The following is a 72,089-nucleotide window of genomic DNA, read 5'->3' as shown; positions in this document are numbered from 1 at the left end:
ATCTATGTAACAGAAGATAAATCGACAAATAATTTTTGATACAATTTGTTATTCTTGACGGTTTTGTTATTATTTCGTTAAGTTGTTTCAATCGGATACAATTGATCACAGTCGGCATTTTACATGTTTCAAAGTGTGTTCCTCTAAGTCTGAATATATCGATTGCTTTCATTGACTAATGCCAACTCCCCGGATATTACGTAGAATAACAAAGATAACACATCGGGTTTCACACATTGAGCACATAATGCTAACGAATCGGAGACACTTTGGTCTATCCCTGGTTTTGTTTTGATTAATTCAACCCCAGAAATTGAATAAAAATAGATTCAACTAGGTAAAAGGGGGATGCACAATTTTGCTACCTGAACTATCAGCGTTTGACAAATCTGTCTTAATATAATGAAGAATATAAAAGAGGAATGTACCAAACAGACAAATATCCGACAACATAATTAACAGAAAACTAACACACAGCAAACCATAAGTGAAATACTCATGAAAAAAAAATGTTTTGTTTGTTTGTCACTATGTAAACTGAGTAGGAGTGTGTGGTTTAACTAACCGACTAACTGATTTGGCTTTTTTTTAAATATAATTTTATCAATTAACTATTGTACGTAAAATTTAAACCCTTATAAATTTGAGAAGGTTTTATTTTGTCACGTTCGATTCCTTTAATAAACTCTACAAATTATTTGTTATCAAGTAGAAAGAAACAGGAAAAAGAAATATAATATTTGAAAAGTTCCTTCCAAATGATATAAATTATAAAATTGAGAATTGAAATGGGGAATGTGTCAAAGAGACAACAACCCGACCAAATTAAAAACAACAGCAGAGGGTCACCAACAGGTCTTCAATGTAGCGAGAAATTCCATATTAATTCTTCTTGGGGGTAACTGCTCATCAGAAAAAATGACACCTAGATGCAAAATAATCAACATGTTATTGTAAGGAATTTAAAAATATATTTAAACTTCAGATTTTTTTTGTAATTAAATTCAATTAAAGCACCTTTATTACTATATACGTGATATTCAGAACGAAATAGAATTTCTATACTATTTCTCTGAGGAGATATATATATATATATATTTATAAATATAGATTAATAAAATGTTGTTTTGCTAAAATAATTTCGAGCTTAATCAGTGTTATGTAACCAGGCAAGCTATATAAAAGCCGAGGGCTCTAGATTTATCATTTAAATATCATCTGTTGATTATTGCAGGCGTTTGTTGTAATTATGAACACAGTGCGACTAATTTGATTTCGGGGTTCTCATGCAGATGGATTGATACATTGTCGGAAAAAATATCCACGGAAGATACAAAGTTACTTTCAGTTATTACTAAAACTGTTTCGAAATATACCCCCAAAAAAGAACAGATACATCTGTTGCTGCATATCGTTCTTAAAAAAATGACGTCTAAAGGATTCTACACAAGAGGACTTTTACTATTTCTTATTTATACAGGTAAGTAAAAAAGAGGGGCAAAAAATACCGTAGGGTCAGTCAACCTCATAAATCAACTAACAACGACATGGCTAAAAAAGGAAAAAGATACTCATACAAGTAATTGTATTGAATACACAACATAAAAAACTAAAGATTAAGCAACACGAACCCCACAAAAAAATGGAGTGATCTCAGGTTCTCCGATAGGGTAAGCAGAAAATGCTCCACATGTGGCCCCCGTAGTGTTAAACGTGTTATTACAAATCCGTTAAATAGTATAACTCGGTATTTATTTTAATTCAACTATACCCATGAAATCTACATAAATTGGTATCCCACGAATAATAATGTATCCAACATAAGTTTCAGTCTATTTTCTGGGCCCGCTGTGTGCTTTTTGTTGTTTAAAATGTTGCTTCCTCCTACCTAACACACCCCAGTTGTTGTCTGTGAAATGACGACTTTTTTTTTGTTTGAAGAGTGTATTGATATCTATTTTGTATATTAGTTTATAGCTGTTGTGTTTTGTTTATGTGTTTTTTCGATGAAGATAATTTTGTACTATTTTTGAAACTTTAAGTTGCTTTATATGATTTGTATATTTTCATATCAAGTTAATGTCTTATTGGTTATACAATGCTGATGCATGTTTTTATTCCTCATTTATCAATGCTCAGGTAATGGTGAACTATAAAAATAAGGAGATCTGGTATGATCATAATGATTGCCAAATCTTCGGAGACCAAGAGGAAATAAATATTAACAACAACCAAACGGCTGTCAACAATGAGCAAACCATATGCCGAATACATAAAGTAAGGTCCATAAATGACAAATGTAAAACAGTTCACCATAAAACTATCAGCCGGCATTGAAAACGAGAAACAAATATCGTAAAAAGAAACAAACGAACACCACTGAATTGCAGGCTCTTAATGTAGGCCAGGCATATACAGACTGTGGCAATGTAAAACATATTTGCAGGCATCCAACCATCCCCATACTGTTTTGACATCATGGTAATGTATAGTTACTCCCCCTTTTTGAAAACATGCTGACGTAGGTTTGATATCTCTCTTGACATAATGCTGATAATGGTTTAACTCTTTAAAGGTACCTTGCTGACGTTTAGTTTCGCGGGCATAAACCATAATATGTGGCCGAGTGATTCATTTAAACAAATTCCAACATAAAACGTATTTTAAATGCTATTCCTAATTGAACTAACACTTAAGTCTAAAGAAAACAGAAGTTAACCTAACACAAGATTAGTGAAAAGAGTTTCTACAATTTGTTTTTTTTATTTTCAATCGTGAGTTATATTATGTTCTATAAACAATGAATATTGTATATAAAGATGTAAATGTTGCCTTGTTTGTCAATGACATATCACTGATAAATGTATACATATGCATTTGTGCGATCAATATTCGTTGAAAAATAAATAAAGGGTCCTCAACATGAGTTCACAAAGGTTGGCAAACGAAACCAGATAAATATGTTTGGTCAATATGGAATTTACATTGTAATCGTATATATATATGGATACTTATATAACAGCACACAACAAAATTAACGTACAACTTAGTTGGGAGCTTTAATAAACCAAAAAAATGGCCACATATTATAAGATTTTGGATATTCTTATATAGTTTATGATCGATAAAAAAAAGCATACAACAATAGTACAGTTTAGTTTACTAGTGTTAATAATATATTTGTTTTTGACGCTTCTCTTTTATATCATAGAGTTAATCACGTTTCTTTAGCACACTTGCATAATATAAAAACAAATATCACTGAACCAAAGCCTTTCAAATCAATACTAGGATGCTTCATATATTACTTGATCCATTGATATTCATTCCCCGTCTTAATGCGAAACCCTCGTATGCTGATCATTATAACATATCATTATGTTTTTGTGTCATTTAGACAGTTTGTGTTTATTTGTGATTTCTAACTCATATATAGGGCTTAGTACTTTTATAGATATATTTGTATCAGCTGATTATTGTATCCAATTTGTCATTTTCATATAAGACAATAACAAGGACAAAAATACTCATACACATAATGTTGTTAACACCGTTCAGTTTCATTCAAACATGTATTATGCAGATAATTACTTCAGTTTCCTGTAGTCTTAAAGTATTTTTTTTTTCAGATTTATTCATATTTACAACATCGTACTATTACAGTTCGAGGGATGCACAAAATCTTCACACAATGTTATTTAATAAATCAAGATACGATGAAAATGTCTTGCCAACATATCCAGTATGGGTAGACGCAATGTATACCTTGCAGTATGTGAATTCATTGGTAAGTGTAACGCAATCCGTCAGACTTATAGTCAAAGTAATTGACTGATCGGACTGATCGGACGGATAGTACCGATGGACCTTGATGACGGATTGAACTTTAATACGTCACATGATAAACTAATACAAATTACGGAATCTTAGTTTCGTTTAATCTAATTAAAATGGCGACTCTTGAAAATCGAACGTTCAATTATACATTTTGTTTATTAATTATTTAGCAAAGTTTTATGAATTGAAATGAAACGAAATGTACATATAAAACCTAAATTAAAATATCATCATTAAAGAATGGTCTTTTTCGTTTTATTTAGGTTATATATTTTCAAACCCGGCGAGTTCTAAAACGGTGTCCACATCTCGGTTTTTATTTTATTATTTTCCAAACATTCTCGGGAAAAACAAAATGAAAGAATCAGTTATTGAAAAATGTAGTCTATTTTTTTTCAATATTTAAAATTTGTGTATCCTTATCATCATAAAATTCTTAAAAAAAACTTATCATAATCACGGACATTCTATATTCTCGTCACAATCGAAGCATTTAAAATAACAAATTACAAAAATAACTGCTGTATTTTTTAACAAGAAATAGAAATAATTTTAAACAATGCAAACAACATTACATTATATTTTTCTGAAAGTCTTTTTTTTTTTATTAAAAAAGATAGCTACTCCTAAACAATAAAAAGTACATCATTCCATCTCAATTCAAATAAGCAGACTTGTCTCAAGATGGTAAAATAACTGATTTCAAATAAAATAGTATCATTTTTAACAAAAAGAAGAATAATTTTGGTTAATCAACACAATGCGAATAAAATTTTAGTATGATTTCCCTGACATTCCTTTAAGTTTATGAACAAAAAAACTATTTCAAACTATAAAAATTACAAAATCCAATGGCGGTCAATAATTTTCAGTAAAATGAAGAAATATTTGCATTTTTGGCAACGCGTACAAAAATTTAATATCTTTTTCCTTAAAGTAAGCATGTTTTATGAGGAACAGCCAATCCTGATGTACAAAAAGTACTGAAATCATATGACGGTTAATAATTTGTATCAAAATAAATCAATAACTACATTCTTATTCCACAAAAATAAAAGTGTAAGTATTTTAATTCTCATTATATCGGAATTCTGATTAGAAGACTTGTCTCAAGATGGTAAAAATAACTGATTTCAAATAAAATAGTATCATTTTTTATAAAAAGAAAAATAATTTTGATTATTTTAAACAATGCGAACAAAATTTTAGTAGGATTTTTCTGATATTCTTTCAATTTTATGAAAAAAAACTATTCTAAACTATAAAAAGTACAAAATTCCAATGGCAGTCAATAATTTTCAGTAAAATGAAGAAATATTAGCATTTTAGGCAACGCGTACAAAAATTTAATATTTTTTTTCCTTAAAGTAAGCATATTTTATGAAGAACAGCCAATCATGATGTACAAAAAGTACTGAAATCATGTGACGGTTATTATTAGTATCAAAATAAATCAATAACTACATTCTTATTCCACAAAAATAAAAGTTTATGTATTTTAATTCTCATTATATCTCAATTCTGATTAAAAGACTTGTCTCAAGATGGTAAAAATAACTGATTTCAAATAAAACAGTATCATTTTTGATCAAAAGAAGAATAATTTTGATTATTTTAAACAATGCGAACAAAATTTTAGTATGATTTTTCTGATATTCTTTTAATTTATGAAAAAAAACTATTCTCAACTATAAAAAGTACAAAAATCCAATGGCGGTCAATAATTTTCAGTAAAATAAAACAATATTTGTATTTTAGGCAACGCGTACAAAAATTTTATATCTTTTTCCTAAAAGTAAGCATATTTTATGAAGAACAGCCAATCTTGATGAACAAAAAGTACTGAAATCATATGACAGTTAATAATTTGTATCAAAATAAATCAATAAGTACATTCTTATTCCACAAAAATAAAAGTTTATGTATTTTAATTCTCATTATATCTCAATTCTGATTAGAGGACTTGTCTCAAGATGGTAAAAATAACTGATTTCAAATAAAATAGTATTATTTTTGATAAAAAGAAGAATAATTTTGATTATTTTAAACAATGGGAACAAAATTTTAGTATGATTTTTCTGATATTCTTTTAATTCTATGAAAAAAAACTATTCAAAATATAAAAAGTACAAAAATCCAATGGCGGTCAATAATTTTCAGTAAAATGAAGAAATATTTGCATTTTAGGCAACGCGTACTAAAATTTTATATCTTTTTCCTGAAAGTTAGATTATTCTATGAAGAACAGCCAATCAAGATGTACAAAAAGTACTGAAATCATATGACGGTTAATAATTTGCATCAAAATAAATCAATAATTGCATTTTTCATATTTCCACAAAAATAAAAGTTTAAGTATTTTAATTCTCTCTATATCTCAATTCTGATAAGAAGACTTGTCTCTAGATGGTACAAATAACTGATTTCAAATAAAATAGTATCATTTTTAATAAAAAGAAGAATAATATTGGTTATTTTTAACAATGCGAATAAAATTTCAGTATGATTTCTCTGCCATTCTTTTAATTCTATGAAAAAAAACTATTCAAAATATAAAAAGTACAAAAATCCAATGGCGGTCAATAATTTTCAGTAAAATGAAGAAATATTTGCATTTTAGGCAACGCGTACTAAAATTTAATATCTTTTTCCTTAAAGTAAAATTATTTTATGAAGAACAGCCAATCATTATGTACAAAAAGTACTGAAATCATATGACAGTTAATAATATGCATCAAAATAAATCAATAACTGCATTCTTATTCCACAAATATAAAAGTTTAAGTATTTTAATTCTCACTATATCTCAATTCTGATTAGAAGACTTGTCTCAAGATGGTAAAAATAACTGATTGCAAATAAAATAGTACAATATTTGATAATAAGAAGATTAATTTTGGTAATTCTAAACAATGGGAACAAACTTTTAATATCATTTCTTTGACATTCTTTTAATTTCATGAAAAAACAACCTATTCGAAACTATAAAAAGTACAAAATTCCAATGGCGGTCAATAATATTCAGTAAAATGAAGAAATATTTGCATTTTAGGCAACCCGTACAAAAATTTAATATCTTTTTCCTTAAAGTAAAATTATTTTATGAAGAACAGCCAATCATTATGTACAAAAAGTACTGAAATCATATGACAGTTAATAATATGCATCAAAATAAATCAATAACTGCATTCTTATTCCACAAATATAAAAGTTTAAGTATTTTAATTCTCATTATATCTCAATTCTGATTAGAAGACTTGTCTCAAGATGGTAAAAATAACTCATTGCAAATAAAATAGTACAATATTTGATAATAAGAAAATTAATTTTGGTAATTCTAAACAATGGGAACAAACTTTTAATATCATTTCTTTGACATTCTTTTAATTTCATGAAAAAAACAACCTATTCGAAACTATAAAAAGTACAAAAATCCAATGGCGGTGTCATATGGTATTTTGAACCCCCTAAAAAGTGAACCCGGGGTCAAAATACCATGCGGTAAAATGTGGTATTTTGAACCCCCCTGCGGTATATTGAACCCCCCTGTTTTTGATAAATAGTATTGCAGATAATCTAATTTACAATTTTTGGCTATAATTTTCTTTAATATGTGGTTTTAAGTAGGGGGTTCAAAATACCGCAGGGGGGTCAAAATACCATGGCTAAGTAAAATTTTCAAAATATCTTTTTCAGTATATTAAATACATACAAACTACTTACTGGAGTATTGTAACTATGTTAAGGAGTTAGAATAGCTTGAATTTTTTAAATTCAAGGTCTATAGTAGGGGGTTCAATATACCGCAGGGGGGTCAAAATACCATGGCGAAGTAAAATTTTCAAAATATATTTTCCAGTATATTAAATACATATAAACTACTTATTGGAGTAATATAACTATATATGTTAAGGATTTAGAATAGCTTGAATTTTTGAAATTCAAGGTTTATAGTAGGGGGTTCAATATACCGCAGGGGGGTCAAAATACCATGGCTAAGTAAAATTTTCAAAATATCTTTTTCAGTATATTAAATACATACAAACTTCTTACTGGAGTATTGTAACTATGTTAAGGAGTTAGAATAGCTTGAATTTTTGATATTCAAGGTCTATAGTAGGGGGTTCAATATACCGCAGGGGGGTCAAAATACCATGGCTAAGTAAAATTTTCAAAATATCTTTTCCAGTATATTAAATACATATAAACTACTTATTGGAGTAATATAACTATGTTAAGGATTTAGAATAGCTTGAATTTTTGAAATTCAAGGTCTATAGTAGGGGTTTTAATATACCGCAGGGGGGGGGGGGGGGGGGGTCCAAATACCATGGCTAAGTAAAACTTTCAAAATATCTTTTTCAGTATAATAAATACATACAAACTACTTACTGGAGTATTGTAACTATGTTAAGGAGTTAGAATAGCTTGAATTTTTGAAATTCAAGGTCTTTAGTAGGGGGTTCAATATACCGCAGGGGGTCAAAATACCATGGCTAAGTAAAATGTTCAAAATATCTTTTCCAGTATATTAATTACATACAAACTACTTATTGAAGTATCATAACTATGTTAAGAAGTTAGAATAGCTTGAATTTTTGAAATTCAAGGTCTTTAGTAGGGGGTTCGATATACCACAGGGAGGTCAAAATACCATGGCTGAGTAAAATTTTCAAAATATCTTTTCCAGTATATGAAATACAAACAAACTACTTATTGGAGTATTATAACAATGTTAAAAGTTAGAATTGCTAAAATTTTTAAAAATTTAGGGTCTATAGTAGGGGTTTCAATATACCATGGTAGGGGGGTCAAATTACCATGGCAAAGTAAAATGTTCAAAACATCTTTTCCATCATGTTCAATACATACAAACTACTTATTGGAGTATTATTACTATGTTAAGGAGTTATAATAGCTTGAATTTTTGAAATTCAAGGTCTATAGTAGGGGGTTCAATATACCACAGGGGGTCAAAATACCATGGCGAGGTATGTATTTAACTTGTTGGAAAAGGTATATTGAAAATTTTACTTTGCCATGGTATTTTGACGCCCCTGCAGTATACTGAACCCGCTACTCTAGACCTTTAATTCAAAAAATTCTGGAAATTCTAACTTTTTTATGTAGTAAGAATACACCAATAAGTAGTTTGTATGTATTAAACTTGCTGGAAAAGATATTTTGAAAATTTTACTTTGCCATGGTATTTTGACCCCCTGGGGTATATTGAACCCCTTACTCCAGACCTTTAATTGAAAAAATTCTGGCAATTCTAACTTTTTCATATAGTTAGAATACACAAATTAGCAGTTTGTATGTATTAAACCTGTTTGAAAAGTTATTTTTAAAATTTTAATTTGCCATGGTATTTTGACCCACCCTGCGGTATATTGAACCCCCTACTCTAGGCCTTTAATTTAAAAAATTCTGGCAATTCGAACTCTTTTATGTAGTTAGAATACACAAATAAGTAGTTTGTATGTATTAAACTTGCTGGAAAAGTTATTTTGAAAATTTTACTTTGCCATGGTATTTGGACCCCCCTGCGGTATATTGAACCCCCTACTCTAGGCCTTTAATTTCAGAAATTCTGGCAATTTGAACTCTTTTATGTAGTTAGAATTCACCAATTAGTAGTTTGTATGTATTTAACAAGCTGGAAAAGATAATTTTAAAATTTTACTTTGCCATGGTATTTTGACCCTTCTGGGTATATATTGAACCCCTTACTCTAGACCTTTAATTAAAAAAATTCTGGCAATTCTAACTTTTTTATATAGTTAAAATACACAAATAAGCAGTTTGTATGTATTAAATTTGCTGGAAAAGTTATTTTTAAACTTTTAATTTGCCATGGTATTTTGACCCACCCTGCGTTATATTGAACCACCTACTCTAGGCCTTTAATTTCAGAAATTCTGGCAATTTGAACTCTTTTATGTAGTTAAAATACACCAATAAGTAGTTTGTATGTATTAAACTTGTTGGAAAAGATATTTTTAAAATTTTAATTTGCCATGGTATTTTGACCCCCCTGCAGTATATTGTACCCCCTACTCTAGACCTTTCATTTCCAAAAATCTGGCAATTCTTACTCTTTTATGTAGTAAGAATACACCAATAAGTAGTTTGTATGTATTTAACTTGCTGGAAAAGATATTTTAAGAAATTTAACTTTGCCATGGTATTTTGACCCCCCCTGCGGTATATTGAACCCCTACTCTAGAACTTTAGTTTCCAAAAATCTGGCAATTCTTACTCTTTTATGCAGATAGAATTCACCAATAAGTAGTTTGTATGTATTTAACTTGCTGGAAAAGATAATTTTAAAATTTTACTTTGCCATGATATTTTGACCCCCTGCGATATATTGAACCCCTTACTCTAGACAATTCAAAAAATTCTGGCAATTTTAACTCTTATATGTAGTTAATATACACCAACAAGTAGTTTGTATGTATTAAACTTGATGGAAAAGATATTTTGAAAATTTTACTTTGCCATGGTATTTTGACCCCACTGCGGTGTATTGAACCCCTTACTCTAGACCTTTTATTAAAAAAATTCTGACAATTCTAACTTTTTTATATAGTTAGAATACACAAATAAGCAGTTTGTATATATTAAACTTGCTGGAAAAGTTATTTTGAAAATTTTACCCTGCCAAGGTATTTTGACCCCCTCCCCCTTTTTTTACCATGGAAAATCAAAACTACCCTCATACAGGGGGGGGAGGGTTCAATTTACCATGGGCGGGGGTTCAATTTACCATAGCGGTTTTTTGACCCCGGGGTCAATTTACCATGGGGTTCAAAATACCATATGACAGCGGTCAATAATATTCAGTAAAATGAAGAAATATTTGCATTTTAGGCAACGCGTACAAAAATTTAATATCTTTTTCCTTAAAGTAAAATTATTTTATGAAGAACAGCCAATCATTATGTACAAAAAGTACTGAAATCATATGACAGTTAATAATTTGCATAAAAATAAATCAATAACTGCATTCTTATTCCACAAAAATAAAAGTTAAAAGTATTTTAATTCTCATTATATCTCAATTCTGATTAGAAGACTAGTCTCAAGATGGTAAAAATAACTGATTGCAAATAAAATAGTACAATATTTGATAAAAAGAAGATTAATTTTGGTAATTCTAAACAATGGGAACAAACTTTTAATATCATTTCTTTTACATTTTTTTAATTTGATGAAAAAACAACCTATTCGAAAGGTCATTCGAAACTATTAAAAGTTCAAAAATCCAATGGCGGTCAACAATAACAATTTTCGTAGAAATAAGTTCATGTTAACTGAGTCATATAATACAATTATGTATTATATGTCTCTGATGTTTATAATATTTAATACGAAAATATTAATCAACACAAACAATTTAACGCTCTAAGCATCTTATTCTGTTAAACTATTTTTACTTTTTTATTGCAACTAATTTTATTACAAATTATAACGTGTAAATTAAGGTGTCTTCGTAGAGGTCCGCGTTCACCGATTGTAAACACTGTGGAGTTCGGTTTACATAAGAATTCTAAATATATACGTATCCGTCCGATCCGTGCATAAATTTAATTTAATGATCGATCGGTGACAGTTGTCAGGGTAACTCTTACATAGGTTATTTGACTTATCTGGCGGATCCTATGGGTCACCGATCACCGATCACTCATCGATCAGTCAAACATCCGTCACCGATCATTCACCGATCAGTCAAGTTCACGTCAAACAGTAACGTCTAAGGTTGCAAGTACTGTATCCTGTTTTTGGCTTCGTTTATCTGAAAAGTTACCATACACATGCTTGTTTATGTGAAACAAACATGAACAGTAAAAATAAAAGTTATAAACTCACACATTAGGGTAATTACCTTATCTTCCATTTTTTTTTTAAATCTTTTTTCATAAAGATAAAAACGCTGATTGAGTACTAATTCACTTTATGCAAAACTAATGTTTTCATCATCTATTTATCGATGTATCAATAATTATTTATTACTAGTGTGTTGATCACGGTTTATTTAAGTTGAACATTCGTGTTAAAGTATACCATGTTCGAAATAAAACAAAATGCAATTTAAAAGATTTTAATAATTTGTAAATCTGGTTCGAGCCAACAGAAATTTTCTTTTGTTTATTTCACACATCTATTGATTCTTGAATTGTTTTTTGTTTTGTTTTAGGATACAAAGTCACAAACATTATCGACGACAGGATATTTCACCGTGGTTAGTAAATCTTTTTTATGTTTTAAAGGTTTCTTTTTATAGCTGAACCGATGATCATATTATAATATATTTTGAATTGACAAATACATGATATATGCCTTCAATGTAAAAACCCGAATTCCATTGTGGTCAATATCAATTTCAAAAGACTGTTTGCAAAATTTATTTTACTTATTTGGTCTACCTCGAAAAATTTAATTGACTATAGATACGGTATGGAGTTCGATCATTAAAAGTACGTTATTCTATGCTTGCTATTGTCCACTACTCTGTGCACATATACAATCAAACGACATCAAATTCCTTATTAATATATATTTTGTCTTTCATATTTGTAATTATATTTTGCTATATTTCTAACCTAAATATGAAAATACATGTTCGGAATAATTGTCCATAATAAAGTTGTCAGAATTTAAATGCTAATAAGTCTCTAAAAAAGGTAAAAGTATTGGAGAAATAACACTTGCTTTTCTAATTCTTTTTTTTTAAATATAATTGTGTACATGAAACATTTGCCTACAAATGTTATTTGACGTGTTTAGCACAGATTTAACCCCATGCCAGATATCATTCAGCGCACACTTTAAATGTTACGGTATTATAAGATTCAAAATTGTTCTGTTCTACAAAACAATAAATTGAATCATTTGAAAAATTATTTATACAAATATCTAAATCAAACCTTAATAAATGATAATGTGTTCCCTTTGAAGAACCAAGAAATACACGAACATTAAGATGGACATCGTATTGTAACAGTTCCTTGACCAAGGTCATGGAACGTCTGAAAGTCTGAAAGTGTCTTCATAAGAAATTCGCATTATAATTATACTAATTACGTCTTGCCACTTTTCTATAGAAAGACCTATTGAGTTTCTTCTGATTATTATTTATAAGTTCTTTACACATTTTTGTGGAAATACCTATTGAAATTGTTCTGATTATTTGGTCTTTCCACTTTTCTGTGGGAAGACCTATTGTTTTTCTTCTGATTACAGTGAAACCTGGTAAAACCGAACCCTGATAAAACCGAATTTCAGTTTAAACCGAACAATTTTCAAAGTCCCACAAAATTTCCCTATCAATTAACGTTAATCTAACCTGAAAAAAACGAACCCTGTCAACACCGAATTCCGAACGCTTTTTGAAGGCTCGTTAGTAAATTTGTATCTAAAAATAACCTGTCAAAATCGATCAATACCAATCAAAACAATAAAATATTATTAATTATTTGCATAATTTAATTAAACAAACACAGGATGGCAGAGTATCCCCGAAGGTATTTGAGGTTTAATGAACTTGTGAGTTGTTATTACAAACTAATTAGTATGTGTGTGTCCATGTATAAAGTGATTTTTTTACTCCCATCAACGATAATGAAAAAAAAAGGAACTTTCCCTCAGATCAATTAAATGCACCTTACTCAAATAATTACGGCCACAAAATTGAAACTGCCATTGTACAGCTAAACTGTTTAATTAAATATAGTTTTAAAGCCTTTCACCGGATTAAGAAGTCGTGCAATACAACAAGGTCAATGGATTTCGATTGCTGGATTCCTTTTAGAGGCCCTATATATTTGATTCGAATGCTCCCGAAGACTTCCGTTAGCTATTTAGCAACGATAAAGTCCGAGAATAAACTAGACCTCTACTGTTGTTTCACTGTTGTCGTGTGCCGAAGTATCAATCAGTTGGTGACCAGTTTAGTCCGAGAACTCGTGTGTACATTGACGTTCCCGATTCAATTACGATTCATTTGACAGTGACTGTGAATCTGAATTGGTCAGTGAATTAACGGATGAGAAAATAATTATAAAAGCAAAATCGCTCCACGTCGGACATCTCCGAACGACGAGCGTGATTGACGGAGTGGCGTTTGATTTATAAACAAAAATGTAGAAAAACGTCTATCTTCTTTTATTTTTACATTTACATCTAAATCAACACAAAGATAATTTGTGGTCTGTTGTGTCACCTATTATCCCTTGTCAGTAAATGCCAAAATTATTTTGGTGTCGACTTCCGATTACCTCTACAATCCGAACACCTGTGAATACCGAACAAAACGCAAAGTCCCGTGGGTGTTCGGTTTGGACAGGTTTTACTGTATTAGGTCTTTCCACTTTTCCGTAGAAAGACCTTTTGCGGTTTTTTTTTCTTCCCTCTATTTGTTTTCCTCTGCTGTATTGTTGTTTCCAAATATGGTGGTCAGATTGTTGGTAAACGATGTCTTACAGTTAATACGCTTTTGAAACGGACACCGCGAAACAAAAACAAAAAACTTTACTTTGTAAATATTATCTCCCTGTACACTTTTTTTCTTGTGTATACTACTCCTTTGCAATGGTCGATATTATTACGATAAATTTATTTAGCCAAATTCCTCGTTATTTACCTGAGGATGTTATATTTAGTTTTGACCGAAGCCGTAATGAGATTCAATATGAGAGTAATTACCCATTATGCCTTTTATATAAGTGATATGCATGCGAAACTGTTAAACCTTAAATGATAGAGACATAGGGTCTTTTGATTAGAGGTCCTTGGTCCAAACAAAAAAGAAAATTAGGTCAAGGTCAAAGGTCAAGTTCATAATCTTTTTTTAATTTTGATTTTGGCTTATTTCAACTTTTTTTTGAAAACCGTATAAGATATCGACATATTTTTACTAGATTGTTGGTTGTGACATGTGGTAATGCATACATAAATTGAAGTTTCCTCCCCCTTTATATACAAAATAACGTGTATGGGGATATTACTCACTAACCATTTATAACAAAGATGTAGGGTCTTCTGATTTGAGGTCCTTTAGGTTTATAACCTTGAAATTTAGCTCAAGTACATTGTTAAATTTCACGTTCTATATTTTGACCTTGATATTTGCTTTTAATTCATACGTATACATGATCAAGTCAAGGGACTTTTTGTATTGGAAAGACAACTGGAGGTGACCTTGTGTAAACTGGAAGTAGCTATTTTTGTACATATTTTGTGTAAAAGTGTATATATTTTGGGAAACAGTGCAAGTAAACTATAAAATAATACCAGAAGTGTCAATTTTCAAACCGGAAGTCGCAAATTATCTCCCTGATTCAAAATTGTTTTTATAGATTCTTTCTTTTATTAGAGTTAGCGTACAATTAGCCATCATTTGACGCTGGAAAGGACATATAAAACCGAATTTGTATAATTTCATATCAAAAATAGATCTTTACTGGTGGAAAAACCTTTAATTGTCTTTGAATCATTGGGTTTTAATTAATTTTCTTTTCTTCTTTCGCCATTTTTATTTCTTGCGTTTACTTTTTGTTTCGCAAAATGTGGCTAAAGAAAACTTTTTGGTTAATAAACTGAATGCAAATTTTTCCCTTTATAATAATGATTATTTCAAGAATTCCTGTCAAGTTTTGACATAATCAGGTCAACAGTGAGAAAAATCTAGTATAATGAAAAACGATTAAATTACGATTTAAACTTACGCCGCGTTCCAGAGATGGACATAAAAGGCTTCTCTTTGAGGAAATAATTTGTTGTAACAGCATTAAAACTAATAACATTTAATTATAACTATTTATTTATTAAAGTATTTTCTAGGAAAATGTTCTATCAAAGCAGAATATAACATGTATAAGAAATAAGGAGAAAAAGCTCCCTAAAAACGCTTTGTATGGCTTATTCTGTCAACTGAATATTCATGGTAGAGTCCTATTTCAAAAAAGTTTCTAATAAAATGTATTTTGGAGACTCAATCCACTCAGAATATTTAAATTTTTGTAATATTTCCCTTAAATAGCAAGACATTTTAACACATGAGTGTACTCACAAAGTCAAAGGTGCATGTACAGCTTCCCATATTAGGCGTAATTCAACTATTGATTTTCCTGTATTAGTCTTTTTTTCAAATTTGCACTTTAAAAACATTGTGAAGAATCTATCTTCGTTTCAAATTAAGAAATACTTTGCATGAGTAAAGTTTTATCCTGTCCAATACTATACAAAAAAATCACATAACAATACATTGCATATAAGAAAAAAATCATCACTGGAATTTTTAAATCAAATTTAACCTGTGTACAAGCTTTGGTAACAATGTAACCTCAAGTTTACAAAATATTTTATACAAACCCCAAATAAAAAAAAATAACGGTGCTTTGAAATATCTAAGACAATGTTGTACACCAAGTTTAATTGTTAAACAGCAATGTGTGCAATAAAGAATCAATTAGAGTGTTAAAAAGAAATACCTAAGACATATTTTTATAAAACAGAAATGTTTTCCTGCCAAAAAATGTAGGATTACCTACAATTGTCAAATTCAAGGGAATATTTTTTTCGACCTATTTTCGTATACATCCGGATGTGACGTACAATGATTTTGCGGTATTACACCTAGATCTAAATGTTTGGTATATGATATCCAACAATTTACGCGCCTTTGAAATTGATAATACTTATCCGAACACTGTTTTCCTCCGTAACCGAAAAAGAAAGCGACAAATTTAGTTTACCAAATTGCTTGTTATATCCTCAGGGTGTTTTAACCGAAGACTCCATATTAGACTTATTCCTCCTGATGCATTTGACATAAGTGATATGCATTTCTTATTTGCAAACGATAAGCGATTGAGACCTAGTGTCTTTGATATGATGTGTTTTGTCTAAAACATTGAAAATAAGATCAAGATCAAGATCAAAGGTCAAGATAAAAAAAACATAAAAAATATCGACAACATATTTTTATTAAATTGTTAGTTACAACATGTTGTAACACATTATTGTTTAAAGGGTACGCTAATGATAAATTGGACTTTTCTCACCTCTTATATCTAAAATTATGCAGAAAGTGATATAACTCACTAACCATAAATAATAAAGACCTAGGATCTTTTGGTTAGAGGTCAACAGGTAGTGACTTTGAATCAAACGGAAGTAGTTATTCTTTGTAAAAAATGATAAAATATATTGAGTCATATTTTTTTAATCAGTGTTAAGTCAACTATCTAATTAAATCGAAAGTGACATTTTTCAAACAGGTAGCAACAAATTATCTTCCTTATACAGAATAAACTTGTATAGCAACCATATATTTTCGGCATCAGTGTACATGTACACTAAGCTATCATTTGACGCTGGAAATGACATTTTAAACCTTATTTTCATAGTTTTATATATACATATATCAAAATATATTTTTACGGTTGGAAAGACCTTCAATTGTTCTTTGAACAATTAGTTTGAGTTGTGTGTATTTTGGTGTTCATTTCAGGTATGGACAGACGACCGATTGAATTGGATCGGAAGTGATTATGCGAACATAGAAAATATATTTGTACCAGTGAACAAAGTTTGGCACCCAGAATTGGTTGTGTTAAATTCGTACGTTTTTAAGTTCAGTTTAAAGAAATGATTTATATAAAAGTGCATCAATTGTTATGGGCTAAACAAACACAAATGTAACATAATCATAAATATTAACTGACTATAACAACGTATACAAATCTTCGTAAACGCATACATACATATATTTTCAACATGTCTCATTGACGTATTTCTAGCTCCTTAGTTTCAAACACTGATAATTTATACATTAAACTGTAAAGTTATATAATTGTGTATGTTTTGCATATAGATCTTATAAAATGACTTTCTTATCTATATTTAGAATGCATGAATTACAGAAGAATATTGGAGATGAAAGACCAATCCAAATATTTAATAACGGAACGATAGTTTGGAAACCAATTGTAATGTTGTCCACGTTTTGTAAAATGTTTATCGCGTTTTTCCCATTTGACTATCAACTTTGCCACATAAATTTAGCTAGCTTAGATCTTCCTAATACTGCAATGTATTTATTTCCAATTATCTCATCGATATATCATGAACCAATATTACAAGGTGATTGGCAGATTGCATACACACCCAGCTACGGTTTTCATGCTACATTTGAGACAATCTCAGGTAGTAATGACATGCTCCAATTCTGGATAGGTTTGAAAAGGATTCCTGGTCATTACTTAATGATCGTTGTATTTCCGACCGTTATTACTGCAATATTGACTTTTGTTACATTCTTTCTACCGCTTAAATCCGGAATAAGAATTGGATATATTCTGACAGTGGTACTTGCTTTAGTGGTTTTATTGACATTTTTTGCAGAAACAATGCCTTCATCAACGGAATACCCTTCAATTCTAGGTAAAGTAACAGTATACTATAGACATGGTTGTACGCTAATTTTTGTCGTTTTCATAATTCTAACGTTATTGCTATATCATATTAATACGTCATTGTCTTGATGTTTTCAAAAGTGGCGACAAGGAACTCTATGTACGTGCATTTAAAACTGTTTTAATTTATCGATTGCTCAGTTGTAGATACTAATTATGTTTCCTACATGTAAACGTATTTACTGACTATGCATTCTATGGTATTCGAAGTACATGGTTGCAATTAAAATATTTCAATTATCTAATTGTTTTGATTGAATCATGATGACAAGTGATAAATTCCATGGATTGAAAAATGTTTTGAATCATTACTAGTAATATGTAATCCTTACAGTTGTTTACGATTATCCATTAGTCACCAACATTTGGGCATTGGCATGCATGATTTTTTAACCAAATGTTTCCCTATATTTTTGCTGCTCAATCAACGTTTAATTTGTATAGTTTTGTGAACTGTGTGTTTGCATTTTGTAATTAATATATAAACTCTACTGCACGTTTGAAATGTTCTATAATAATTTTGTTGTTATCATAATTCTTCTTAGTGTTCTACTTCTGATTTTCATAATCCCTGTCTATTAATTTAAACATATATAAAGGTGTTCTTTACGAATTTTACATACACAGAGAAGGACGTAAGAACCAGATGGGCTTAATAAAAAGACGGGAAAAGACACCGGAAAGATAAAGAATAGTTAATTTTACATCACCGTACTTTTTATTTCTTTAATATTGGCACATGGACGTTGCAGACTTCAATCAACTAAACTATTTTTTTGGAATTTCATTCACACTTTGAATAATTCACGAGGCAAAAAAATGCATGTACAATGAGCTGCAAAAATTTCTCATTATCATCCGACTTTACCTGGATGCTAATACAAATGCACACAATATAAAGCGTGTTTATTTATATTTTATCTCATTGTAAATAATTTAACATTTTAATATTCATGCATTTAAATAATTTAACATTTTAATATTTTAACATTTTAATTCTTTTATACAAACGGTATGTTAAAATAAATATATATATATATATATTATTTTAATTGGCTTCCATGAACAAAAGTAACGTAATTTGATAGTGAAGCAAAGAAAATAGTAAAATTGCTCTCTTAAAATTTAAAACTAACTGGCTTTTTTTCACCTTTGCAGTGGGATTGTTTACGATAGCATTGGGCATGGCATTTCTTTTGATTATCATAACAGTATTTGTAATGGGACTTTACAATAAACCAAAAAGCTACATTGCTCCAAACTGGATGTATTCTATGGTAAGGAAGATCCGGATGTTAAAGTTAAAATTAAAGTGCAAAGCCAGAAGAATAAACTCTCTGGAATCGACTCAGTCTATAGAAGATTGTCAACCGACGGAAGAAAGAGACAGCGTAAAGAAAAGGACACCATTAAAACAATATAGCAACAAGGAGCTAGCTGCATTCTGTGATTCTTTTTTGTTTGTTGTTTTTACAGTCTTATATATTTTGATTCTTGTAAGTATCCCAATAGCAGCGATCATATGGATTAAAGATGAAGGCAACATTCATCCGTCTGTGGTTTAGATGGATAGTTGTTTCATTGCCACTTAAACCACATCTTCTTAAATCTATATAACGCTAAGGAAGAAGAGGGCGTCATCACACTTTTTTTTTTAACTTTGATAATAGTTCACCCTTGAGTTTTGCTTCAATGATCAACTATTCAATACAAATATGTATTGAAGCGAGCTAGTTTGTATAGTGTGCTCTAACAATAAAATTTGTATCATATAATTAAACCTTTTCAACGATTGTCTACACCTACAGTCCAATACGAATACGACAGGAAAGATGTGAGGGGTCGTCTCAAAAATAAAAATTGAAAATAATACTATACATCATTAAGAGATTTAATGCTTGAAATATTTTTGATTGACAATGATATAACCTCCCAACAGAGTAAAATGACATGGATTTTTAAATTAAGAAGGGAAAAAAAATACAGAAGAAAAAAAATAGATAAAAAAACCACAAAAAAAAAACAGCGATCTCCGACTAAAAAGGGATCAAATATGAAGGCGAAGCATAATTTCCACCGAGTGCAGGCCGTACACAGTATCAACATTTTTAGGACTTGGTTCAGGCGCACAAAATATGCAACGGGGTTTTATTAATCTAATTAGATAAAAGAATAAAAAAAAACGCCCATATGCATAGTCATAGACGAAATTTAAAAAAAATCATAAGTACTAAAAATTAAAAGATTGTAAAACCGGCAAAGATTTGTCAATGAAAAAAGAAACAGCGCAACAATTTCTGACCCGTTGACAACAAAATAAAATTTAGCAATGACAGTGTAACATATAAAACCAACGATACCTGATCAACACAGACACTATTAAACTGTATTGCTAAAGAAATTACCGCTTCTTGCAAGAAACTCTGAGGTCATTTTCGAGAACTGGGGAATGGCTCTATGATAAAAAGGACAACGCCTGTGTTTTTTTGGTTTTTTTTGGAACACGGGCAATTATATTGGACAATCAGTTCGTGAGGACGACCATATAATTAAATGAGGGAAAACAGTCATTGGACTCCCAACCCCTGCTTAGCACTATCCAAAAAGAATTTACAATGACAAAACTCTATAGTAACTAGTATGTTGAATTATAAATTCCATACGCAGGTATGAACTGCTTACATGTTGATAATCTCCCCTTATTAAAAAAGGAAATACACCAACTTTAACAAGGTATCTTGATCTTTTCCTTCGAATGTTTTTACCCCTCCCAAAATTGAATATGTACATCGGGTAAGGTTTTGATCGTTTAAAAAAGTATCGACCTTGTTTACAAGTGTGATAACAGACGGACAGACAGTCCAGTAATAATGTTTCAGAAATTCTCATAAATTTTCAGAAAAGCTTTTACAGATACACATTTATTCTTATTGGTATGCAGCATAATCATAGAGTTAAAGAGAAAGCTGATCAGGATGCGGAATGATTGCAGCAATTTTGTAATCAATTCAACGTGAAATGTCGTGGTAATATACAAATAAGAATAGTGTATGATAGAGAAATATTTTTATTCACTTTTTACATTTTTTATATCTTCTGTAGCTATATATAAGCGCCAAACCGAATTTATATATCGTAATGATAATCAGACGTTTTTGTCTTTGGGACGGTCCCTCCATTGTACCTGAACAATTGAACAGTTGTCATCAGTGACGCTCGAATCACAAAAAGATAAAAAAAAAAAAAAAAAGGCCAAATAAAGTTCGAAGTTGAAGGGGATTGAGGACTAAAATTCCAAAAGTTTTGCCAAATACAGCTAAGGTAATCTTCTCCTGAGGTATAAAAGCCTTAGTATTTCTTAAATTCAAAAGTTTTGTAAACAGTTAACTTATACATATGACCATAATTATCAATTATAATTCATGTCAGCACAGAAGTGGTGACTACTTGACTACTCGGCTGGTGATACCCTTGGGGAATTAAAACTCCACCATCAGTGGCATCAATCCAGTGGTTGTAAATTAACTCTTAATAAATACCAGGATTAAATTTTGTATTGACGTCAGACGCGCGTTACGTCTACAAAAGACTCAGCAGTGCAGGTGAATAATGGTGGATTGAAACTGGATTTATAGAGAGCTTAACCTCTCACTGAATGTGTCCATAAATGAAAGGTCCGAATTTTGTTATGCAATGTACAATAAATCATGAAGTGGAGGTCTCATTTGACTTCGCCACTGTCACACATTTTGAACAGTCTTTATTCAATAGCAATGTTTCTGCTACGCCAGTTTTCAAGTTCTAAGGGAAATGTTTCAAATCGCATTATCGACAATGCTGATCTTTGGTTTCTGGTGAGAAAATTCAGATATATTCTGATGTTGTGAATTTTGTTTTCATACGTTTTTATGTGTTGAGTATTGGTATATTATGAACACTATTAGTGCACGACAAATGGTGATGTTCTTTTTAAACACAAGAGTGTGTAATGTTGTAATTAAGTCCACATGATTTTTGTAACTGGAAGTCTGTTGACGTTGTTGAACAAGATATTTTTGTATCGTTTAAAAATCTCTTTGTCCCTTTAAATAACTAAGTGACACAACGGGAGTATTCTTATCAAATTGTACAGTAGCCGAATAACATTGCATTGTGTACTAAGGAAAGCCAGATATCATCCCATATCTCTCCCCATAACCGGTAGGAAAGTATTCATACTAAACCTTAAAAAGTTCATATCGCCCGATAGTAAATGGTATCAAACGAATCATCTCGTGTTTTTTTTTACAGACTATGATTATTGATTTACTTGTCTAAATAGTTATCAAACGTACCAGGATTATAATTTAGTACGCCAGACGCGCGTACTAAAGCTGTTACAATTACCTTATTGTTACAGCTTTCAGAAACAAGGTACTCTGATATCTTAATATTTTTAAGAACAGGCTTTCTCGAATCATGTCGTTTACATCCCCATACAACGAATGTGCATTCTATTATGTAAAATCTGTCGAATAAAAAACACACTTTCCTATACGTAGCATAGTCCATATCGTCCATTTCATAGTGTATTTGTATTTCGAAGTAAGTCAAACAGGTGACCTGTTCCCTGCTGATACCAGGTTATCAATGTACTTTTCTAAATTTAGGTTATGTGTTAATAATTAGATATTTGTATTTTCGAACAATTTCAAGGACCCTATCATCGAAATAGAATTTTAAATAACTTTCTGGTTTTGAAGCTTTCATACTTGCATAACTTGTCCGTATTGACGTTAAGGTTGCATGTTTTACTTAATTTACTTACACATGTAAGCGGTTTATCTGCGTTTGCAGTCCTTCGATACTATCATATAGAAGATCTATATCGTCCCCAAAGAGCAAACAACTCAGACACCAACTCCCTATACCAGGTTTTCAGCCTAGACTAATAATTTCTGGAACTTAGTCATAAATAAAACTTTAAACAAAGTATGAGCAGAATGATCACTTTGTCTTAAACCAGTCTCTATAGCTACTGCTTGTAATTTTAAATGTGTTGCTTTAATTGCCCTCTATTTATTACCACGTTTTTCAGTTGACAATAACTTATGAAAAAGTATTGTGTGATCCACAGAATCAAAATATTAACTGAAGTCGATAAAGCACAGATATGTATCTTTATTCATTAGTATTCGTTACAGTACAAAGGCTATAAATATGATCCTGACAGGAGCGCAAAGTACAAAAGTCTGCTCTTTAATAAGAATATAATTATCCACTAGCTTAGTATGTAAATTTGAATTCAATATGTTACTGTATAACTTTGTAGTGATAGAAATAAGACTTATGCAACGGTATCCAAGCCGGTCCCAAACATAAGTTCTTTTTTTCAGCAAGGGATGAATGGTGCGTTTCTATTTACATCCGGCACGTTACCGTACAGCAATGGATAAAATGATGCTTTTCTATTTACATCCGGCACGTTACCGTACAGCAAACATGTCTTAAACAATTCGTGAAGATCAACAGTTAAATAAATGTAACATTTTTCTAAACTGGGTTTGGAATATTGTCAATTCCTACAGGATTTTCATTTTTCTCGCGTCCTCTTTGGTTGATTCATGCATATCTGATGTGTGTTGAACGTTGTCAGCGCCTGATTTTCGAAAAACTAAGGATTGTCTTACCCCAGGATTAGATTACATTAGCCGTATTTGGCACAACTTTTTGGAATTTTGTGTCCTCAATGCTCTTCAACTTTGTATTTATTTGGCTTTTTTAACTATTTTGATCTGAGCGTCACTGATGAGTCTTATATAGACGAAACGCGTGTCTGGCGTATAAAATTATAATCCTGGTACTTTTGATAACTATCTGCTACACAAAGTTCACCCTCCCACTAGTTATTTAAAGTTTGAGTTGTTGATATATTCGTAGCTAGTTACCTCGCTGTTCCATGACAAGAGTTTGGAGTATTCACCTTTCCATCTCGACAATATGACGTTCGAATCATATGAGTCGGCCCAATCCTCTTAAATTATACTATATATTACAGTATTTGTTCGTTCCGGATTCAGTATCTTTATTTGACGTCAACATGACTTCCTACGTTCCTCCTTACGCAAACTTTTATCAAATGTTGTTCTTGCAGTTTTTAAAGCGTATTTCAGAGTTTCCTTTGCTCATCAGTTAATTTTGCTTTGTAAAAATTGTTTTCAGCATCCCTAGCAATTTTGAATACTAGTAACAGTTGATGTTTGTTATTCCAGTACTCTTTTTTTCTATGTTTCGTTTGCTTTTTAATTTTGTGTTGTAAGTCATCATGTTGTAAATTCTCAGACATCTCAGTGGGAAGTGTAATTATCAGTTTTTGTATATACTATTTACTTCCTTGTGTGCACACTCCAGTTTTAGTAATGAGTCTATGATTTCTAAAAGGAGCATATAACATCGCTCACTTGTGAAAATAGTTTGTGAAATCCTTTGGGTTTAGTAAGTGTATTATCTTGAAACTGTTGTTGTACTATATTACCGTAACTTGATAATTGAACGGAGCACATCAACACTGAGTTGTCCGGAAAAGTATTACTGGGAGAAAGTCTATTGTTTTATTTTATTATAATATATTATATGAAAAAAGTTTAACTTCAATTTCTCTAATGTTCATGCTATTTTCAAATTTCCTGACCGGTGTGAGAAAAATATTCCAAATCTCTAGTTAACAATTTGTTCTTATCAAATGATTGGTTGAAATTTTATTTTGACGTTAAATTGTCTTTGTTTCTTCTGAATTTTCTTATTGTGACGTCATGAAAAAAGGCGACCATACCTGATGACGCCACATAAAAAGTAAACAACTTTCTTCAAATCTTTGAAAAAGAAGGATAAAAATCATTAAAGAATCAAATTCCACCACTATAACTCGTGTATTATGATATTTATCAACTCTTGACAGTTAAATTTTAACTATTTAAAATGCTCGGAAAAGCGTCGCGCTTTAAATATTGAATTTTAACTGTTTCGAGTGGAGACATATCTTAAGACACTTGTTGCAGTTGTGGAAACTATATATTTACATGCATGTAATAAGTAGATCGTTGTAAGACACAATCCTGTAGTCAAGACGGACTTTCTTAAAACTGATGAAAAATTGTGTTTAACCATTTTCCCCCTTCCGTTAAGCATGCTGCATTTAGTATATTTTAGAAAATTAATTATGTGTTCCCAATTTTTTTTTTCATCCACAATCTCCCTTTTTGGTATAAAATCTATTATGTCGTCGAAATACTGGAGTGAGCCTACTCTTTTGTTAAAATCACCGCAAACATATCTCGAAATTTAGATCGTTTGTGCTGCAAATTGCACACAACACAGTATAGTGTTCTGTATTGTATTTTAAGGTCAATTGTATCCATAAAATTCCATCACGATTATCATCTAAAATATCACCATTGAAGTTGTAGTTATTTTTATACACTGTAATTTTTTCAACTTTAATTGGTTTTTTCCAAACGTTATCACGCTGTATTTTATTCCTATTTGTTACGATATGCGTTTTTAGTCGTTGTTCAGTGAACAAATGTTCATTCCCGTTGTTGTATATACTAGTACTGATCCGGTTAGCTTTTATGACATCAATTTCTAATTTAACAAAGCGTAAAAGACCTTGACCATATTTTTTCAGGATTTAAATAAGCTCTGGGTTATTACTGCAGCTTTCCAAAGTTGTCTTTAATATCTTTCGCAACTGCTTTCTCCTAATTTGTCATGCATTGTTCTAATTAGTTCTTGGTCAGCTTTGATAAATAAAAGAAGGTTGTATATGTCTACATCCGATCTAGGCCTATTCGGCGACTTGGCGAAATTTAACAGACTTTTGTTGACATTCTTACCAGATGCTTTTGTGATTCCTTTCGGTTCTGGGTATTTGGTCACAATCCGTGTGAACACGTTTCGTTTGATATCTATGTCTGTGCATGTGTTCTGGTAGACTTACCTTTCAGGATTTATTTTATAGTCTATTGTGTATCTTGTATATAAACAACTTTCAATAGTGTGTCATTCTTATAAATGTCCTGTTTACAAAAATTAGATTTTTTTTCGAAACACTAAGGATTTTCTTATTCCAGGCATAGATTACCTAAGCCGTGTTGGCACAACTTTTTTAAATTTTGGATTTTCAATGCTCTTCAACTTTGTACTTGTTTGGCTTTATAAGTATTTTGACATGAGCGTCACTGATGAGTTTTATGTCGACGAATCGCGTGTCTGGCGTACTGAATTATAATCCTTTGTACCTAAGATAACTATATTCAGCTGTTTCCATTCATGAAAATAGACAACGTCCTCCTTACTAATCCTCATTTTAATAATAACTCTATGTGTCAATATGTATATCAATGGTCACTAACATTAAATTTTTCAATTAAAGTTTTGTATGATAATGATCAGAAACACTTATCTATAAAAAGAAACATATTGAAGACAAAAGAGACATATGTAAAGATCAAACGATTTAATCAAGCAAATGTGTATCGTAAAGAATCTAAATAGGTTATAAGACATTTAATTTCTTTTAATTATATTTAACACTAGCTATGAACAAATTAATTGACACACTATGATTCATGCTGAATCAGAAACATATCGAAGAGTTGTCCCGCTTTTTTTTAATAAACAATCAAAGGTTAATTCGTTTTTGTTTTGGCTTGTCATATACAGCTATGTTATTTATATATTAAATTTCATGGTAGACAGATTTTTTTCTGCCATTTTGGGTCGCCATTGCAAGCGTACGATGCAGCTTTAAAACATAAATAGTAGATATCAAATGTATTGCACTTCCAAGTTGGTTTTCGTTCTGAAATAGAAATTTTCAGAGTAAGAATATGTGTAATTGTGTTTGAGTGTTTGTTAAAATATTCGGATATACATGACCTAAACGTTAAAAGTACAACGAGAACACGTGAGTTGTATGGTTAAAAACACAAGGCGGATGTCATATCACCTAAGTTTGATTATTCTGCGTCCTTGTTCTAGAAAGAGGTCGCTCATTTTAACGTACGGTAGTGTATGATATCAGATATTGCTCCAAAAGAGGGACGAAAGATACCAAAGGGATAGTCAAACTCATAAATTTAAAACAAACTGACAACGCCATGGCTAAAAATGAAAAAGACAAACAGAAAAACAATAGTAAACATAACACAACATAGAAAACTAAAGAATAAACAACACGAACCCCACCAAAAACTAGGGGTGATCGCAGGTGCTCCGGAAGGGTAAGCAGATCCTGCTCCACATGTGGCACCCGTCGTGTTGCTTATGCGAGTTGTATAGACTAATTGCAATGCTCTTAGTCATAAAAAATACACACATACTTAAAACTGCCTAATGGACTTGGCTAACATAGTTTGCAGTGTTTACAAAAGTCAAACACACGAAACACGTTGGACCGCATTTGTATGTTCTAATTCACAAAATGATCCTCGACAGAAACACATGTCTCTCTAGACGGATAAAAATGATTTGACCAGACTTTGTTCTGATAGTATGGCGGCTTCGTAAAAAAATGTGCACATCCTGCTACAAGCATGAAACTTGACACAAAGCTTCATCTATTACTACTGTTTGATTTCAGATAGGGAGGTAATCTGAAAAAGTGTACCACTTACGGTAAAATTCAATATGGCGGACCTTATACTTAAATCAGCCCAATATCGAAATATGATATGTGAAAAGGTGTTATAATCATGCTACTGTCATTATATTCGGCACAAACATTTGTTATGTGCTACTTTTGAATATATTTTATAGATCATATGACTTTCAAAACCCTTCTTCCGGCTAGATCTAACAAGGCGGACATTGTATTAAAACAAGCGTATTTTAAGGGAGGGTAATTGAAATATATTTTGATGTATTGATTCTAAATGGCCTATGCACTGCAAAACAATAATTTCAAGATGTTTTTTTTTCAATCTGGTCGTCGATGATCTGCAATTCAAACAATAGTACTTGAGACACAACGTAGAACACCAAAGACTAAGAAACATGAATTCAAACAACAACTTAGGATGATCTCATGTTGCTCATCTTATTACAAACCCTGTAAATAGTCTAATTCGGTACGTCACATTGGTGAAAAAGGAGAACAGGATTGTAGTTATGATATTAGGAACAAATCCAATATAATCTGTGAATGGATTTCCAAAACGGTTAACCAACAAGTGATGGCGTCGTAAAATTTACGAAGGTATGATTTCAAATGCATTTGGACTTATCGTTTTGATAGCTTCATTGTGAGCAGCAACCCTCTATCACAGAAATTATGATAGGAAATAGAAGCCCGGAAATATCGTATCAATTGGGAGATATATACTCCGTATGCAGGAGCTGCCGGAATGTTTGTTTTTCATTCATTTGATGTGTTTTGTGATTTGTTATTTAACTTTTTGCTACAAACAAATTAATAGTTCGGGAGCTGAAATCATCTCTTTTATCGTAAAGTTTTGTGTTCTACCAAAAAATAGAGGATATTGCTAACTTCTTATATTTCTTCCTAAGAGGTTCCTGTATGAAGTCAACTTCATAAAGGGACAAGTCGACGAGAAGAGGGGCCCAATTGGTTCCCAAGGGAAAACCTATAGAAATTATCACCAGTACATCCACAAACAAAACATAATCTAGCTGTGTGGCATGTTATTTTATTGAATATGAAATCCGAGGAATATATTAGTTATATGTGATCACACTTTTACTTGACATTTTGTGAAACCACGGATGTTGATCTGGTTTACATAGTTTAATATTTGTTACATGTCTGATCGTATAAATGTTTGATTTACCCTGTCACTTAAATATTTGTTATTTGATATTTTTAATCTATAACTTTATTTATATGTATGTGAAAGTTGGATTACAAGTTGACATGGGATATGACACACGGAATTGGAGAACACAAATGATATGCACTGCAATTATGATTTTCCTTTGAAGTGATTTCTTCATTGTAAACAGCAGATCTAATTTTTGTTTAACATGATATGCAATTACATATAAGATGATCAGAACTCGGATGTGTGATATACATGAACTGTTTACTTCTTCACCAGGATATTCGAAGGTAGCTTCCTTTGGAATATGTTGTGCAATTAATTGTTGCTTTTTGAAATCTCCAAAATAAATTTGAGGTTGATAGGCGACGGTACATTTGGATTACATAGTACACAAGTAATGCACTATAACAATAGTTTTCCATTCATTGGTGTCAACTATATCTTAATGTTATAAAACACCGGATGTATGTGTTTGTTTACTCTGACATTCAATTTAAAATACCAAATACATATTTACTGTTATCTTTGTAACCAGGATATTCATTCGTAGATTATTTTGCTCTATTTCATTCAACACAATTGTTGCTTTGTTAAATATAAATAATGCATATATAGGGAGATTAAGGATATGACATACAAAATAAGAACTATATTTAAATTTTAAATATTGTGAATACAATTATATATATATGATATCTGATCTGATATTTTAGTTACACATCGTAATAGTTACCTGTAATTCGTATGTTGTTACTGGTTTTGGTAGACAGATTACTTACTTAATTGTAATTGTACTAGGATAGTAACCTAATACAATATATTTTCGGTCAGTAAATTGTATATGGAATGAAAGAGTCTTTCTTGTCAAATATCTTAACAGGTGTGTGATGAAGTCTTAAATATAAGGTCTGCCTTGTGCACACTTATAGTGCAAAAAAATAATAGAAATGAGACATGATCTCCAAAATGTACCAAATCACATAGAAGTTAATAATCATAATATGTAGCTATGAACAGAATCTAAATAAATTGCCTCACTATGAAAATATAATGTAAATCGAGAAAACAAACTGCCCGATTTATGCATAAAGCAATATACGAAAAACAATTATTGTATAATATCGTTTGATTTATTATTAAAATATTAATCTTCGTTGACATATTGCAAGAAAATAGTCAAACATAGCAGTATATAGAAAAAGAACAGTTATATTTCATGATTGTTTCTCGCAAAAAATGTTTTAAAAGTCCATATAAGATACATTAAACTCAATTTATATTTAAAAGTCTTTCAGGTTGTCCAAATATTTTGCTCTGAACTAGCTATAGTGCTCCAAATTAGGCCAATATAATCTTTCTTTTGTGGTATTGTAGTGAGTTTCCAAAGATACCGAAGCAGATATTGTGTTTTATAAATAGAAAACATGTGTGTAGTGTAATGAACGCAACTAGTCATTATAGGTACCAGGCTTATTATTTAATACGCTGGACGCTCGTTTCCCTAACAATAGACTCACCAGTGATGCTCATGTCCAAAAAGTAAGAAAGCCAAACAAGAACAAAGTTGAAGAGCATTGACGACCCAAAATTCAAAAAAGTTGTGCCAAATACGGATAAGGTTATCTGTGCCTGTCATAAGAACATTCATAGTTTTTTCGAATAATTCAGACTTATGCGAAAAGAAAATTTATAAAAAATGGCCATACAAATGATATTCATCTCACCACCGAAGTGCTACTCAGCTGTAGATACAAACCATAGAAGACGAAACCAACTGTTCTTGTTTTCGATTCCCCTTCGTAATCGTATAAGAAACTGACAAATTTTGTTTTGAAATAATCTCAAACATATTGAGAATAATGTTGACCACATCAATCTGAAGTGACCTTGTGCATATTATGAGAGTTATTTATTTTATATACTACTATTATTTCAGCTAATTAACTGTGATACAGGAAACCTTATGGTCTTTTTATTTCATGCATTTTAATGACATTATTGCTTATTTTTATCATTGTTTGTACTTACTGTCGCCTATGGGAGTGGGGGACAGAGATGCAATCTTCTGCTTAAAGAAGATCAATCTATTATCTTTCAGTGGAATTTATGCTTATAAACAAACAAGATACACTTGCATTTGCACCGATCACAATCGACTGTTTATTTCTTTAAATTTATCTTAAATGTATAAGTTTCAAACAATATTAAAGCTCCACACTATAATTAAAGAAAAATATGTATATTAGATGCCTAATATCCTAATTTTAGCACCTAATTAAACCTTTAAAGCCAATACAAAAGTTGTAATCAATTCAAATATATCGATTTTGCTTTATTATCTTCTCTGTTTCTTGTATGTTTAATATCAAATGGGTATCCGCTGGAACTGACAAAGAGAAATATCTTAAACCAAATCCTCGAAAATCAAAAAGGCACGTCAACATTACCTGTAAATCGCACCTGCCAAGACAAATAATTAATTAATCTGAGCAAAGTCATGAACTTAAACTGTTGCTAACGTGACAAACCCACTAAAATAATGTAAAAGACCAAAGTAGACATATTTTTTGGTTAATTGAATTCCTCGACAAACATGCCAAATTATTATATCTCTTTAATATATAAACATCGAATTATAGTAGCCAATCAAAGTAAATATAAAAACATATGAGAATACTATGAACATATTTTATATTTAAAAATATTTAGGATTATACTTTGAATCTTATCTCAAGCAGTAAGTTATCAATGAAAAAGGCAGTTGAAAGATGAATGATTGAAATCAGCGTTAAAGTTGGAATTAAATTTATTTTCAGGAAGACCTGAATAACAGTAGACAGTAATCGGGATGTTCAGTCATATAATAAGGTTTGACTGTTCAGTCAATGCTGTAAAAAGAACTCAAGGAATATTCAAAAGATTGGATTTGTAACTTAAAATAATTATACAATTTATTCAAAGGAATGGAAGATTAAACCGCCTTGGTTGTGATCAATTAGAAGGTCGAATGTTAAAGTTCCCAAAAGATTGTATCTAGTCGGATATGTAAGCGTATATTATTTCTAATTGGAAGTTCACTCATAATAGATAATGAAAATCAGATTAATGCGTTATGCCTTATAATTTACCAATTTAAAGAAGTATTTCCCGTTTGTATCTTTTAGTTAATTTTTTTGTGTTAATCTTCCAAGAAGAGGTAATACTCTGTCATAATAGGATGACGTTACATTCCAAAACTAACAAAAACATAGCGTGTCCGGATGATAAACAGAAAAAAAAGACAAAAGGTCGACGTATGCTAATATACATGGACATCTTACAAACAGTGGATTTGATTAACTGATTTCTTCTTGATCATTTGATTTAAAACCATTGTTAATAGGTTTTAAATTTGGTATCTAGCCGGATATGTCATTAAAAATTATGTGTCAGTTGAGATAAATCTTTAATAACAAAGACAAATCAAATTAAATTTATTATTTTATATTGAAATAATTATTAAAAATAACTTCTCGTGTTATTTTTTTGTTCTTTTTTTTTTTTGGCTCAGCCGATTTTGGAATTTTTTCAATTAGGTTACAATGTCAACCTATATATAAGCAATGCTTTCTTTATTAACTATTAAATTACCTTATATCGCCATTGAAAAGGTTGGTTCTGATTGCGAAAAAAAATGCAGTATATGACGTCGGTGTTATTTTATCAATAGATTGACTAGATGTAAAAAACAGAAACTATCGGTAGATAAAATATAACAAACCGTTATCGAAATGTTAAATTAATAGACCAATAGCTGTAATTGTTCAGGGTTAACAAATTAAAGATAAAATAATGTCTAAAGGATTATGCATACACAGAGGAGTTTATGTTCTACTCATTTGTTTAGGTAAGTTTGAGGGTAATACTCCAGGGGAAAGTTTTATTGTTATTTATCATGCAATCAGCAAATAATTTAAGTATGACAAGTCTAGAGTTACTGTGTTATGTGCTTGTACATCATCGGTACGATAACTTTGAAAAGCAATTGATTAATGATTGATGAATTGTTTTAATCGGTAATTAATTGATTTTTGAATGTTATCTACTACAATCGATAACTCTCTAAAAGTGAATAAGATTGCATTTCAATTACTTTTAATTGCATGTTCCAAAGAAATTAGATCGTTTCCCACAATAAAGCCCATATTATTGACGGACATTTCAAACTCTAAATTACGTGCATGAAATTATCATTTTCATGTTACAAACTCCCATTTAAAGGTTATGGAACAGTCAATGTGTTTTAAGGTATATCTTAGGACAATACAATATTTGTTGTTTTTACTTAATAAGACATTAATAAAAAGCAAAAACCGAATATGCATGCTACTGATTTACACTTTTTGATTATCTTTTTTTTTTTTTGATTATCTGCTTGAAAAAACAACAGCTATTTCCAAATAAAATATTCACTCTTATCATACAAAACATATAGGCATAACTAAATGCTATTACTCTATGCCCAACGAATTGGTTATTTTGGAATTTTGAATCCTCAATGCTCTTCAACTTTCTATTTGTTTGACCTAATTAATATTTTGATATGACCGTCACTGATGAGTCTTGTGTAGACGAAACGCGCGTCTCGTGTACTAAACTATAATCCTAGTACCTTTGATAACTACTTAGATACATATGACAGTTAAACTTTAACTGCAAATAATAAAACTAGCCAAATGTATAATAACTTTTGCGTCATTGATTACCTCTATACACAAATGAACAGTAATAAAGCCAAATTGACTAGAGGTTAAACATTGAATGATGCTGTGTATCTAACAGCATGGGGTTAATATAAATGACATATTAATTTGAAGTTATGTACCCAGACAACATTGGTACGTTGGCACAAAGTTGGTCCAACGTATCTACATGCATTGGCCCAACGTTATTTTTAAACGTTGGCCCAATGTATAAGTGCAAAGTGGCCCTATGTTGGCCCAACGTGATGGCTAACGTTGACACAACGTTGTAAGGTTTTATACAATACATTGGCCCAACGTTGGTCCAATGATGGAATAATACTTGCTGATGTTGAACAAACGTTAGGCCAACGTAGTAATACAAACTGTTAACAAACGTTGGAACTCCGTTGGTTCAATCTATAAACCTTTTTATCCATATGAAGGATACTAAAATTCTTCTAGGCAACAACTGCAATAACTCCTGGTTCTAACATCAGTTCAAAATGGCGAAACTATTACTTTTTTAGATGTTGCAATTATTGCGTTTTTCATATCCACTATACCATGTTGTGTCTTACATACTACCCGAAAATTTTGTATTTTGCCACTTTCTCTCGATCTTCCTGAACATGCATGAAATATTTGCCAATGGACGTTTCAGTAACCAACAACCAATTCTCTCCAGGAATTATACTTCTGAATTTTACCCAAATTTTAATGAATGCAATCAAAATATCCATGTTACCCAATTTTCTTAAATAATGTAAATACAAAGGTATGATTAAATATAATTTATTTGTATTATTAGCTAGACAACCAGCAAAGTTTTGAAAAATCTGTTTTGTATCTATGCGTTGCTAAATCAGATCTAGAATGAAAACAGATAATTCATTTATCCCGTTTGCATAATATCATTACAGTTTATGTAGAAATATCCGAGCTCTGTATGAAGGCATTGATAATTCATTTTATACAGCTATTTTTTTAGTTCTGTATTCCAACATGGTTTTTATTCACAAGAGTATTCCTTTTGTTTTCTGCTACACTTTGTTTTGTCAATAATTTCTGGCTCCGTCTTATGTTAAATCCTTTATCCAATTAAGCATATCGTCATAAAAATAATTATTTCACTGACTCTGTAATAAAGTAATAAATAAATGAGTATACTCAATGTATGTATATTTTGAATATATTAAATCCTTCTAAAAAAAATTTTAAAATTAAAAAGAAAAATACATTGTTTCTGGTGTCCTGGCACATTACATTTTTGTACAATAGTTAGAAAAAATCCTCTTTTTTTATATTTTCCTTAGCCTATACAAGCCCGGCAAGGCAAAAAGCATATTGCATGCTTTACCATAATGGTTAGACATTACCAAACTAGGTAGGTTAAGTAGGACAATTGAGTGTAGAAATGGTTACAGGAAACTTTGTCAAAAAAATGTTCTAAGTAAATAAATAAAACTAGTTGAAAAAAAAAATACAAAGTCAAATCTAAATACACTAGCATTAACGGTAGTATTTAACATGTTATGCACATATGTCTGTGAAATTCGAATCCGATGTAGCATAAAGGATGGCTATTAACTTACTTTCTTAAAGTTATTAGTTCTGGGCTATCAAATGGTAGAATGCATTTTTTCCCATCTCCATTACCATGCATTTTCTAGCAAGGATGTTGTCAATAATTCTTATTATTCCTAATTCTCTTTTTTCCTTTTGCACTCTGATTTATTTTGTCTTCTGTTGTACTCAAATACCTGACCTAAAAATTAATATTAAAATGTAAAATTGTATATTAAAAAGAAAAGCTACTTCAAGTAATTCAGACACTAATTTATAGTCTTTTTCTTTTATAAATATCCGTCTGTGTGTTCCCCCCGCTCGCCCTATTTTATATATTTCAAGAGTCAGCTTCTTGTGACTGACATTTACTCCTACACACTATTCAACCATTGGTTTTGTTTTGCAAAAGTTTTGCCGAGAACAAAAACTAAATTCAGCCGAGTCCGTATAATTTTATACAAATAACAACATATTCTTGCAATGAATTTAGATAAGATTTTTAAATAAGATTAAAAAATAAATACTCTGTTTGATATCTAATACACTGTAACACATGCAAGTGTGTATATGATTAGGTTTCACAAATATATCGTATATGTTAATATGCATGCGATTTAGAAATACAATAAAACTTACAAATTCATTTATATTTCAATGAAGTAGAAATCATTATACCTTATTTCTGAAACATTACGGAATAGGGTACATCTTAAGACAGGTTCTTTCCATTAACTTCAGTAATGGTCATAAATGTTATCGTTATAGATTTTAGAAAAAAACTACTAAAATATTGGTAATTTACAATTTGTTTGAAGATACTAATGTTCATTGGCAAATATTTCATTATGATATAGGATTGAAATGGTTTAAAATCTAGAAAATAGTTCGCCCAAAACGTATGAACTTCAAGATCAACATTATAAAATGATAGAAAGTAATATATGTTTTAATGTTTAATAACATCCCTCAGATTAAAAACTTATATTGTATTTGTCATTCTTAATCGTATATATATATATATCAGATTTTTTAAAGTTACAACTTACATGTTTCTTTCTTTCTCTTTGAACATCAGATCATATGACTTTCTCTATAATTGTTTTCTTCGTTTTACTGCTTTCTTACAAATACACAACAGGAAATAGCCACAAAAGTGACCATCCCATTACATTAAGATTTCTTATAAACTTAATTACCATAGCAACTATCTTTGAAAGTCGAACATATGGTCAACCTTATCAGAATGTGCTCGATTAACAGACTGGCTGTATCAAATATCACTCTGCATATAATGCTAAATTATTATGTTTTACAAAGTGTAATGAATAAAGTTATTATAAACATAGATGTAATGGGTATTACATCTATGTTATAAATAATGATTGCAATAAATTGAAACTTTTAACCAGGCAATCTATGTTTACGATATACATTTTTTTTATTACAGTAATGATATTCCAGTATAATTTTTACCAGGCTTATATATAGAGTATATAATTATATGATCAACGTTGGCCCAGCATTGGCTCAACATATATAGAGTTGTAAATGCAATTTCAGTTGATAAACACTTTCGGTATAACATTTACTTTTCATAAAGCATGCAGCAATCGAAATTATCCGTCTCCCAAGAGAAATAAAGCGAAAAATATTTCATAATCAATTCTTATTAACAAAATTTCATATCGGCCCTATGTTGCTACTAACATAATGCCAACATTTGCCCGATTTTTTATAACCAGCATGAGATAATAATATGGATTTACAGCAAAAGACCAACGTTGGGCAAATGTTATGCAGCCAACACCAACGTGCGACCAACGAACCGACAATTTGCCATCGTTTGGCCAATGTTGTGCAGCCAACATAAACTTGCGACCAACGGACAGACAATTTGCCAACGTTGGGCCAATGTTGTGCAGCCAACACCAACGGTCGACCAACGGGCCGACAATTTGCCAACGTTGGCCCACTGTTAGTCTGTTGACTGGGTAGTTAACTGATAAAAATACTGATAATCTAGGTGCCTAGTCAAAAGTTCAACAACCCGACCATAGAACCGAGACAACAGCAGAAGATCACCAATAGGTCTTCAGTCCAGCGAGAAACTCCCGCACCCAGAGGCGTCCTTCTACGGAAGCGTATTAGCGCCACACATTTTTTTTTTATTTTTCTTCCAATGTCTCTCTCTTTAAAACAAAACACGTGTCTCAGATCAAGCAAAAAACACACAAAATGCAAAATGTACATGGAAAATCAAAATGTATACAATACAAATTCACACTCTGGCACAAATAAACAAAAACAATCATTATACAGGCATGCAATCTTCAAGATAATATTTAGTTTAATGGTCATGGTTTTAAAACTTCAAGAAAAGTTCTATTAAGGTCCAAATCTGTTAGGTGGACGCTTTATACAATGTCCGCGATTCTACTTAATACTGTCAAAAAGAAAACTACACATATCGCACTGTTTATTTCTACTCAACTCAATGTCAGACTCAATGTTGTTTTATATTAATTTTGCGGTAGCGTGAGACTCGGTTTATTTTTTAATTACAGTTTTATTTAGACAATTGTGAAAAGTCTCCATAATAATCTTAGTTTGTTATGATGAACAACTCTTGTTTTGCTGATTCTGATATTTCAATGCGGTATACCAAGTCACAATACTGTTTGTATATAAATTAGATAAAGATCTGGAATTAATTCTTTTGACGATCCTAAAAAAACAAATAGACTCGGTGAATATGGTAACTGCTTCATATGTTCCTTAACAGACATATTTGTTGCGTTCAATTCTCTAATCGGAACGACCTCTAATGTTAAAATATCATCGTGTGATGTGCTTTCGTACTAATAACAATGTTCACTACTAACGGTTGTCACTGTTGAGTTTTTATTCAGGTGTTGACTCAAATTCAAAAAGCATGTCCTGTAGATTGATTTTAGGTATCTAGTTTTTTGTCAAGGTTTACTAGGATTTTTCACTGTTTCCGATTACTTTACGATTTTTGTCATCTGTTTTCGTATGAAATAAAAATTGGATCAGTACGCATACCGGAATGACTATAAAATCCGGAAAATAGAATTTTCTAAAGTCGTGGTTCTGGTGATCGCCTGAATCATAAACAAGTTATTTAATACTTTTTGGAACTAAAAATTACTAGTAAATAGTTCTAGGTTGGTTTTTCATGTGCTGAAATTGTTAGATTTTTATTAATTTCAGATTGGCACCTGGTTTGTACAAAATACATCAATTGTTTTAAAATAAAATGCAGTTTTCAAAATTTAGGATTAAATATAAAAAGTTAAGACTGTTTTCATCTTCATGTATCAAGGTTGTATAAAAAGAATTGTCAATAAAACATTGAATAAATAGATTTTGAACAGCCATTACATATAGGAACCATGATAACTTTAACTCCCTAGTTTGTAATAAAAAATTACAAAAAAAAACACATGACAGTCACATTTCTTGAAGATCTGATGTCGGACAGGCAGACGATATGGCTATACTTCATGTTACCCCTCAGAATTTTCCTCAACAACTATTCTAGTGATGTGTATTTTTTACATTAAATAAAAGTGGCCGAACAGGCAAGTTTAATTCAATTAATTTAGTTCTTACGTTTTTAAAAGCGACTTTGAATATTTCACACATTTGTCACGTTGAAGTGTCGTTGTTGTTCCAAATATAGAAACCGCAAAACACACCACAATGTACGCGTATGCCGTCGAAACCGACGAAATATGATTGACACGAAAACATATGACATACGAAAACATATCACACGACGATTACTAAGGCTTTTCTATCTCAGGCATAGATTACCTTAGCTGTATTTGACAAAACTTTTAGGAATTTTGGTTCACAATGCTCTTAAACTTCGTACTTTATTTGGCCTTTTAACTTTTTTTTTATTTGAGCGTCACTGGTGGATCTTATGTAGACGAAACGCGCGTCTCGCGTATATACAAAAACTAGTCCTGGTATCTATGATGAGTTTATTTATCGCCGACTTGAGCAAAATTTTCTCCACAAAAGTTTACGACGCTACTAACATGCTGCATTATGAAGCAATCAATATCTTGAACATTCCCCCAAAAAACCCGCTTCCAAGCGAAATATCTGTTGTCTCATAATTTTGATTTTTTTTAAAGATTTTTTGAAATCGTCAACATCGTACACAGTGAGTTTCCGAAGAAATCTTCAAGAAGAGTTATTTAATGAAACTAACTACAATAAGATTTTCCGGCCAGAAAACACAGTTACTGTAGAAATAAAATACAAATTGCAGTATGTCATTGCAGTGGTGAGTTTTATCATATTATGATTTCTTCTTTTTTAAAGCTAAGGTTATCAATAAAACATAACTTGAATGCCAAGCAAAATCGAGCATCAACAACATATAAACATGATAAAGACATTTATTAATAGATTCGAACAGTGGTGTTTTATTAGGAGTATTTGTTATATGCTTAACTTAAAATAAATCGATGTGGTATAATTGTCAATAAGACAACAATGCCAACAGTATCCAATTGAAACAGACATAAAAAAAACAGAAACATCCTCAATAATTACATTACATGACCAAAACTTATTTCGTATAGACAATCATTAAGAGCAAAAAAAAAACATAACAAACGTTAAAAAGGTTATACTTTTTGCAACACAATTAAGAACAATGAGTTAGAAATATAGATCGATTACAGAAAGCACTTACCATCAAACACTGAAAATATGGAATGTTGCTGCACACACAGAAAAGAGGCGAGTTAAATACAAGTACGTGGAATGTAATATGAAATATTTGTCTGAATCCGGTAAAATGTCACACTTATCCTGCAGTTGTCAGAGTGTTGTTTACACCTGCTATGGTGTTACATGTTTAACTGTTTGTATAAGGTTATTTCGGTCTTAAATGATTGGATTATCGATGCTGATTGAAAACATATTTGATTTGCAAATGACCCTATATCATATTTTATATTGAACTATAATTCAATTAAAATCACATCAAATCTTTTCAGGGGCAATAACTCCTTAAAGATGTCATTGGATCCGATTGTTTCAGAGCAAGTGTATCATCACAATAAAAACAATATCTTGCACAAGTTGTGTTATGTTCAATCTCTTTTAGGTCATTTGTAAGTAGTAATAAACCAAAAAACTATGTCAATTGGACATGTTTTGATTCTATATCTGCCCTTCAATGTTTACAAGTTTACATTTTCGTTCGCTTCGGAGATTTCGTATATCACCAAGTTATCGGAATTCCAATGGGGAATAACTGTGCACCACTTATTACCCACCTGTTTATTTGTATTGCTATGAGTTACAATTTTTGACAAAAATCAGCAAAGCCCCATCGAAACATCATCTGATACACAAATTAGATATTACTTTTAGATATTTGGATGATTACTTTGGCTTTCAATAATGACGACTTTCAGTATGTATACTAAAGAAATGTATCCTGTTGAACTTACTTTAAATAAAGCTAATACTAACAATGACAACTGCCCTTTTCTCGATCTTGATATCTATATCATTAACGGAAAGCTTAATACTAAAATTTATGATAAAAGAGATAATTTCTCATTTCCTATCGTTAATTATCCATTTTTAGATGGTGACGTTTCTTTGTGACCATCTTACGTTGTTTATATATCTCAACTTGTACGATTAGCTCGTGTATGTATCAATGTTTTAGATTTTAACGAGAGAAATTTATGTATTACTGAAAAAAATCATAAAATTCCGTACAAACAACGGTATATTGCTGGCCCATCTTCATGTTCCACTAAAGAATTGTCCATTAGATTGACAAAAATTCTGTCCGCAGTCAAAGAGGGTCTTCAGAAATACTGTGAAACTGTTTACTCGCGTCGTGTAATTAACCATATATGGATTCTTAAAAGTTCCAAAGAACTTCTACACAATTTTAAATCGCGGTCTTTTTCTGAAATTAGTTCTATCAAAACTTTTGATTTTTCAACCCTGTATACCACCATTCCCTATTTGAAATTAAACAATCGCCTAAAAGATATAATCCACAATGCCTTTCAACATAAGAATGGTAGCATACGCTATAAATTTATTACTTTGGGGTATGATAAGGCATATTTCGTTAATAGTAAGAAACAAAAAGGTAAAACATGCTACACAGAAGAACAAGTGGTCAGTATGCTGGAGTTTCTCATCGACAACATATTTGTTGAGTTTGGAGAAAAACTTTTCCAACAAATTTACGGCATTCCTATGGGAACAAACTGTGTGCCTCTTAAGCTTCTTGTCGACCTCTTCTTATTTTCATCTGAATCGAAGTTCCTTCAGATACTTGTAAAAAACAAGAGGATCAAAGAAGCCAGATTATTTAATTCACTTAGATTTATTGATGATGTTCTTTCCATAAACAATCCGAACTTTTCTGATTGGGTTCCATTAATATATCCCCAAGAACTAGAAATTAAAAAAAAAAACAACAGACACGGCTTCATCCGCCTCATTTTTAAACATATATCTCGAATTTGACATACACAGTCATCTCAGTACCAGAATATATGACAAACGAGACGATTTTAATTTTGAAATTATATTTTTCCCCCCACCTTAGTAGCAATATACCAACTTCAACTGCATATGTGATATATATTTCCCAACTTATTCGATATTCAAGAGCTTGTAGCTCCTACTCAGACTTTGTAAAACGTCATCAGTGTCTGAGTAAAAAGTTGATGAACCAGGTGTATGTCAAAGAACGTCTCGTCCTTTTTCTAAAACAATGTAAAAAACCTCATTGGAAGATACCAAGACCTTGTATTGATTATGTGTACTGATGTTGTTTATCATCTTAACAACGTGTAATATTGTTCTTTCATTTGTCTTTGTTCTATTTTTGATATTACTTTTGCTGTTGTATTTTTTTATGTAATATCCATTCAACGTGGCTCGGTACTTAAACATCCCGTCAATGTGTTTGTATTATCTTTCATTTTTTTGCTGGTGTGTTTTGTATATGCGACATTTTGTGTTTCTCTGCATTTTGTTCTTATAACGTGACTCTGAACATTAAAAGATCCCGTCAATATGATATTGTATCATATGTCATTATGATATATTTCTATTATGAATTAGAAAATACGTTGAACCACAAACATCAAAATTATTCAATTGCGTAGTAGAATGAACTGATTGTGGATTCTTATATAACTTTTAGACTATTTTAAAACTCGGTCTATTTCTGATATAAATTCTTACATACTTTGATTTTTTAACCTTCTATGCTAACATTGCCCATGTGAACATTTCTTATATTGTTTGTATATACATTGAACGACAAATTTATGTGACGTATAATAGTTTCTGACGTCAGACACGCAAATCAATGAATATGTTTGTAGATAGATGTGTTTTGTGTTCTGTTGAATTGTTCCTTTTAAAATTGTTACACGATGATGACTGCTGTACCAATATTTTGACTAATTTCTTTGTTTTGTCTGTTTAGTTCACGCTTCATTGTAAATATAACGGAATTTGATGAGACAGTCATCAAAGTGAGAGGTTTAGCGCTTTAATACCAGGTTTAATCACCATTTTCTACATTTGAAAATGCCTGTACCAAGTCAGGAATATGATAGTTATTGTCCATTCGTTTTTGATACGTTTTGTTGTTTGATTTTACCGTGTGGTTATGGACTTTCCGATTGGATTCTCCTCAAAGTTCAGTATTTTTTTGGTTTTACTAATTATTACATCAGGGTTTTCGATATCACAAAGTAGTCAAAACATTTGACATCGGTATAAGGACACCATTCGTAAATATAGATCAACATGAAAATTCTTATACGTTCAGGTACTTCACATCCAATATTTTTTGGAAATATTCTTTATAAAGCACAAAAATGTCAGTATTCACCTCAGAAGCTAACAAAACCTTTAAATGGACTTATTAAGAAGGGATATAGTTACGATACTGTTGTCAGGTCATTAAAGATGGCAGATTTTGGCGTTAATTTTGATTCACTGATAGAGTCTTTGCATCGGAACTAAACACATTTATTTAAAAACCAGTTGTTGGCATGACACGGGTTATGTTCTTTTCATATATGTTATGATGGTATGATACTAAACCCCTCATGGGAATGATTGTGCCTGATATTCATATGATGAAGACATAACCTTTCAATTAGTGTAATTGAAGTCTAGAGCTGAAACGTTAGTTAACTGCTAGTAATCTGATGTTATTTATGTATTATTGTCATTTCGTTTATTTTCTTTGGTTACATCTTCTGACATCAGACTCAGACTTCTCTTGGACTGAATTGTAATGTGTGTATTGTTATGCGTTTACTTTTCTGCATTAGCTAGATGTATAGGGGGAGGGTTGAGTTCTCATGAACATGTTTAACCCGCCGTATTTGTGCGCCAAGTCAGGAGCCTCTGGCCTTTGTTCGTCTTGTATTATTTTTGATTTTAGTTTCTTGTGTACAATTTGGAGTTCAGTATGGCGTTCACTATCACTGAACTTGTATATAAATTTGTTATGGGGCCAGCGAAAGGACGCCTCCAGGTGCGGGAATTTGTCGCTGCATTGAAGACCTGTTAGTGACCTTCTGCTGCTGTCTTCTCTATGGTCGGGTTATTGTCTCTTTGACACATTCCCCATTTCAATTCCAAATATTATTATATCTATCTTAAAAAGTGTCAGAGGAGATGCAAGAACATTAAAAATTACAATTTAAAACATGAAAATGACCCTTTTGTGTACGTTAAGACCCAACATATATTTGGTAAAGGCAAATCAGTCCTATTAATGTCACAATGTGCCTCAGTCGCCGATTGACCAAACAGGTCAGACTACTTAATAATTGACCCGTCAAACACTAACACTGTGAGTTCCAAACCCGTCCGAAAAGAAGCACTAAACACCAAACAACCAACTAAGCAATGGAAGGTGTCACGGCCCAATTTAACCAAAAATATCTTATTAAGAGAGAATATGTTTTTAATTGTGTTATTTATTGATGATTTAGTGCCAGGATCGTGTAGATTTTTTGTTTAGGTTGTCCCATAGCTGTGTCACACACTGTTGATATGTTCATCATTTTTTTCAATTTATTTATTTTAGGATATAAAGGAACAGACAGTATCAACAACAGGATTGTTTAGCGTGGTAAATAATTATATTTAAATTGATCAAAAGTGAAGATCATTTTAGAAATTATTTTGCATTACCAAAGAAATGTCTTCAAGATAACAAAACAACAAAAACCAATTGTATATGGTCAATAAAGATTTCGATAGGAGACAGCTAAAACTTTTTTGGCGTTGAATATTCCCTAAAGAATTGATAAAATGAGTTCTTTGAAAGTCGTGCATTGATCTAACGTTATTGTTCTGTATGTCATTTCGACTGCTGTGCATAGTTGTGTAACTGGCAATCATATCTAACTCGTATTTCAAGATTGATGACTTTATCTTCATTTAAGAAAGCAGATGTGCATACTATAAATGGATTTAAGCTTCAATATAGAACATATGACATATGACTTTTCTTAACAACAGTGCCATCATCCGTATCTATACTATTAAAAGAAGACTTCATTTTGTGTGTCGCTTCTCTTCCTTCCAAAATAAATAAATCATTATGCCTTTGTGTCCTATAGGTACCTTTCATAGTCGCATTTATCTTACCTTTGATACCTTTTCTGAAATTCTCCAGACATAGCAGTGGCAGATCCAGAAATGTAGGGCACTGACACTGTCATGCACCATTGATTCCCTATATAATCAACAATTTTTCCACCACAAAGTGTGTGTGTGGGGGGAGGAGGGGCGAAAAAAACTATTAATATTCGCCTCTGCATGTAATCTTTTACAAAAAATCATCTTTTCAACCAAGCTCTTAAAGCCCGTGATTTCGCGGGTGTGTTCTAGTAAGGTTGAAAGCGCAAGAGAAGGGATACTCGGTTTGGTATGACATTTTTAGAACGGACGAATTATTATTTGCATGGCCTGTATTAAAGCCTCATTACACAATCATCAAGTTTAACATTTATCGTACATTTTCAGTTTTGGAATGATAGCCGATTGGTCTGGGATAAATCAATGTACGGAGGCATTGAATATATATACGTACCAGAAGACTTAGTTTGGCACCCTGACCTGGTTGTGCTGAATTCGTACGTATTTTCAACAAAGTTTCTTTATTATTATTAAACATTTGAAATATCTTCTTTTACGTCTTCGGCTATAAACACCTACGATGCATACATAGGCCGTACCTTGACCTATAATGGTTTACTTTTATAAATTGTTATTTGGATGGAGAGTTGTCTCATTAGCACTCATAACACAACTCATATCTATATAAAAAGTTTTAATGTTTATTTTTCGTGTACTTCCTTGCATAACAAACTTACTTAATAATCTTAAAATTTTAATTTAGCATTATCGAATTAGAGAACAAATTGGGTGCTGGAAGAACAATCCGAATATCAAATGCTGGACAATTACGATGGGAACCAATCGCAGTGTTGTCCACGGCATGTGCAATGGTTCTTGCGTGGTTTCCATTTGATAGACAAAGATGTTTCATAAAATTAGCTAGCATGGATCATCCTTATTACGAAGTATATTTGATATTTAAATCCACTGCAGTAGATACAAGATTACATGAAACACAAGCAGATTGGGAGCTGGTAGAAACGTTACAAGATTATTCTTATATATTTGATGATGATGGAGTTGCGTATCCGGTACTTAAGTTCGGAATTACTGTTAAAAGGCTTCCTCTTCATTACATTTTAATTGTTATAGTACCGACGATTCTTACTGCAGTATTAACATTTATTGCATTTTTTCTGCCGCTGAAATCTGGAACAAGACTTGGATATATTGTTACAGTTGTACTAACTTTAGTGGTTTTATTGACATTATTTGCAGACAAAATACCTTCTGCTGCAAAATTTCCTTCAATTCTAGGTAAAGTTTCTTTTGTTTTTATTAATAATCAATCATTGTTTTGTATCATTCTTTTGATGCTTTTACGAATTGTGACAAAGAACGCAAGAGTAATGTACAGGCTTTGTGATCTAGTAGAAAGAATCGATGACTAACTTATACATAATAACAATGTTTCCGATATTTATTTAAAAAAATATTTATTGTTGTGTCAGATAAATACTTATCTCTAATTCTCTGGCAATTTTATCCTTTTTGAACCAATTGTATAAAAAAAGATAATTAACATGTAGTTATCGGTGATCTCATGAGATGATTGGATGATTTTTTGGATCATACCCTTTATCAGCTTACTAAATGAATCAAAATATGCTTACAGGTGTTAGTGAAATTGATACCTTTATGGAATGTGGAAGGCACTCAAAGAAGATTTTCGTTTAACACAAAATATAAATTTATTTTCAATCATTATGGACACAGATCTTACATAGTTACGTGTTGATTATCAGATCTATTCAATCTCGATAATTAAATTGTAAACTTTAACTATCTCTATTGAGTACATCCGATAATCCACTGATCTCAACTGTAAGAATCTTTATTTAGAGGGTTGATGACTGATTATTTGAAAGCTGTTGAATATTGATGTTCTATCTTAATACCTTCCGAACAATGCAGATAACATATTTTTTAAGTTAAAGTAAAATGGAAAAATAAGACGTTGAATGTTCATTCATAAAATCATGATTATTTATGATTTTATTTTTCAGTGGCAGTATTTACGGTAACATTAGGAATGGCCTTTCTTTTGATTATTATTACGATATTTGTCATGAGAATTTACAATAAACCAAAACGTGACGTTGCTCCAAAATGGATGCATTCCATGGTGAGGAAGATTAGAAAGCTGAAGTCAAAGTTAATGTTAAAGTGCAAATGTAGGGCCAGAAGAATAGACCATCTTAAACAGAATCAGCCTATAGAAGATGGACGACCGACAGACGAAACAGACAGCGTGGAGAACAGTACGCCATTAAAACCATACAGCAACCAGGAGCTGGCTGAATTTTTTGACAATTTTTTGTTTGTTATTTTTACAGTTTTATATATATTGATTCTTTCAAGTGCCCCAGTAGTAGCGGCCATTTGGGTTGAAAATTCCAAATCCAACTAAAAACTAGGTCGTTATCTCACATTTTTTTCTTTACTTTCAACGTCCTTAACTTCGTTTTTCAGTCAACAAATTATATTTCTTTTTATATAATTCAACTATCTTGGGTTATTGTATAATTTACATCACCATTAATCATGTGTATTAAGTATCAATTCGTAAATTTTTAACAGATTTGTGTACATACATACGTGTATATTATTGGTTCTTCAATATTTTAAATAGTTATCTCTCTACGAGCAGGACGAATATAACTTCCTTAAGTGTACAGCCCGCCATCGAAAGAATGTAACAGAAACATTCATTATTAAGTATTAAAAAATGGAAAACAACACGTTTAAGGTAGATAGGGTGTCTTCCTCCATTTTGGATTTTGAAATACCAGAAAACAAGGTCTAGAATTTTGTTAAAATTTGCAAATTTTGACATGAGTATAGGTATTCATGAGTAAGATTTTTCATGATAATATAGAATATGTCATGTTTGATCATATTTATGGTTGTATTTTACCAAAAAGCAAATACTTTTGTTTGATTCATTTTTTTACAACTTTGCCAAATAAGGGGAGACAACTCAAATGCAAGGGCAGATAATTCAGATAGTGTTACTTTTACAATAAAATGTGTTAGGAATTTACCCATTTTATTATGTAGCAAGAAAAAGAGTCCGATGACCCCATTTTTTCTTCTTCTTATCTGAAAGAATACTATTGGAGCTTTCTTTTCATAATTTATCTCAAAATTCTATGGTGTAGTTTTCGTTTTATGACTGAAAATTGGGTTTTCCATACATAATCTATACAAAATTTGACAATTTTGCTCAACCTGTAGTGTGAAAATAAGTCCGGTGACCCATTCTTTTTATTAATGTTCTTAAACAAGCAGGACATAAACTACATTTTGGCAAATTATTAAGAAATTCTATGGATTATAATTTAGACACCCCATCTAACTTAACAATTTAACGCGTTCGAAGCGCTTTTCTAGATTTACCTTCATCAGGAACGCTCATAGCCAAACATTTGAAATCCGAAGATGTATAAGTACCTAACCCGTTTAAGAGCTATATGACAGAAAATACCTAAAATAAATAGCAAAATTCATCTTAAGTAAACTTAGCCTGAGGGAGTTGAAACCTTAGTTCCTCAATACTTGTTAAGAATATTAAGTCTTCTTTTGTATTCTTGTTTTTTGTAATATTGTTCAAATGTGTTAGTCTACAGTTTCAGTGAAGAGATATTAATTGGCCAAAATGTGCTTCTAGCGCTATTAAATTGGTACCGTTTATTGTTTTTATGGTCTACCAAACTTTTGATATCTTATTACAAGGTACATACTTTGCTAATTGTTGAACTTTGAAGGCTTTATGAATATTTACATTCTCGTAAAAACTCTAACAGACATTTTCCTAGTACTTACACTCATACTACTATTTATGTTTATGCTGATGTTATTGTCAAATCTTATACTTCGGGATAATATGCTAGACACGATATATGAATTCGCAGCCCGTTGTTGAATTGTTAATTTTTGGTTTTTCAATTTGTTATATTCTATTTTTTTTTTAAATGATTTCCATTCAGTCACATGACTTCAAATCTTTCAATCCTTATGGATTGATTTAAAATACATAAGTTATATACTAGGTAAGCAATTAATGTGGTAGTTAAATTCTATAGATGCTTTGTTGGGCTTCTTTGCTAGGTATTTGTTTGTTTTTGTTTTAATTGAGATTGTGACACGGTGATCACTGCTGTGCCCCTATTTTTACAATTTTACCTATTATGTCTGTTTTGTTCACGCTTCGTTGTAAATATAATGGACTGTGATACGACTGTCAAGCAAGTAAGAGGTTTAGCGCTATAAAATAAAGTTGTAAATGCATGTACTAAGTCTGAAATATGACAGTTGTTGTCCATACGTTTGATGTCTTTTGTCATTTGATTTTGACATGTGATTATGGACTTTCCGTTTTGAGTTTTTCTCGAAGTTCAGTATTTTTGTGATTTATTTTATCTTATGATAAAATATTTAACATTGATCAAATAGAAAATAACAAATTTTGGCCATGATAGATATCATACCAAGGTCAAACGTCAAACTGCAGCAGACTCAGTAGATAGTATAACTATGATATTAGATACACATTGAAACAGTCTAGAACAATCCAAACACGTGATTTGTATTTGGAAAAACACAGGTTTAGATGGAAGGAAAGGAAACCGCTGACTTTCCCGACACTAGAAGGCAAAGGAAAAGCAAGGGTGTTACATTTGTACAACATTAATAGTCGTTTTATTGTTTTATTATTTACCATTTTCAGTTTGTATCTTTTAGCTGAAATAGAATGCGTTGACCACGATTTTTTTTTTACTTTCTTTTTTGATTTTGAACCGTCTAAGTCGATCCGGAAAACGTACTACCTAGATAAGAAAACATCAATGGCAAAAAAACATTGTATTAGATGTGATACACCTTTATGTGGATTTTCGTGTTGATACGGAAATTATAAGAATAACAATGTAAAACAGTGTATGGATGTGCATTAAATTTTCCGACCTCCATTATATTATTCCTGAAATTGTAATTGTTTGTTTCGACTCAACATATATACCTTATATAAGATGTATAAGTATTTTCTTCTGGCATTCGTTTTGCAATTAAACCATCTTCAGTTGCAAGAAATGATATTATCTAATAAAGAAGAACAAGGCAACTGCATTGACATGTGCATTTACATTATATAAATGCTGAGGACACATCGGAAATATGTGATATTTTTTAATATAACGCAGAAATCAATTCCCATATTTTCTAAGTGTTATCATTATACTTCTTGCTCTTCGAAGGTCTATCATGCACGTGTTCTGATAGTGTATACAATCTGATGTCATATTTAGAAGTGTACGAACGCCCAATTTAGTTTGTAAACATTAGCTATGATATTTTAAGTTGTTAATTATAAGAACGTAAACAAAAGGCCCAGTGGATTTTGCAAACATTATTTCCATTATTCACACAAGATCAACATGTTGAACTGTATTATGTACTAATTCGTAGGTTATAATCCACAAGAAACCATGTCTCCCTACCTGGACACATTATTTTGCCTCCGAACAAACCAATCTTTAAATCCAGAAGAGGTGCTTACTCTTGATTTTTCCAATCCATAGCTGGGAACAGAAAAAAAATATAACTATAAAGGTCTTCGGTTCTTTGATTCAATTCACAACCGTTTGCACTCGGCACGCGACGTCGAGACCGCCAAAGGGGTTGACTAAAACAGGATGAAGTAAATACAGATAATAAGACGTTGGTGATATATCATAGATTAAGGTGTTTCCGAAAGAAGAAAAAAGTACTAGTCAAGAAAAAGTCCCCAAAAAAGGGACGGCAGGTCAAATGTTTAGTATATGCTTAAGATTATTAGGCACTTACGAAAAATCCCTGTTATATGTTAAATATACAAAATCAATAAGGCAACGTAGGTCTTCGTCGATGAGTAAAACCATTTCTGCATAGTCGGATATAAAAGGCCCGTAAATGTCAAATGTATAACTATTTAAACAAGTAAACTAACGGGCTGATTTATATGAGAAAAAAAAAATGAACGAAAAACAAATATAATATACAGCATCAAACAATAACCACTGATTTACATGCTCAGGACTTTGAACAGATACATACAGAATGTGGCGCAGTTATACTTGTGATCGTAAGATAGTGGTGTTGTAGTACAAAAGGACCTTGATTTGGTATCAGGAAACAAAAAAACCTTTTTGCTCTATAAGTGCGCTATCAGTGCCATTTGTTGATTTAATATGTATTTGTAGTGTAAGAAAAAAGGCGAACATAATAGGATTAGGTTTTTGACTTTCAAGTATTGTTGTCTACGGCATCAATATAGAGACTTTAATTGCGTAAATGCACATCGAGTGTAGTTAAATATGTACCAGTCATGTCGTTTGGCCTGCTGTCTATTTTACACTTATTATACCATAGGTTTTGAAAAATATCCCATTGGCATCCCCTTAGTTTGATATAAAATCACCAACACCTTTTGAAAATTCATTGAAAATAGAATTTTACAATAAATCACTTTACATAGAGGCATAACATATACAAATGGAAACAATTTACATTAAGTTTATGCGTCTTAGCCTAGGTATACTCCATAATATATTACGCTGTTCACATAATACTGTTAACTTACAGAATCTGTCTACACCGACACACAAGTGTAAGCGAAAAAATAAGGTTTATTTTACCTTTATTAGCTCACCTGGCCCAGAGGGCCAAGTGAGCTTTTCTCATCACTTTGCGTCCGGCGTCCTTCGTCGTCGTCGTTGTCTGTTAACTTTTACAAAATCTTCTTCTCTGAAACTGCTGGGTCAAATTTAATCAAACTTGGCCACAATAATCATTGTGGTATCTAGTTTAAAGAATGTGTCCGGTGACCCGGCCAACCAACCAAGATGGCCGCCATGGCTAAAAATAGAACATAGGGGTAAATGTAGATTTTGGCTTATATCTCTGAAACCAAAGTATTGAGAGCAAATCTAACGTAAGTAAAATTGTTTATCAGGTCGAGATTTATCTGCCCTAAAATTTTCAGATGAATCGGAGAACCTGTTGTTGGGTTACTGCCACTAAATTGGTAATTTTAAGAAAATTTTGCAGTTTTTGGTTATTATTTTGAATATTATTATAGATAGAGATAAACTGTAAACATCATAATGTTTAGCAAATTAAGATCTACAAATAAGTCAACATGACCAAAATGGTCAGTTGACCCCTTAAGGAGTTATTGCACTTTATAGTTATTTTTTACCCATTTTTCGTAAATTTTTGTAATCATCTACAAAAATCCTCTCCTCTGAAAGTACTGGGCCAAATTTGATCAAACTTAGCCACAATCATTATTAGGGTATCTTGTTAAAAAAATGTGTGCGGTAACTCGGCCAACCAACCAAGATGGCCGTCATGGCTAAAAATAAAACATAGGGGTAAAATGTAGATTTTGGCTTATAACTTTGAAACCAAAGCATTTCAAGCAAATCTGACAAGCATTTTAATTGTTTATCAAGTTAATATCTATCTGCCCTGACATTTTCAGATGAATTGGACAACTGGTTGTTGGGTTGCGGTCCCCCAATTGGTAATTTTTAAAGAAATTTTGCCATTTTTGGTTATTATCTTGAATACTATTATAGATAGAGATAAACTGTAAACAGCTATATTGTTTAGCAAATTAAGGTATACAAAAAAGGCACATGACCAAAATGGTCAGTTGACCCCTTTAGGAGTTATTGCCCTTTATAGTCAATTTTTAACAATTTTCATTAATTTGGTAATTTTTGGTAAATTTTTACAAAATATTTTGCTCTGAAACGAAAGGGCCAAGTTTATTTAAGATAGAGAAAATTATTCAGTATGACATTCCACCGATACTCCCTTGGCATATACTGCCATTTTATTGCATTAAAATTGAAATATCGTCTTTAACTCATCACTTTTTTCCGATAAACTGTATTTAAACTAAACAATTGTAACATTTAGGGGATTTCTGAAATTTTTGTTTCTTTTTTTTTGTTTCGATTTTACCTTATTTTCACCTAATAGTTCAACTGAACAAAATACCTTAATATAAATGCATGCTTCTTTCGAAGGCAGATGGTGAGTAATGAACGGTGACCCCATCTTTTTATTTCATTTTTCTATTAAGTATATGGCATGTATAATGATGATCATTTATAGAAGAAAAGCAGAATCCTATATTTTAAAAAAGAAATCGATTTAAACCTGCGAGCCCCCTTAACTATTTATAAACACAACAAAAAATCAAAGTCAAATAAGTTTGTGTTTTGTTTTTTCGTCTTTTAAATTACGACTAACATTTTTCCTATTCAATATATAATGTTTAATTATGAACAAAAAATACATGGATTTTAAATAATTTGACGATAGCATCTTCTTGGTTGAATCACAAAAAGGCTGACCTAAATCTCTTTAAAGATAAATTTTGTTATTTAGAAATCAAAATCTGACCGATATTTCTTTACCAACCTTCGCCTCTAGACAGGTTTAAAGTTTGGAAATCATTTCCTATTGAACCCATTTATAAAACATTCTTTCGAAGTAATCACAACGATCTTTTTTAAACCAAGAGGTGACATTGATTTAATAATAATAGCAATCTATACATTTTGAATTTCATTCCTGACAATTAATATATGAAACGTAGATATTTAGGTTTTTACTAAGGAAATTTGTTTAGTATCCAATTATGTAGAAATGGGAAGAAAGATACCAGAGGGACAGTCAAACTCGTAGATTGAAAATAAACTGACAACGCAATGGTTAAAAACAATAAGACAAACAGACAAAAAATAGTACATAAGTATACTAACCAACAAAACGAAAAATATATCGTTTCGGACCATGACCTGATTACCTGTTCACTATCCAGCATCGGTTGGTACCGGCCTGTGTTTTGGTTATTTTTGTATTGTATATAACACGTGAGGCGTCTCTGCGGTAGTTGTTGTATAATGTTCATCATTGGTCCATGTCAGTCATTGTTTTTGTAATGTGTTTTGTTTAATATAAATCGTTAGTTTTCTCTATTGATTTTTTTATATTTGTCATGTCAATGCATGTTAAAGCCGACTTCTTTATTTTATTTTAGATTTAGAAGGCCAAACTATTTACAATCATACAACATCTCCTAAACGCAGGAAACGTGTGATATGAATCAGAAGAGGACATCACACTTCTTATCTAACTCTACAACTAACAAACGATAACCCAAAAATATAGCTGACTATGAGTTATGGGTTTTCTCATTATTGAAGACCGTACGGTGAACTATAGTTGTTAAATTAGGTGTCATATTGGTCTCTTCTTTTTTATATAGACAGGGACAAGTATAATAAGACATTGTCTATAAGGAACATGTAAATGAAATTGTATTGCGTCAGCAAAACTGATGCAAAAACACTCTACAAGTCGCTTCAATGAATATTTGAGCATAACATTTGAATGATTGGTTACATTTCAATACTTAACCATTATCAAAGAGGGGTGAAAGATACCAGAGTGACGTTCAATATAAATATAAAATAAATTGACAATGCCATGGCTTGTTACAAAAAAAGAAAAGAAAAACAGACACAACTATGAAAAAACAGGCTCAGCAACACGACCCCCCCCCAAATACTGGGGATGCTGTCAGATGCTCCTGAAGGGTAAGCAGATCCTGATTAAGATGTGGCACCCGTCATGTTGCTCCGGTTAGTAAAAACCCGGTAGTAAGTCTAATTCGGTAGGTCACATTTGTGAAAAGGGAACGAGGTTGTAGTTAGAAAATAAACATATCATATATAACCTGTGAAACGAATATTCCATAACCTTAAACAACTCGTGATGGCGTCCGTAAAATTTATGAAAGATGATTTCAGCTTTACTATTTAGAACTCGTGGTTTAATATAAGTTTGTCGACGGCCATTTCAATATATTGCATTAACGACTGTAAAGAATTTAGTTAATTCAAATCACATTACGGCGTTCTGTCTGCATAAGAAAATACCTGTACCAAGTCAGGAATATGACACTTGTTATCCATTCGTTTGATATGTTTGATCTTTCTTTTTTAGATTTTCCTCAGAGTTCAGTATTGTTTTGATTTTACTTTTTATGTCATTTTTTTTTATGAATGGCAACTTTACCCAATGCTCAAATTTTGTAAATGAAAAGCTTAACAGTAATGCATTCAATTGTTAAAATTGAGAATGAAAATGCAGAATGGGTCAAAGAGACAACAACCCGACCAAATAGTTTGACCAAATTGTTAGCTGGTTAATACCTAAATTAGAAAATATCATTGTTGTGTCTCTTTTACCGTTAACGATAGTAGGTAAAATTTGTAGCAATTGGTTACCTACATATTTATTCAAAATGATTACTTGTGAGACATGACATTAAATTTATAAACTGGTATTTTTGTCAGATCAAACTTACTTCTTAAAAGTCTTTGTAATCAATAAGAAAGAAACAGGAAACAGAAATTTAATATTCAAAATTGTTTTTATGATCGATTACAAAGCAGTATACTTCAGTTCTTTCAATCGGTTTCTAGAAGGATATATACATTGAATTGTATATCTCTGTGAAACAAATCAAGTTGAAGGCATAATGCCAAATAGTTCCAGATTGAAATGATTGAAAGGAATGACATCATAAATTTACAAACTTGTATATATATAAAATATATATATTGGATGCATTGCACATCCTTGATCGAATAATGTTGTGATCCAAATTTTAAGAATTAAGGTTCAATGCTAAAGAAAAATAATACTTTAAACAGGATATGGATATTTTATATTATTTCTCTGTGTAGGGGAATATATTTTTAAATATAAATATAGATATATACAATGTTGATATATAGAAACTATGAGTTTCTACACGTGTTTTATTTTGGTTGCACCTTTTTGTGATTTAAAGGTAATACCGTCAACAAATATAGAGACCAAGCATTCCCGATTATAAGTTAAAATAAACCATCGTCTTAATCAAATATTTTTCGTAATTAAGAAAATATTGATGGATAAGTTGCGGATGACAGCGACCATCAGCAGATGAAATTTTTTTTTACAGTGGCTTTCGATAAAAATAATTATCAAATACTAAATCGAAATATAAAATACATAGAGAAACAAATAACTTTACTTGCAGTTTGCTTATCATTTCAATCGAAAAATGATAAATAGAGGATTAAAAACAAGCAGGGGAATTTTATTTGTACTGATTTGTACAGGTATGTTTAAGGGAATGCTTAAACGGTCATGTTTATGTAAATTATATAATGCAATCCGTTAACTATAGCAAAACATTACAGTTTTCAAAATAAGTGTTTAACTTTCTATAAAAAGGATTGGCATGATAAATATCCGCAGTTATAGATGATAGATCGATTGCAAAATATTTTTATATGATCGAAAATTATTGACATTTCTGATTTTGTTTTGCATGTAATCGATTTCAAAGTAATCAAAGATGTTTCTGATTTCGAACGTCACCGACGAGTTTATTTGTAATAATTCGCGTCCACCGTACATAATTTATATTCTGGTATCTATGATGAGTTTAAATACTTCAAAAAGAAATAACATTCGAGCTTCGCTCTCACCCCATATGGAATTTACTGACCCCATATATACCGTATTAGGTCAATAGCACACTATGTAACTAATAATATTGGAATCACTGGATAATAGCATGCTTTGTATCTGACATAATAAAGAAGAAATGTAACACACTTACAAATGATGGGTAATTTTAGAGATGAAACTTCCGAATATATAATTATTCACATCAATTTATCAAAATTATCAAAATTATAAGATAATCGAATTCATTTCTTGTTACAAAACTGTTAATTACGATAAATGTATAAGATAGGGTCTTTCAACATTTTCAATAGCACATTTACTAAAAAATAAGTAGTATGATATTTTTTGTCTTTAGGACTACTATCCGTCGCAAACAAAAAAAATAAATAAATAAAGGGAACTGAACAGTATTAAACAATGAGCAAAATCCACACTCTGTATTCATCTATAAAATTCCCGTTAAGATGTTATAGTGCATAATAATGAAATTAACACAAGCATCTTCATGCTGCATGATTAAAAAAGGACAAATAATGCCAAAGAGACAGTCACGAAAAGGTGCTGGATAGTTATTACGACATGAAGAACATATCAGCCAGCATCTGTTAAACGCATATTCCATAAATGTTAACCAGCTTGTGATGCGTCCTTAAACTTCACGACGAAAAAAAATTATTTCAATTCCACCACTTGGACCTCTTGGTTGAAAAACTTCCTTCTGAGCAGCTAACTCTATCTAGAAAATCATAATAGAAAATAATAGTTCTAAAATGTCCATCAACTGGGAGAAACATATTCGTGTGCACACGTTGCTGCAATATTCCAAAATAGAAATTGGAAGTCTATTTGGTAGACTGAAGTATTTATTGTTTGTCGTACAGCTTTTTTCAACCGACCGTCATTGTCAATGTATAGATGACTGTCAAGAAATTAGGCAGACTTGACTGTATGTGGCTATCTGTATCTCATGTTCGATAAGTTAGCTGCTTGCCAAATTGAAAAGCATATTTCAAAGGTTACTGTACAATTTATGCAAATGAACGAAGGAGTAACAAGGCTTTATTCCCTTGTAATATATGAGAGAAAAAAGTTATTCATAGATAAGATAAATCATATGAAATGCGTAAAGCCTTTTAATTTTCCAATTTAAAACATTGTAAGCAGCGACTTTGTTGCTATATTTTTCGGCTCATTATTTGTTTGTATATGCTTCTTCCAAGAAGAAATAACACCACGCTATTACTTAAATACGTTGTATTCCGTAACTAACTAATACAACATGTCCGGGATGACAAACAGAGAAAAAAAGACAAAAGATCTTATGATATGTGGTATCTATCCGGATATGTCATTAAATATTATTTGTTACTTTAGATAACACAAAGACATATCAAATTAAATGTATAATTTCTAATTGAAATAATTTCAAAATAACTTCCCGTTGGTTTTTGGTTATTGTTTCTTTTGTTTTTGACTCAGTTGACTTTGAAGTTATCTCATTCGGTTACACTGTCAACCTATATAAAAGCAATATATATCGGATTCATGATTACAACATCGACCATCGACTTCGCGAACGTTTATTGTAATTTAGAAAAAAAGCTCTTATATGTCATCGTTGTTATCAAATGTATAGTTGATTAGATGCAAGAGACAAAAACGAGCAGGTGATACAATATAAAAAAACAGCTGATTTTGATAAAGTAAATTACTTAATCTTTTATCCAAGTATCAAATAGATTGCACTACAAATCGCTGTATTTTTACAGGCTTAAAATATTCAAATGATGACTCAAGGATGCTGCACACGGAGCGGAGTTTTGTTTTTACTCATTTGTTTAGGTAAGTTCGATACCAACACGTTAAGATGGCGATTGATGTGGTTTAATAACTGCATCTGCAAACGAAATGAATATATGCCAAGCTGCAAAGTGTTGACGCGATATAAATTTTAATGAGTTTTTTTTTTTTTGTAATCGATTACAAACAGCTGATTACTCTGATTTTCGCATGTTATCGTTTACATTCGATTACTTCTGTGCTGAAATGAATTATCATTGATATGGTCATATTTATAAATAAACTGTTCAAAAACTTTTGAATATTTGAAATACTTAGGGTTTTCTACCTCAGGAATGGATTATCTTTGCTGTATTTGGCAAAACGTTTAGGATGTTGGTCCTCAATGCTCTTCAATTCGTACTTTATGTGGCTTTTTTAATTTACTTTTTTGGACTCGATCGTCACTGATGACTTTATTGTAGACGAATTGTCTGGCGTAAATACAAAATGTTATCCTGGTTATTATGATGAATTTATTTACTTTCTACAAGGTAATAACATAACTTGTTGATAAATGTTTTAATGTAATAATATTACAATTCGATATCTTTATATTTCACAATACAATGATTAGATGTTTATACACAGTAATGTTGCTCAATGTCAAGCTCATTTTAATGCAGAATTATTAACCGGCTAATTACGGATATGAAAATGTCATTTTGTCTCTATAAATTCAACATTGTACAGCTCATAAAACTGTCCATATACTAAATGTGTAATGTATGATACTGATATTTGTCTAAAACGGAATTGGAAAACAGTCTCTATTCTTGCTGCTTTCTACAAATCTTGTATGGAAAATATAGGATTTTGCACAAGATGTCTGTAACTAACCTCTTTTGTATAAGTAAGTTGAAGGTTGCTTTTTATCGGTAATGATTATTGTATTGTGAACTTTTCCAATACGTTGCTTCCATTGTCGGAAAACTAGCACTCACAAGTGTTGTCCTCTGCATTCCTACCGCCTATCAATCATTATGGTTACAAATACCAAAAACCCATAAGTTATGAAGCAAGTTGTCAGAAAAATAATATATGACTAATGTGAGATTTCGACAAAACCAGGTTTTTTTTTTAAAGTTATTTAATAAGTAGTACTTGTTTTCCGGAGAAAGATCTTAATTATAAAAATTTAAACATGGGTTGAAAATTATTAAACAAAAGAGGTATATACATGTGCAATTCATTCTATACTTGGTTTTTATGAAGTTAAACTTAAGTTTAAATATTAGAAAATTAATAAAAAAAAAAATGTTATTGAACATGTACAATGGGGGATTTTGAATTGGTGATCTCACACCTTTAAAGGGACAAGCGGTGCCAAAAACAAAAACAATTTAACAAACTAATAGTGGATGAATCAGCTCTTAACAGTAACAATGATCATCAAATAAATTTCTTTAACAGGTTTACCATAGTTGACATTTTCAGTCCTCACATGGTCACATAAAAAAGAGAAAGTAAATAGGGAATGTGTCAAAGTGACAACAACTCGACCAAAGAGTAACAATATGTTGTTTTCAAACATGTGTGAAGATGAATGCTGCTGCTTCATGTAGCTTAAACTTTATTCTTTTAGATTTATTCGAACCTTTAACATCGTATAATGTGAGCGACGCAAAAAATCTTCACGCTAAGCTATTTAATGAATCTAGTTACAATAAACTTTTCCGACCAGACAACCAAGTAACTGTATATGCCAGATACAACTTACAGTATCTCAATTCAGTGGTAAGTATAAGCAGTTTTCTTTTTATTTAGTTTTACGATTACTAGTAAAACATTTATTGTGTGCCTAGTAGAAAAAACGCACATGTAGACAATAAAGATAGATACGACTGATGATACCAAACAAAATAATATTAGTTTGTATAAATATAAATACAGAAATGCTGTATAATTGCACATGAGACAACTACTTATACGCCGACAGTTACCAATTGTAGAGGACATTTTTTGTCAAACTAGTTACATCTCTGGGCGTTGAGAAGATTAATTTCTAGTAGTTGGTTTTGATTACAGAGAGCATTTAGTTTGATGTATTTTTAAACATTTCACCGGTAACGCTAACATTGTTCGAAACATGTTAAGAAAGAAGGTACTTTGTGAAAATACATAAAAATACGCAGAACGGGAATGATAAATTACATAAACAGAACTGAAGAATCATCAAAATCGTAAAAGGATTACTACAGCCACATCGGAACCTTAACATTCATTCATTTATGTGACTCATTAATTGACTGGTTTTACAATTCCGACAGTTCATATTATCTGATCAGCCAAACATCAATCAGGATTACGTTCTATATGCATAAATAAATCCGATATGTGCCGATAGAATGATATTTGTTTTCTGCTTGGACAAACTTTAATACAAAATTTTATTCTAATTTGTATCTTTTAAAAAAAGTATACATTATTTTTTCATGTCAAAACTATAGGGCTTCAACTTTTCTAAGAGAAAAGTAATTAATTTTACTATTTGATAAACGACTTGTCATTTTGTATTTGCCTTGGAGTTTTGGGTTTTTTTTTTTTATTTATATTTTACTTCTCAGATTAGATTATAACTTATGAATTAAAGTTCACATTTTCGGAGCACATTCTATCAAAGTAAACTACAGTTGTACTGACATACCACATATGAGAACAAAATGATAACAGTGCTGTGTTTATCCATCTAATGTTCTTGCTCGTTGTTTCATGGTCTCCATGTCAGGATAACAAGAAAAAGAAAGTCAAATTTCGTTTTTGTGTGATATTAACGTGTATTAATCATCAGCATTTATAAATAAAATTTACAGATATCAACATTACCATATCTCAGAAGGAGTTGCAACTTTAAATTTTGGAAATGTTTTGTATGTTAAATCCAAAATTCAAAATGTTTACTTTTGTCAGATATTTTGAAGCAAACAATTGATGGTCGATATTAAATGTAGTTTCAACTTTTTATAATTCCTGGCGATTTAGAGCTTGTCATAGGATAAGATGTATGGTTGAATAACGTATATGCTTGTGTCATCGTTTTTTCCTTTATTTTGATTACGCCTTTTTTGTCATATAATTATATTTCAATCAAATAGCAAAATCAAAAGCTCAAACACCTTTTCTGAATGAATTACAAAAGTCATTATCTTCGTTTGGTACTGGCATTTACTTGTGTAGAAAATTGTGGCTGAAACCTGACTTTATAGCTAGCTAAAGCTCTTACTTATATGACGTCGCATAATTCGATGATATTGACAATGGTTTATAGACCAAATGTTTGTATCATCTGACGTGTTTAACTTGTTGTCTACCTGTTTTTATTCTTTATAGCTTTTCTTTAATTATATATTTTAGGATATAAAGACCCAGATTATGTCCACTACAGGATGGTTTGACTTGGTAATTAAATCAATATACGTATATATATCTTTTAATTGAGCTAGGTAGAAACAATTTTGAATTGCCAAATACAAACAAATGTTTTCATGGTAAAAAATTTTAAAATAATAGAGGTCAATAAATATTCCAACAGTAGACACCGAAACATCGTTCTATTAGTTAAATCATCCTCAAATAATGGAGGTTACTATACGGTATAGGTTTTTGGTTCTCTTATAGTTTCTTACATCCATGTCATTTTTATTTTTATCAATAGATGTCTTATTGAGAATCATACTGCATCCCCTTATTACAATATTGACTTTTCGGCATTTTGATAAAACAAATATTTTATAATCTTTTACTTGATTTCAAATGTTGAGATAGAAAATAAGAAGAGCTGGTAACCTTTCCCTCAAAAGGGTGCCAGAATCCGAACGAGGACAAAAACCCTAAAAAATAGCACATGAAGAGGAATAACAATGCGGATATGGATTAATTAAGGATCGTGTTGTTACAAATCCTCATTCTCATCATATCTAGATTTAAGATGTCAATTGTATAAAATTTTATCAAAGTACAATCTCGACATTTGACATTTACTGTGTCATACATTTTCAGATTTGGTATGACAGCCGACTGGTCTGGGACCCATTATCATATGGAGGTATTAAAAATATATACGTACCTGAAGATTTACTTTGGCACCCTGATTTGATAGTTCTGAATTCGTACGTATTTTAAACAATTAACATTAATTATCATTTGTTAAAAAAATAAAGGAAATATTAAAAACAAAACGCATTAAACTTTGTTGATAAAAAAGAAATGTTACTTTAACATAACTATTTACGAGTTATAACAACTTATAATACTTTTATGTTACACATATGTGTATTTATATATAATTCGTATTTGATTAGCATATAAGGAAATACGTCAATATGATTCGGTCGAGAGGGATTATGTTAGTATCATTTGTATTTCGAGTAAAGTGTTAATGACGTTTATGTTCTATATATTTTTTAAAACACTTGCATCTTTCAATTTTTACATTGATTCTTTCCAAGTCGACCTTTTTCATATTTTCTTGAATACTGAAGAGTTTTATGAATTTAGTATTCAGGCATTAGAGAATTTCGGTGCTGAAAGAACAATCCGAATATCTAGTGCAGGAGTTTTAAGATGGGAACCAGTCGCAGTGTTGTCCACGTCATGTGCCATGATTGTCGCATACTTCCCATTCGACAAGCAAGAATGTAGCATAGAATTAGCTAGCTTTGCTATTCCATCAAACGCAGTAAACTTAATATTTGCATCCAAGCCAGTTCATCTAGGATTGCATGATGCAAATGGTGATTGGGAGGTATTAAACACAAATTATCGATCATTAAAAATATATGAAGGTGAAGTGTATTTTTCGATTCTGAAATTCGAATTGGTTATTAAAAGGCTGCCAGGTCATTACCTTTTGATCGTTATATTACCGACCATTCTAACTGCAGTATTAACATTTGTTACATTTTTTCTACCGCTGAAATCTGGAACCAGGATTGGATATATTGTTACAGTTGTACTTGCTTTAGTGGTTCTATTGACATTATTTGCAGACACAATCCCTTCTGCTGCAAGATATCCTTCAATTCTAGGTAAACTGACAGGTTTTTTTAACGTATTTATACAATATTTCTTTCGTTTTTATAAATGATTTGATTTTCGAGTTATTGTTTTACGTCAACCTTTTGATGCTTTTACAAGTAGAAACAAAAAACTGAAATTTAAAACGCATGATTTTTCATATTATATACATAAAATTGAGAAAGGAAATGGTGAATATGTCAAAGCGACAACCACCCGACCATAGAGCAAACAACAGCCGAAGGCAACCAATGGGTATATTTAAAGGTAATGAGGATGGTTTTTCATCTTTCATGTTAAAATTAACAGAGTTTTTTATTACGTTAGATATAGATGAAAGTAAGCAGGATTTGCAAAGCAAAAGAACAGAAAAGAAGACAGAAATATATATTTTATCTAAATTTCCGTCTGAACACTGCAATTACCGAATTTAAAAATCTAAGCAAAGTGAAAAACGATTTAAAGTTCATTGAATGTCGTGAAATCTTTATCTTTAAAATTATTTAAAACAAATTTAATTTTTTTTTATTTTATTTTCCAGTGGCAATTTTTACGGTAACTTTGGGAATGGCCTTCCTGTTGATCATCATAACGATATTTGTCATGAGACTTTACAATAAACCGAAGAATTATTCTGCTCCAAAATTCATGCATTCCATGGTAAGGAAGATTCGGAAGTTGAAATCAAAGTTAAAGCTAAAGTTCAAGTGTAGGGCCAGAAAAATCAATCATCTAAAAGAGCAGCCTATAGAAGATGGAAGACCGACAGACGAAATACGCAGCGGAGAGGAAAGTTTGCCATTAAAACCGTACAGCAACCAGGAGATAGCAGAATTCTTTGACAATTTTTTGTTTGTTGTTTTTACTGTTTTATATATTTTGATTCTTGCAAGTGCCCCAGTAGTAGCGACCATTTGGAGCAATAATTCGAAAGCAAACTAAGAAAAAAGTCGTTATTGCACATGTTCCTCTTCTTTACTTTCAGTCTTCATTTTTGTTTCTCGATAAACACATTATTTGTTTTTGTGTAATTAAACCATCTAGTTTTTGCTTCACCTATATTCTATATTCATAAGTATGTTGCTTTCGATTCGTTCATTTTTAACACAGTCATATACGTACACCATAATACTACGCATATATTGCTAGTTCTTCTATATTTTAAATGGTTATCTCTCTACGGGCATAAAGAATATAGCTGTCTAAAATGTACTTATCGCCATCTCAATTATGTAACAGAAATATTCATTTTCAAGTCTTACTATTCCTTTTGAATTTTGTGTAATATTGTTCAAATGAGTTAGTGTAGAGCATCAATGAAGAAATATTAATTGCCGAAATGTGCTGCTGGTGCAGTACAATTGGTTGTACCGTTTTTGTTGTTTGGCCTGCCAGGCATTTGATATTTTACTATACGGTGCTTATTGTTATAGGCCGTACCGTGCCTTATGATTATATACATTCTTCTTTAAACTTTAATTTACATTTTCCCAGTACTTACACTCATACTACTAAATGTACTTGTGTTTTTGCAGATGTTATTGTCAAATCTAATTCTTCAGGTGAATATGCTAGACATGCTAGACGCGATATATGAATTCGCAGCCCGTTATTGAATTGTTTATTGTGTGTTTTATAAGTTATTGTATACATTCTATTTTTTTTAAGTGGTTTCCATTCAGTCACAGGACTTCAAATATTTCAATCCTTTATGGGTTGATTTAAAAGATATATAAGTAAGCAATGAATGTGGTTGTTAAATTTGATAGATGCTTTCTGTTTTTTTGTTTTTTTTGTAAAATATTTGTTTGTTTTTGTTAAAATATAGATTGTGATGACTGCTGTATCCCTATTTTGACCATTTTACCTATTATGTCTGTTTTATTCACACATCGTTGTAAATATAATGGAATTTAATACAACTGTTATACAAGTGAGAGGTTTAGCGCTATAAAACAAGATTGAAACCATCAGTGTCTACATTCCAAATTGATGTACCAAGTCAGAAATATGACAGTTGTTGTCCATTCGGTTGATGTGTTTAATCATGTGATTTTGCCATTTGATTAGGGACTTTCTTTTTTTAATTTTCCTGGAAGTTCAGTATTTTTGTGATTTCATTTTTTCTTATGATAGATATTTAACACTTATCAAATAGAAACAACAAAGCTTGGCCATAAAAGATATAGTGTCAAGGTCAAACGTTAAACTGCAGCAGACTCAGTATGTAGTATAACTATGATATACAATAAATATATTGTAAAACGTCTAGAACACTAAAAAACATGATGATGCATAAGAAAGACTTATCAAAATTCACAGTTGAGACGGATGAAGGAGACAGCTACATTTCCCGACACTAGAAGGCAAAGGAACAGCAAAGGTGTAATAGTTGTAACACATTGATAGTCGTTTTATTGTTTTATTTTAAAATTACCATTTTCAGCTTGTATCTTTAAACTGAAATAAAATCCTTTGACCACGATTTCTTTTTTACTTTCTTTTTTGCTTTTGAACCATCTAAGTCGACCCGGAAAACGTACTACGTAGATAAGAAAACATCAATGGAAAAAAAATATTGTATTAATACACCTTTATTTGGATTTTCGTGTTGATACGGAAATTATAAGAATAACAATGTAAAACAGTGTATGGATGTACAATAAATTTTCCGACCTGCATTATATTATTCCTGAGGATGTAATTGTTTGTTTCGATTCAACATATATATCTTATACAACATGTATAAGTATTTTCTTCTGGCATTCGTTTTGCAACTAAACCATGTTCAGCTGCAACTGAAAGTGTAGGATGCACATTTTAAGCTTGATGTTTGAGATCAGATTCATATCAATTTCATGATGGTTTTCGTGCAGAAATGATATTATCTTATAAAGAAAGAAAAAAAGCAACTGCATTGACATGTGCATTTACATTATATAAATGCTGAGGACACATCGGAAATTTGTGATATTTTTTAGTATAACGCAGAAATCAATTCTCATACTTTCTAAGTGTTATCATTATACTTCTTGTTCTTCGAAGGTCGATCATGCACGTGTTCTGATAGTGTATACAATCTGATGTCATATTTGGAAGTGTACGAACGCCCAATTTAGTTTGCAAACATTAGCTATGATATTTTAAGTTGTTAATCATAAAAACGTAAACATGGTAAACAAAAGGCCAATTGGATTTTGCAAACATTATTTCCATTATTCACACAAGATTAACATGTTCAACTGTATTATGAACTATTATGAATTATAGTCCACAGGAAACCATGTCTCCCGACCTGGACACATTATTTTGCCTCCGAACAAACCAATCTTTAAATCCAGAGGATGTGCTTACTTTTGATTTTCCCCATCCATAGCTGGGAACAGAAAAACAATATAACTATAAAGGTCTTCGGTTCTTTGATTCAATTCACAACCGTTTGCACTCGGCACGCGACGACGAGACCGCCAAAGGGGTTGACTAAAACAGGATGAATTAAATACAGATAATAAGACGTTGGTGATATATCATAGATTAAGGTGTTTCCGAAAGAAGAAAAAAGTACTAGTCAAGAAAAAGTCCCCAAAAAGGGACGGCAGGTCAAATGTTTAGTATATACTGAAGATTATTAGGCATTTACGAAAAATCCCTGTTATATGTTTAATATACAAAATCAATATGGCAACGTAGGTCTTCGTCGATGAGCAAAACCATTTCTGCATAGTCGGATATAAAAGGCCCGTAAATGTCAAATGTATAACTATTTAAACAAGAAAACTAACGGGCTGATTTATATAAAAAAAAAACAATGAACGAAATACAAATATAATATACAGCATCAAACAATAACCACTGATTTAGATGCTTCAGACTTTGAACAGATACATACAGAATGTGGCGCAGTTATACATGTGATCGTAAGATAGTGGTGTTGTAGTACAAAAGGACCTTAATTTGGTATCAGGAAACATAAAACCCTTTCTGCTCTATAAGTGCGCTATAAGTGCCATTAGTTGATTGAATATGTATTTGTAGTATAAGAAAAAAGGCGAACATAATAGGATTAGGTTTTTGACTTTCAAGTATTGTTGTCTACGGCATCAATATAGAGACTTTAATTGCGTAAATGCACATCGATTGTAGTTAAATATGTACCAGTCATGTCGTTTGGCCTGCTGTCTATTTTACACTTATTATACCATAGGTTTTGAAAAATATCCCATTGGCGTCCCCTTAGTTTGATATAAAATCATCAACACCTTTTGAAAATTCATTGACAATAGAATTTTACAATAAATCACTTTACATAGAGGCATAACATATACAAATGGAAACAATTTACACTAAGTTTATGCGTCTTAGCCTAGGTATACTCCATAATATATTACGCTGTTCACATAATACTGTTAACTTACAGAATATGTCTACACCGACACACAAGTGTAAGCGAAAAAATAAGGTTTATTTTACCTTTATTAGCTCACCTGGCCCAAAGGGCCAAGTGAGATTTTCTCATCACTTTGCGTCCGTCGTCCGGCCTCCGTCGTCGTCGTCGTCTGTTAACTTTTACAAAATCTTCTCCTCTGAAACTGCTGGGTCAAATTTAATCAAACTTGGCCACAATTATCATTGTGGTATCTAGTTTAAAGAATGTGTCCGGTGACCCGGCCAACCAACCAAGATGGCCGACATGGCTAAAAATAGAACATAGGGGTAAATGTAGATTTTGGCTTATATCTCTGAAACCAAAGTATTGAGAGCAAATCTAACGTAAGTAAAATTGTTTATCAGGTCGAGATCTATCTGCCCAAAAATGTTCAGATGAATCGGAGAACCTGTTGTTGGGTTACTGCCACTAAATTGGTAATTTTATTTTCCGATAAACTGTATTTAAACTAAACAATTGTAACATTTAGGGGATTTCTGAAATTTATTTATTTTTTTTTTGTTTCGATTTTACCTTAATTTCTTCTATTAGTTCATCAGAAAAAAAAATACCTTAATATAAATGCATGCTTCTTTCGAAGGCAGATGGTGAGTAATTAATTTTTTCTATTAAGTATATGGCATGTATGATAATGATCATTTATAGAAGAAAAGCAAAATCCTATATTTTAAAAAAGAAATCGATTTAAACCTGCGAGCCCCCTTAACTATTTATAAACACAACAAAAAATCAAAGTCAAATAAGTTTGTGTTTTGTTTTTTCGTCTTTTAAATTACGACTAACATTTATCCTATTCAATATATAATGTTTTAATCATGAACAAAACATACATGGATTTTAAATAAATTGACGATAGCATCTTCTTGGTTGAATCACAAAAAGGCTGACCTAAATCTCTTTAAAGATAAATTTTGTTATTTAGAAATCAAAATTTGACCGATATTTCTTTACCAACCTTCGCCTCTAGACAGGTTTAAAGTTTGGGAATCATTTCCTATTGAACCCATTTATAAAACATTCTTTCGAAGTAATCACAACGATCTTTTTTAAACCAAGAGGTGACATTGATTTAATAATAATAGCAATCTATACATTTTGAATTTCATTCCTGACAATTAATATATGAAACGTAGATATATAGGTTTTTATTAAGGAAATTTGTTTAGTTTCCAATTATGTAGAAATGGGAAGAAAGATACAAGAGGGACAGTCAAACTCGTAGATTGAAAATAAACTGACAACGCAATGGTTAAAAACAAAAGGAAAAACAGACAAAAAATAGTACATAAGTATACTAACCAACAAAACGAAAAATATATCGTTTCGGACCTTGGCCTGATTACCTGTTCACTATCCAGCTGCGGTTGGTATCGGCCTGTGTTTTGGTTACTTTTGTATTGTATATAACACGTGAGGCGTCTGTGCACTTTTCTGCGGTAGTTGTTGTATAATGTTCATCATTGGTCCATGTCAGTCATTTTTTTTTTGTAATGTGTTTTGTTTAATATAAATCGTTAGTTTTCTTAATTGAATTTTTCATATTTGTCATGTCAATGCCTGTTAAAGCCGACTTCTTTATTTTATTTTAGATTTAGAAGGCCATACTATTAACAATCATACAACATCTCCTAAACGCAGGAAACGTGTGATATGAATCAGAAGAGGACATCACACTACTTATCTAACTCTACAACCAACAAACGATAACCAAAAACTATAATAGCTGACTTTGAGTTATGGGTTTGCTCATTATTGAAGACCGTACGGTGAACTATAGTTGTTGAATTAGGTGTCATGTTGGTCTCTTCTTTTTTATATAGACAGGGACAAGTATGATAAGACATTGTCTATAAGGAACATGTAAATGAAATTGTATTGCGTCAGCAAAACTGATGCATAAACACTCTACTAGTCGCTTCAATGAATATTTCAGCATAACATTTGAATGATGGGTTAAATTTCAATACTTAACCATTATCAAAGAGGGGTGAAAGATACCAGAGTGACGTTCAATATAAATATAAAATAAATTGACAATGCCATGGCTTGTCACAAAAAAAGAAAAGAAAAACAGACACAACTATGAAAAAACAGGCTCAGCAACACGAACCCCACCAAATACTGGGGATGATGTCAGGTGCTCCTGAAGGGTAAGTAGATCCTGATTAACATGTGGCACCCGTCATGTTGCTCCGGTTATTAAAAACCCGGTAATAAGTCTAATTCGGTAGGTCACATTTGTGAAAAGGGAACGAGGTTATAAACATATCATATATAACCTGTGAAACGAATATTTCATAACCTTAAACAACTCGTGATGGCGTCCGTAAAATTTATGAAAGATGATTTCAGCTTTACCATGTTTACTATTTAGAACTCTTGGTTTAATATAAGTTTATCGACGGCCATTTCAATAAATTGAATTAACGACTGTAAAGAATTACGTTAATTCAAATCACGTTACGGCGTTCTGTCTGCATAAGAAAATACCTGTACCAAGTCAGGAATATGACAGTTGTTATCCATTCGTTTGAAGTGTTTGATCTTTCCTTTTTAGATTTTCCTCAGAGTTCAGTATTGTTTTGATTTTACTGTTCATATCAATTTTTGGTTTATGAATGGCAACTTTACCCAATGCTCAAATTGTGTAAATGAAAAGCTTAACAGTAATGCATTCAATTGTTAAAATTGAGAATGAAAATGCAGAATGGGTCAAAGAGACAACAACCCGACCAAATAGTTTGACCAAATTGTTAGCTGGTTAATACCTAAATTAGAAAATATCATTGTTTTGTTATGTGTTTTTTTACTGTTAACGATAGTAGGTAAAATTTGTAGACACGTGGTTACCTACATATTTATTCAAAATAACTACTTGTGAGACATGACATTAAATTTATAAACTGGTATTTTTGTCAGATCAAACCTACTTCTTAAAAGTCTTTGTAATCAATAAGAAAGAAACAGGAAACAGAAATTTAATATTCAAAATTGTTTTTATGATCGATTACAAAGCAGCATACTTCAGTTCTTTCAATCGGTTTCTTGAAGGACATATACATTGAATTGTGTATCTCTGTGAGGGCAAATATTCATAAAAACAAATCAAGTTGAAGGCATAATGCCAAATAGTTCCAAATTGAAATGATTGAAAGGAATGACATCATAAATTTACAAACTTACAGGATATAGATATTTTGTATTATTTCTCTGTATGGGGGAATATATTTATAAATATAAATAAAGATATATACAATGTTAAAATATAGAAACTATTAGTGTGTACACGTGTTTTATTTTGGCTCCACCTTTTTGTGATTTAAAGGTAATACCGTCAACAAATATAAAAACCACGCACTCCCGATTATAAGTTAAAATCAACCATCGTCTAAATCAAATATTTTTTGTAATTAAGAAAATATAGATGGATATTTTAGACTTTTTGTTTAAAGGTTGATATCCTTTTCGTCCTGGACGATATGAGGTCCACCGTAAAAACATGGCCATATGAATCATATCTAAACTTCGACGACTCACAGTTTCTTGTTAAAGGAGTATTATTGTCTACATTTACGTCTGATGTTGTCAGCGTATAATTTGTCGATACGCGGGAACAGCCTATAAATAAAACAATAAAAAAAATGAGATCTGGTATGCCAACAAAGCAACCCTTCTTCTGAGACTAAATGACATGACAGTTAACAACAATGTCTTTCAACAATGAGCAAAACATGTACCTTCACGTTACGTCCCGAAATGACAAATGTACAACAATTTAAATAGAACTTATAGCTAATTTATCAACTAAACAATGAGCAATAAACAAATATCATATACCGCAATAAAGGAAAACCACTAAATGTTAGGCTCCTAGTTTAGGAAGGACAGGCATATACAGAATGTTATATTGTTAATCATAGCGCCCGACCACCCCCTTACTCTTTTGATACCATGGTAATGTATGGTTAAACTTCACTGTTTCATACATTGCTGATGTATGGTTTGATATATCTATCGACATAATGCGGATATACGT

At 31.2% G+C, this 72,089-nt stretch overlaps 2 protein-coding genes and 1 long non-coding RNA gene across 3 annotated transcripts; all 3 read left to right on the top strand.

Moving 5' to 3' along the window:
* Positions 1-3,626: 3,626 nt before the first annotated feature.
* Positions 3,627-20,098, top strand: LOC139500588 (neuronal acetylcholine receptor subunit alpha-3-like). Its single transcript, XM_071289344.1, has 5 exons — positions 3,627-3,787; positions 12,041-12,085; positions 17,357-17,466; positions 17,753-18,288; positions 19,479-20,098. The coding sequence occupies exons 1-5, from the start codon at positions 3,692-3,694 to the stop codon at positions 19,883-19,885; spliced, it is 1,194 nt and encodes a 397-aa protein (XP_071145445.1). The 5' UTR covers positions 3,627-3,691; the 3' UTR covers positions 19,886-20,098.
* Positions 20,099-39,606: 19,508 nt separating this feature from the next.
* Positions 39,607-47,850, top strand: LOC139501687 (neuronal acetylcholine receptor subunit alpha-6-like). Its single transcript, XM_071290835.1, has 5 exons — positions 39,607-39,748; positions 44,570-44,614; positions 45,514-45,623; positions 45,890-46,425; positions 47,175-47,850. The coding sequence occupies exons 3-5, from the start codon at positions 45,550-45,552 to the stop codon at positions 47,576-47,578; spliced, it is 1,014 nt and encodes a 337-aa protein (XP_071146936.1). The 5' UTR covers positions 39,607-39,748; positions 44,570-44,614; positions 45,514-45,549; the 3' UTR covers positions 47,579-47,850.
* Positions 47,851-62,588: 14,738 nt separating this feature from the next.
* LOC139501409 (uncharacterized) lies at positions 62,589-65,937 on the top strand. The gene is made up of 3 exons (XR_011658555.1): positions 62,589-62,699; positions 63,088-63,617; positions 64,148-65,937. It is a non-coding gene; the product is annotated as an uncharacterized lncRNA (long non-coding RNA).
* The last annotated feature ends 6,152 nt before the right edge of the window (positions 65,938-72,089 follow it).

The sequence above is a fragment of the Mytilus edulis genome, chromosome 13 (assembly GCF_963676685.1).
Source record: "Mytilus edulis chromosome 13, xbMytEdul2.2, whole genome shotgun sequence".
Classification (NCBI taxonomy): domain Eukaryota; kingdom Metazoa; phylum Mollusca; class Bivalvia; order Mytilida; family Mytilidae; genus Mytilus; species Mytilus edulis.
The sequence above is the reverse complement of the archived record's forward strand: the minus strand, read 5'-3'. Positions and strand labels throughout refer to the sequence as shown.

What these genes read in the sequence shown, in the direction of transcription:
- LOC139500588 (XM_071289344.1), top strand. Translation starts at nt 3,692, where the DNA reads ATGTTATTTAATAAATCAAGATACGATGAAAATGTCTTGCCAACATAT. An exon ending in TGCAGTATGTGAATTCATTG is followed by an intron (nt 3,788 to 12,040) that starts GTAAGTGTAACG and finishes GTTTTGTTTTAG; the next exon opens with GATACAAAGTCACAAACATT. An exon ending in GAATTGGTTGTGTTAAATTC is followed by an intron (nt 17,467 to 17,752) that starts GTACGTTTTTAA and finishes ATCTATATTTAG; the next exon opens with AATGCATGAATTACAGAAGA.
- LOC139501687 (XM_071290835.1), top strand. Translation starts at nt 45,550, where the DNA reads ATGTACGGAGGCATTGAATATATATACGTACCAGAAGACTTAGTTTGG. An exon ending in GACCTGGTTGTGCTGAATTC is followed by an intron (nt 45,624 to 45,889) that starts GTACGTATTTTC and finishes ATTTTAATTTAG; the next exon opens with CATTATCGAATTAGAGAACA. An exon ending in AAAATTTCCTTCAATTCTAG is followed by an intron (nt 46,426 to 47,174) that starts GTAAAGTTTCTT and finishes TTTATTTTTCAG; the next exon opens with TGGCAGTATTTACGGTAACA.